The sequence below is a fragment of the Macrotis lagotis genome, chromosome 7 (assembly GCF_037893015.1).
Source record: "Macrotis lagotis isolate mMagLag1 chromosome 7, bilby.v1.9.chrom.fasta, whole genome shotgun sequence".
Classification (NCBI taxonomy): domain Eukaryota; kingdom Metazoa; phylum Chordata; class Mammalia; order Peramelemorphia; family Peramelidae; genus Macrotis; species Macrotis lagotis.
The window spans coordinates 201,176,048-201,246,190 of record NC_133664.1 but is presented as its reverse complement, the minus strand read 5'-3'; the positions used below and the strand labels follow the sequence as shown (position 1 = coordinate 201,246,190).

Sequence of the window (70,143 nt, the reverse complement as noted above, 5' to 3'; positions counted from 1 at the left end):
CTTTGTTTTGACTCTCTAATTTAGATATCAAGATTGTATTTGTGTCATAGAAGGAATTTGATGGGAATCCTTCTTTCCTTTCCCCCTCCCAAGCAGTTTATATAGCTTTAGAATTAATTTTTTTAAATGTCTGATAGAATTCACTTGTAAATTTAACTGGGTTGGATTTTTTTCCCCACAGTGTGTTCATTTCCTTTTTCTAAGACATAGTTATTTATATAATCTATTTCCTGTACTATTCTTCTAGGCATTTTATAATTTTGTAAATATTTATCCATTTCAGTTAGATTGAATGATATATTTGGGAGAAATAGCACCTAATAATTGCTTTTATTTCTTCTTCATAGGTTATCTTTTTTTTTTATTTTTCATGTGAGTAATTTGGCTTTTTTAAAATCCACTTAGACAATGACTTATCTATTTTATTGTTACAGTAATAAAAATAGCTCCTAGTTTTATTTTAGACTTTCAGTTTTGTTAACCTCTCCTTTGATTTTTAGGAAATCTATTTTGGTGTTTAATTGAACTTTTTTTAATTTGTTGAGGCTTTTGTTTTTTGTTTTTTTGGTTGCATGCCCAGTTTGTTGATCTTTTCTTTCTCTTCTTTATTGCTGAAAGTGTTTAGAGATATGTTTAAGTACTTATTTGGTTTTATCCCACAAATTTTGCCTCATTGTAGTTATTTTAATGACTTATTCATAGTTTTTATGATTTTTTCTTTGACCTATCCATTCTTTAGGATTAGATTATGTGGTTTATTATATACTTTTTAATTCATGTTTCAAAGACTTTTTTATTGAATTTTGGTTAAAAAATGCATTTAATTTTTCTGCATTTGTTTGTGAGGATTTTGTGACATAAATCATGGCCAAGTTTTATGAAGTACCATATACGGTTAAGTAATAAGTATGCTAGTTTCTTTTTCCACTCAATATCACCCAGAGGTCTCTCACATCTAACGTTTTCGAAATTCTATTCATCCCCTTCATGGCCTCTTCTTTCCAGTCAGGATCTGATTGTCTCCCTTAGCTGCCCTAGGAGGGAAAAAATGACTCACTGTGACTTTTTCTTGGTTTTCTTGATCAGATTTTGTTCTGGCACATTTTCTAGGTATTTTGGAGAAGCTATGCTAAATGAACTAAGCAAAAATGTTTCCTCTCACTAGCCTCCTTGACTACTTCTTCTTGAGACTAATCCTTTTTTGATTCTTTTTAATCTTCTTGACCCTCTTGTATCCTCTTTGATTGTCCTCTATCTTGCTCTTCATTCAGTCCAGAATCAGTATGTGGGCCTAGAGAAGAATCTTAAAATTTTTCTCAATTTTCCCCCAAATTCAATCTCTTACTTTTTTTTTCACTAGTCCAGACCCTTCCATATCACCTATGATATTTCCTTCTCCTTATTCATTTCAAGTCCTCTCTTTTCCTACTCCTTCCCCACATCTTTCTCCCATAGAAGATGAAATTGGGTTCAACAATGTCTCCACATTAACAAGACACAGGTATTCCACCCACAGTTTTTTAATATAGTAAAAATGAAAAGTGTAAAGTATTCTAACATGTAACCCTCTGTGCAACCCTCTCACCAAATTCCTCCTGATTATCTTCTCTATTTCATATATACATCCAAGCAAATTCAGAACTCTACTCTTCTGAAGATTTTAGAAAGGGAGCAAGTGTGAGGGAGGAGGGGGAGGAAGTGGTGTCTGTAACTGGACCTCAGCTTTGGGCTATAAAGAAGAAAATATACCCCACCAGAATATGTGATAGCATCCTTTTACCATGGTCTATCTATATTGTTCCTAGGTCATTTTTTTTACTGCTCCTATGTTTATATTGTCTATTCAGGAATGATCTTGGCTTTTCCCCACTGGGTTTTATACACTACAAACTGAAATATTTAATGGTCTTTGTTTTCCAATAATCTCTCTCATAAAAAAAGTAGTGTATTGTAGTAATTGGTACAGTGTACTTGGAGTCAGGAAGATTTGGGTTCAAATACTACCCTAGTCACTATTTGACCCAAATCTCCCTGTACCTCAGTTTCCACATATTAAAAAATGAGTGAATTGGACTTCAATGGTCTGTTAAGGTCTTTTTCAGTTCAAAATTCATGATCCTATTTAGCTCAGTCATGGTCTCCTACTCCCTGCCTCTTGAATGGCAACCTAGGAATCTGATTCTCAAGGTCAACTGGTGGAGAATGGCAGGCAAGACATTTCAGTTCTACTCTGAAGGGTGAAAGATCTTTTTCTGAAGACATAAGAAAAAGAAACAGGGAAACCTGAGACTTGTAGGTCAGTACATAAATCATTACTTCCTTGGTGCCTCATAATTTTGTTTTCCACATAGGAACTTTCTGGTGCCCGCACATTTCTCAAATTGATAGATTGCAAAAATCTTTTTAAACTAAGTATAAATAGTTTGGGGTTCAAGGTTTTATTTGATCTTTTTCCATACTTTGGTTGTGATTGATGTTTTGAGATTTCAATTATATTTTTAAGAGTTTGTTTCCCTGTCAGAGATTACATGTCAAGTGGTGATCACATGTTACAAGAGACCTCAGGTCCCTATTAGGAACAGCACAATGATATCACCAGATGATATTATCAGTCCTATAACTTCAGAGGCCCAATGGGTTTGTCTTCCATCCTTGTACCCTATTTCCTAGATATATGCTCTTGCCACAGGTATTCCCTAAATGTGTCCACTCTTACCATTGACAATATATTTGTAAAAAAGTGTGTTCCCTGGGGCGGCTAGGTGGTGCAGTGGAGTCAGGAGTACCTGGGTTCAAGTCCGGTCTCAGACACCTAGCTGTGTGGTCTTGGGCAAGCCACTTAAACCCCATACCCTTGCAAAAAAAAGGTGTGTTCCCTGCTTAGGGGATAATATTTTATTGCTACTTTTTTCACTAGATTATTTCATTAGGGAGTAAACCATTACTGGTGTACTCTGAGTCACAGATCCCATCACCTACACAATTGTTTTCAGAAGGAACTGCTTAATACCACTACTGGGTTTATACCCTGAAGAGATGATGAAAAAGGGTAAAAACATCACTTGTACAAAAATATTCATAGCAGCCCTGTCTGTGGTGGCAAAGAATTGGAAATCAAGTAAATGTCCTTCAATTGGGGAAATGGCTTAGCAAACTGTGGTATATGTATGTCATGGAACACTATTGTTCTATTAGAAACCAGGAAAGATGGGAATTCAGGGAAGCCTGGAGGGATTTGCATGAACTGATGCTGAGTGAGATGAACAGAACCAGAAAAATATTGTATACCCTAACAGCACATGGGGGTGATGATCAACCTTGATGGACTCCCTCATTCCATCAGTGCAACAATCAGGGACAATTTGGGGCTGTCTGTGATGGAGAGTACCATCTGTATCCAGATAAGGAGCTGTGGAGAAAGAAAGAATACCATCTGTATCCAGAGAAAGAACTGTGTTCCATTGAACAAAGACCAAGGACTATTACCTTTAATTTATTTTTTTTATGTTTTTTTTTATGTTTTTAGGATTTTGCAAGGCAAATGGGGTTAAGTGGCTTGCCCAAGGCCACACAGCTAGGTAATTATTAAGTGTCTGAGGTCGGATTTGAACTCAGGTACTCCTGACTCAAGGGCCAATGCTCTATCCACTGCACCACCTAGCCGTTCCTATTACCTTTAATTTCGAAAAAAAACTGATATCTTATTGTCTGATCTTGCTATCTCTTATACTTTATGTTTCTTCCTTAAGGATAAGATTTCTCTCTCATCACATTCAATTTGTATCAATGTATACCATGGAAACAATGTAAAGACTGGCAAATTGCCTTCTGGGGGGGACATAAGATTGGGGGAAAATTGTAAAACTCAAAATAAATAAAATCTTTAAAATAATAAAATAATAAAAAAAATAAATGAGAAGGTCCATATGGGGGGGGGGGGGGAGAAGGAACTGCTTACAGTTCTAGATACAGCAAACATCTTCTCTTTTCATGTCCAACTCCTGGATTACTCTGTCCCCCCAAGGATGGATTGGATCATCCCTTTCCAGATTTAGTTCCAGGTCCTTATTTACAGCGTTTCTATCCTAAAGTCACTTTGCAATTAGATCCAAGAAGACTCTGGAAATTCATGTTCATTCACAATGTTATGTACTCAAGATTACTAAATCTGAAGTCAGGAGACTCAGATTCAAATTTCTTTTCTGACAATTACTAAGGAAAATCCTTTACTTCTGATTCTATTCTGTAAATTAGAGTTTGATATTTATCTTGTCTGCCTCATAAGGTATTGTGAGGAAGGCTCTAAAGGGACCTTCAAAAGCACTGAATAAATATGAGAGATTAGGAAGGAAGCATTTATTAAATCCTTACTATGTACAATTTTAATTTCCTTTGATTAGGAGCATATGTAGCCCATGTGACTTTGTGTGTTTTCATAGAGGCCTTGATTTTTTTTCCTCCTGCAAAGGGTCAAAGTTTCTTGGCAGAGACTGGCTTCTGCACTGTAACCAAAGTCCAAGGTTCTGTACACATTGCTAGTTGAAATATAGATATGCCAAACAGATATGGGTAGAAGAAGAGGTGGGGGTGGGGAGAGAGTCTCTAATGTGGTGCTGTATGAAAAGAGGTGTTGGTTGAATAATGTCCCTGACCCCTGCTGCTGATGCTGGGTTTGCGGGATTGAATGTGCATGAACATACAATCTGTATAATAGGACATGATGTGTTTCACATATAAAGTGTATCTTCTGTCTTGGCTTCATGCAACAGCCAGAGTTGAATCAACCTTCCAGACTTGGTGGGCTTATACCTATTATGTAAACATTGCTTGGAACAGTCATCTAGTTTAATAGATTATAACTTCTCCAAGGTCAGGGACTCTCTCTCTCTCTCTCTCTCTCTCTCTCTCTCTCTCTCTCTCTCTCTCTCTCTCTCTTCCATTGATCTATTCCTTTTCCCAGAGCCCTGGGCACAGATCTAAACTCCTAGGGAATGCTTATGCAAAGATGGTCAGCTTTGAATGCCCCTTACAAATTGGGGGTCCTGTATGGGTTCGTGTAATAGGCTGGGTAGTCTGTATATGATGCGCACACTAGATCACATGTGCTGGCTTTCATTGAATCTTACCCTGTGCTAGATCTCTTCTGTGGTTCCTGGAGGGCACCCTGGACTCCCTTTAGTGTGTACTTTGTGAATTGGCCTCTGGGTGGCAGTATGTTTTCATGCCTGGAACAATGAATGGGGGTGGGGGGGCGGGGAGGAGTAAGGAGATGTCTTCCTCTAAAGCCACAAGACCAAGTCTACCAGGAGGCATGAACTGGCATCTCTCCTGGTGCTAAGAAGTCTCTCCCTCTCCCCCTTGGAGGATGTGTCGTCCATGTAGTGCAGGTGAAGGAGGGGAGACCCTGGGACAGTTCTGGGGTGAGAAATTTAGGACAGATGATGAAAGCACAGAGGATACAGTGGGCAGACACAGCCTTTGGGGGAGGGGGACAAAAAAAGAGTAGGAAATAGCAGAAAAATACAGAAAAGCAGGAAGAGAACTGGAAACCAATGATGAGATACATTTCTCTTCCCTTGGTAGTGAGGTGGTGGGCTACAGGTAGGGAATGTTGTCAGATGTTGGCAGTTGGTTTTTCCTTGTTATGAGGGAGGATCTCTGTGGAGGAGGATTTAACTCTGGTGCTAAAAAAAGGCATCAGTAAAATATTTTTTAAAAGAAAGAAAAATACTTAACTGCCCCCATAAGTTTTTTGAATCAGAAATAATAGAGATTCGTAGTTTTATATACAAAGCTTTTTCCATTCTTTGTAAGATAATGTTTATTTATTTTTATATTTTTCAAGTTCAAAATAAAAACAAATATATTCAAAAGTGTTTTAAATTAGGGAGGTATGGATTAATGAAGAAGGTGGAAGGGGGTTGGACAAAAGACTTACTTGTTTAAAATCTCAGGAAAAAAAGACTGAGTCAAGATTAGAGAAAGAGAAAGAGACCGTGACAGATAAACTGAAGAAGACAGAGGCAGAAATAGAAAACTAGAGAGGAAGACCAAAGGTAAATCACTTCATTTTTCTGAGCTTCCTCAGATAAAGACTATATCATATTTGCACCATCTGCCTCACAAAGTTTTGAGAAAAGGGCTTTGTAAAACTTTACAAGTACCAGAGAGAAATTCAAGCTGATGAGGAGTCAGGTAGTCCCTGGAAGAGGTGACACAGAGATGGCATAGGCTGTGGAGGAACCTAAGGCTATCCTGATGAGAAAATAGAGTTTATTTGATGTGGAAGAGGAGGACAGAAGAGCTGCTTCTCAGAAGACTGCCCCATCGTTATGTCAGGATCACTCCTGCCAATGTTCCAGGCTCTGATTCTGGCATTGGCTCTCTGGTTCCATTTCCTCTGCCTTGTTTTGTCCCTGGGACTTTTGAGCTGCATCTTCCAGGGCTGAAAAACTCCTGGGCAACTTGTAGGGAAAAGAAGGGATATTGACTTCAACTCTCCTCAACTGACAAAATTAGGCTCTCCCCATCCTTGTTATCCCTCCCTAGTCCCTTCCCAGGAATAGATTTCTTAATTCTCTCCTTCCCCAGGTAGATAGGGAATAGTCTGGGGCAGGGGGAATGGTTCTTGGAGAGGATCTCTGTGAGGAGGGTTCTCTTGGGAGGGAGAATCTTGGGGAAAGGCCTGTGGGCTGTGGATGTACTTTACTGGATGTAAGAGAACATATTCGAGAGTTTACCTGGTTCTTTCGTAAGAGAAACACAGCAACTCCTACCCCGGAGAGGAGAAGGAAAATGCCAAGACTGAGGAAAAGTGGGAGCTGTTTCCCTCCTCTCAGGCCCTTTGGGTTCCTCCCAGACAGCTGAGCACCTATAAGATAAGGCACAGAAAGAGAAGGATGGGGAGATTAGGGAGCTGAAGGAGAATTAGGCAAAGCACAGAAGAGAATTTGGGGAAGGAGCAGTGCAGAAATGAGAGTTCAGGATTGGGATTCTGGAAAAGAGTTCAGGATTGCTAGGCTGAAGTTGGGGTACCATGGAATTTGGGGCTTTCAGACCTGTGCCCTGAAGCCCCAGATTGTAAACTACAGCTCCACATTGTTGGGCCCCTTGATACACTTGGCATTGCCATTGGTTGACCGGCAGCTCCTCATCTCCCAGCTCCAACCAGGGCCCTGGTGGGTTATTCAGAGTCTGGTTGTCCAAGGTGGTCCACAGAAGGTGCTCTTCCCTTAATGCTGGAGTCACCTCACAAAGCAATCCTTTTCTGGAACTTGAGGATCCAAAGGATTTAGCAGTCACTGTGGGAAATTGAGAGAAGGATCATTTGGGGACCCTGACCTCATTTCCCCCCACCCCTGCCACCATCTTCCTTCAATCTCACCACTCTCTAATTATCTATACTTCCCAAGGATCAGATGGGCAAGAGCAAGGTTTGGGCCTGAATGAATAGTGATGACATTTTCAGAAATAGGAAAGTCTAGATGGGAAAAAGATGAGTCTATTTGAGGGCAAACTGAGTTTGATGTTAATAACAGGATATATAGGATATAACCAAGAAGCAGCCAGAGATACCAGACTTAAGGTCAAAAGAAACATCATAGCTAGAAACATAGTGCTTTATATTGTTAGTTTTCAATCAACAAACATTTTTATGCTAAACTCCTTTTCATCATGGTATGGAGATACCCTTGAGTTTTTGAAGACCATAAAGACGAGTCTTAGAATATGACTTGTGATGAACTATTGCTCAAGACCACCAGCTCAACAACATTGGGAGATATTCACTGTCAATCACAGTCATTCTCAAAGACTATTTACTAGTGAGAAGGGTGTGTGCCAGCTCTGGAAGTGACAGGAGTATCCCCATTAATAAAGTATCAAAGTATCTTATCAGTACATATATTATCTCTTCAAATAGAATTCAACCTCTTAGAGAGTTGAGACTATTTAATACTTTTTGGTATCTCCCATGGCCTCAACCAAATAAATTTATTATTCAAATTTTGTCCAGAAACACTGTTAAAAAATAAAGGAGGGGGTTCTTTTGGGGACATTAGAGTGATACCTACAAAGGATTTCATCCTTACATAATAATTCTGCTACTCCTAACAATCAATTAATGAATGAACAAATACATGCTTGAATGAAGAATATTTCTGCCAAGGTGTAATTAAAGGATATAATCACAAGGGAAGAGGGCAGTTGTTTTTGACTTTTCCCTGGAAAAGAAGATTAGAGCCAAATCCTCTTGGAGCAACTTAGAAGAAAGGAGGAGTCTGAGCAACTCTCCAGGCCAAAAATGGGAGCCCGGTCTCCTGGGCCAACCTTATGGAATTTCAGGATCAATAGTTTGAGAGCAGGAATTTTAGGGCTTGCCAGTTGTCACTGGTCAGGAAGCTTTTTCATACCCTGATTGTCTTAGCATTCCTTCCCTTAAATCTTATCCTTTTTCTATCAAGAAAAACTCCTCTTCTGTAAATAAACACTTCATGGTGACAATTGCACTGAGGTAGCTGGGTAGTTAGAGCACTGAGCCAGGAGACTGGAAGTCCTGAGTTCAAATTCAGCCTCAGACACTTACTAGCTGAGTGATCTTGGATAAGTCACCTGTCTACCTCCATTTTTTTTCCCAGTAAAAGGGAAATAAGAACAACATCTACATCATAGATTTATAAAAATCAAGTGAGATAGTTTTATAAAGCAATCAGTAGCACAGTGCCTAGTACCTAGTAAGTGTTCCTTCACTTTATCTTTTCCTCAAACCTCAAAAGATGTTCCAACTAGGCCTAGGTAAAGGGATGTCCAGATATGCAAAACAATCAAAAATAATAAATGGGGGAAGGTGGGGGAAAACTGAAAGTACAGAAAATGTTCAAGCTTCAAAGAAGAAGTCATATCCAGAAATATTTAACATAGGAAAAATTTCATGTGATCCTAGGGTTTTTCCTTTGTTAGCTTGTTTTTTTATTAAGGTGTATTCTCCCAAACTTAGCACAAAAAAAAATGCTTGTTGGAATGGAGACTGATCTTTGATCATTGGATCGATATAGAAAGTTGTTATTCTTTCACAGATAGTTCATCTTGGCATAGGTCCTCAAAAAGAGGGGGTTCAGTAAAGCAGTCTAGCCTATACTACTACCCCCATAATTATTTCCTTGCAATTCCCATGTCTCATTTCTAGAAATTCCAAAAGTCCATTCCTCTTCCCTAGCCAAAGACTGAAAGAATCACCTAACAAGTAAGATAAGATTTTTCTAAGGGTCTATGGGGCAGCTAGAGTGTATTTTGTACTTTATAAAGGGAAGTAAGTGGAAGTGAACTGAATCCCTATCCAGCAGTTTGACTTTTCATTAGGCTTTATTATTAAATGCATTTATATTGACTATCTGGTCCATTGTTCTTCCTTCTCTAACTTCTAGAACCAGCCTGGACTTCTTTCCAGTTCTCTAACCTGTAATGACAGCTAGGGTGACCACTGCACTGAGCTGATGCCCTTGAAAACTGAGGCTGCAGTTGTAGGTCCCTGCGTGGGCTCTGCTCACATGGTCAAGCCTCAGGGCAAAGCTGCTTTTGTCATCTCCTGACACAAGGCAGCTGCCTCTGCCCTGAGGTAAGGTCCACTGGGCAATTAACCCTGGCATATTTCCTGGAGCAAGGCTGAGATGGCAGGGAAGCTCCACCTTTGATCCTTCTCCCACATACACTGTCTTCTGGGTTAGGGGCTCCAGACCTAGAAAGAGGACAGAATCCAGTTCAAAGGCCAGCAACAAGGGTTTGGAAAGGTAGTATAAAGATATGGGGGGAGGGTCAGAGGAAGTAGATGTGTGAAAGAAAGCCTTGCAGAAGAGAGATGGAGGGACAATATAAGGGAGAAGGCTATCCCAGTCAGGAATTATGGAGAAAAAGACCTTCATACCTCCAGAGAGGGGAGACAGGATATAGTGAGCAGAGAGGGATGCCAGAGAAGTTTGGCAGCAGGATCGGTAATAAAAAGGAGGGAGAAAGATGGAGCAGGAAGTAGGAGGAGCTGAAGGCTCCAAAGAGAAGCTTCTGGGAATCCTCAACCAGATCTGGCTTCTTATTGGGTGAAGAAAAAGATGAAAACACTTGCCAGAGGAGTCGGACTCATGAAATCATAATTACAAAAAAAGAAGGAAGAGTCTAGTGAGGTGAGCCAGGCTCACCAGGCAAGGATGAGGCAAAAAAGTCTAGAGGGATGAGATCAGGGAGTGGGAGAAGCTGGTTTATCACCAAGAGACATAAAGGAAAAGTTAGAGAATAAAAGAAAATGGAAGGGTATGGTGGAAAAGGGCACTGGAATTCTGAAGGAGGGGAAGAGAGGCTGTACATTAATTACCTAGAACATTGAGGTAATGGATAATGGAGACATTGAATCCATCTGGGTAAATAATGCAGCACTCCCAAGGCCCAGCATCTGAAAGTGTGACATGAGGCAAGAAGAGTAGGTTCCCAACTGGAAAATGCTGGGAAGATGAAATTATAGGTACCCTGCCCCGAGACCAGAGCACAGCTTCTGGGAGGTCAGGACGGTTGAAAGAACAGTTCAGAAGGACCAGACCTGAGGTCACAATGGGCCCTGGAGGGCTGGCAGTCACTACAAGGAAGGAGAAAAGACATTATCATTCCCAGTACATTTCCACAATTACATTAAAAATTCCTTGATGTTAAAGCCCCAGTCTCATACTCTACAGCACCCAGCCAGCACCTGGCACTGTGTCTTTGCACATAGCAAGTATCCATTGAATGGATTAAATCATATCTCTTACCCACCACCCATTGGGACCTCCAGTCTCTTGCCTCCTGCTACAAAGTGTGAATGAACCACATTTTGGATGAGGAGTCTTTAATCCCTCATGCTCACTATTAGTCGGAAGAGGATAATGATACAATCTCTCCATCACACCTCTCTTAATTTAGCTCACCCCTGACCCCACCCTCACCTTCTTCCTCTCCCCCAAAATTTATTTTTTTTAGATATGATGTGGTTACAAGGTTGGTGGAGTGGGGGTGGGGAGAGGTGATGAAGACAAAGAAGACTTCTTATGGGTTCTGACAAATTTTAAGTTTCTCAGCCTTGGAAAATCATCTGATCCAACTTTAAGGGACGAATATTGGGAGCTAGGGAAGTTAGTTTGTCTAAGACCAGTAAAGTGGCAGTCTAGATTTGGTTACCAGGTTATGAGACTCCACACCTAGGGTTCTTTTCCTGATCCTGGTCCCTGCCTTTCCTGGCCCGATCTCTTATTACCTACTCCCTACCTATTTCAATATTGCTCTTAATTATAGCATAGTAATGAGTCACATCCCAGGAAGATCCAGTAATATCTGAGAGATCAGATGTTGCTAATATCACTAATATTACTAATAGCTCTAACATTATAATTTTTCCTGCCCTTTCCTGGAAGACCCTAACCCCAACATTCTCTCTCTGAACAAACTCTGAGTGGGTTGTCACTTCCTCTTTCCTCTTTTCCTGGCCCCAACTTTCACAGCTCATTGCCTCCCCTTACCTACCAGAGGCTTGGCCAAAGTGGAGGAAGAGATGACAAGTCAAATCACCATTCTCAAAGTGGACCTGGGCTTTGTATTTCCCAGCATCTGTGAGCCAGGCTGGGCGGAGCCATAGTGAGAAATCTCCCTGATGGAAGCTGAGCTCTCCCATTTGTAGCCTGGGCTGTAAGGGAAGCCTAACACTCCGCAAACCACTAGGCTCCACCCTGAACACGGTGGACCAGCTGCCTTGGGGGGTCCTGTAGAAGAGGAAAAAAAGAGAGGAGCAAGGAAGAAAGATAAATTGTCCGGCATAAGAGAAGAGGGAAGTCACCTCAATTGTAGGGTGAAGAATGTTGGGGCTGATGGGACAGAAAAAGAATAGAGAAAAAAGAAATCATAGTTTAGAGATGGGATCCCTTAAAGATAATCTAGTCTATTCCTTGCACTTCACAGTTAAGAAAACTAAAATGCAAAAGGGAAATGTCACAACTGCTACACACCCATTCCAGTTCTCTTTCCATTACTGTAAGGTGGGGGAGTAATAGAGGACAAAGAGACCCTAAAGAGTAGTGATTAAGAATGTTATCAAGGGGCAGCTAGGTGGCCTAGTGGATAAAGCACCGGCCTTGGAGTCAGGAGTACCTGGGTTCAAATCCGGTCTCAGACACTTAATAATTACCTAGCTGTGTGGCCTTGGGAAAGCCACTTAACCCCATTTGCCTTGCAAAAAAAAAAATCTAAAAAAAAAAATGTCATCAAACAGAAAGCCTACCATAGGACACCAAAATGGCAGGGATCCATTTCTTGAGGGGAGAGGGAATAGTAGAATCCAGACTAGGCAAGGTAACCTCTCAGCAGGGGAAGTAGGATGGGAAAGCAGGCAAGGACAAGCTAAAGAAATAATATGGACAAGAGAGTATGAACAAGTAGAAATAGTGGACGAGAGAGAGAGAGATGTGATTTTAGGGGGAAAGAGGTACTGGTACAGTTTGAATTGAGTTGGGATTTAGACATTTGGGTTTCTAAGTTTGGGGTCCATACCTCTCCTGCCAATGCTTCCAGGTGACAGACGCCTTCCAAAGAAAGCTATGGCCCCTAGAGAAGTTTTGATGGAAGCTTGAGAGGAGACAAGGGAGTTGAACAGGGAGACCCTCTTTGGCCCATATCACCTGGACTTCTTTCCTCAGTATTTGAGTGCCTGTTGTAGAAAGAGAGAGACTAGAGGAAATGAAGTAGAAACTATAGAAAGTGGCTCCAAATTTCAGGTACAGGTGAATCTACCTGAGGAAAACTCTGATTCCATTTCTCAAAGATGTGGCAATCTCCAAAGGAATCTTCTAGAGAATCCCATCTACAATGTCCCAGGTATACAAAAACCAGCCCCTCTCCATGGCTTACCTCTGGCAACCAGCAACAGGAGCGGAAAAAATTGGATTAGGGATCTCACCTCCCACAGCATCTCTTCTCCAAGGAGGCCTGAATAGAGCCCTCCAGGGAAGAGCAGGCTAGAAATGACCGGAGGGAGTTGTAGGAGGAAGGGGATGCCAGCCAGAGAGCAAGGGGCAAGAAATAAGAGGACAAGAGAAATGGAGAGAGAAATCAGGTGAGCAGAATTCAGAGAGGGTTGAAGGCCAAAGAACAAAAAGGAAGAGGCTAGAGATGGGATGGAGTGCTTCTCTGATGTCTTCCCAGTAGCAATGATAACTCCTCTGGGCACCCTGCCCTCTCTCCTCCTCCTCTTTCTCCCCCACAGTCCCCACTTCCCCTCCCTATTGCCCCCCTCCTACCACCTCTGGGGCTCACTGTTTCGATTCACATCGGAAAGTGTGAGGGGGCTGATTCCCAGCAATCCCCGCCCCTAGTGTTATTCTCCCCTTGTTTACTTCTTTCTGTCCTGGGTTCTCCTCCCTCCCTAACCCCAAGGTTCCTCTCTGCCATTCACTCCCATACCCAAAAGCATTCCAAACCTGCCCAGTGTCTACACTTTTCCCTATTAGAATGTAATCTCCTTTAGAGAAGGAATTGTTTCATTCATTGCCTGAAGAGTAGTAGATGCTTAATAGACACTTGCTGATGACTTCGCAAGTAAAGATTTTTTTTGGTCACTATACCTTTTTTTCACACCTTTTGCCTCTTCATCGATTTCTTACACTCTGCCTCCCCCACTCCCACCCCCATCCCTACCTAGGGTTTCTCCAAGATTTAATAAATGTAACTTCTCTCCATGTTCCCAGGGGAACAGGGAAAATTGGGAAGCAGCACTGCACCCTGGAGGAAGATAGAGGTACAAATGAGTACCTGCCCCTGCACACTTTATTGATTTATTTGGTTTTTGCAAGGTAATGGGACTTGCCCAAGATCACACAGTTGTGTGTTCAGTGTCTAAGATCAAACTTGTACTCAGGTCCTCCTGACTCCAGGGCTAGTGCTCTATCACTGCCCTGAGCTGCATGCTCCCCCCACCCCCCAACTTTAAGAGACTACTACTTGGGCGGCTAGGTGGCACAGTGGATAAAGCACCGGCCCTGGAGTCAGGAGGACCTGGGTTCAAATCCGGTCTCAGACATTTCATAATTACCTAGCTGTGTGGTCTTGGGCAAGCCACTTAACCCCATTTGCCTTGCAAAAGAATAAAAATAAAAAACCTAAAAACAAACAAGAGACTACTACTACTAAGACCATAATATTTAGAATTATTAAGGATCTTACGATATTGTCTGATCTAACCTTTCTATTTTATAGATGAGGAACTAAAGCCCAGAGAATTTAAGTGCCTTGGCCAAGACAAGTAGAAGTAAGTAGCAGTTGGATTTTTGAACCCATATCCTCTGCCTCTGAATCTGGTGCTCTGGTTAACACCATGCTGCCTCCTGCCAGAGTGCTAGTTAAGGCCAGTGAGGTAAGGCAAGACCTTGAGTGGAAAGATGGAGGAGCCTGATGAGTCAAAAATGCCTCTTAAGTCATCCCTCCTAATACCTCAGGTTTGATCCCAGGCTGGTCCTGAACCAAAGAGAGGAGAAAGAAGACAGCATGAGACAGAAGGATGGTAAGAAACAAATGCAAAGGGAAAAAACTAAGAGAAAGAGAAAGACAAGAAAAGATCGATTTCAAAGGAGAGAAAGAAGAGGCATTTAAAAAGTAAGGAAGAATCCTTCCCAATTATTTCTCCTATTCTTCACTCAAATTAATATAGACCCAAAGGTGCTATGCACACATGTGCACACACACACACACACATACACACACACACATATACACGGACTCAGATCCCACCATAGAGGGCATGAACCTAGGTTGGATAATTCTCCCCTTTTTCCAATAGAGAAAATTATGTTAATAATGTTTTAATAACAAAATTGTAATTTACATGTGTAGTTTTGTGTTCAAAGGATTTTATACACATTACTTCATTTGCTCTTTCAATAAGTTCTAGATGCAAATATCATTTCCATTTTATCTTTGAGCAACCTAAGGCTCCGGAAGGTGAGAGCTAGAACTCAAAGGCCCATCTCCTAACTCAAGAATGGAGTGATCTTTCTACTGCACCAGTTTCTAGGGAGATGGAGTAGGTCCAGAGGAAGACAACAAAACTTTAGCCACATTTAATTTAGGTCCCTAAACTTTAGGGATCACAGAGTACAGCTCTCATCCTTGCCCATACTCTTTTTCTCTGTGGCAATAAATATACTACTCCCCTCTCCCCTTAGAGCTTCCTGTCTAAAGTCTTTTTGTATTTGCCTGGGTCAGCAAAATCTCCAGTCTCAGTAGTTTATGCTCCATTCAGCATTGTCTTGGTGAACGTGTATGTCAGTGTATGTACAGGTACATGAGGGAAACAGGAAAGGAGAAGAAGAAAGGACAAGGGAGGGGAGAGCAGAAGGCAAGCCCAAGAAATCTTCAGTTCTACTTCCCCCTCAGAGATTGAAGGACCAGACCATATCAGCCCCTATCCTGGCCCCTGACTCTTCCTTTGATCAGGCAGAGGAGGAAGAAAGGATGGGAAACTTGGTGGAATGCAATGTACAAAAGATTTCCTATAAATCCCCCTCTCCCTTTCTACTGTAGTTATCCAACTCCTGTGGTTAGTGGGATTCGTGGTCTCTGGGTGTAGGGCTAATTCTCAACCCGGTGAGAGAAAATTAGAGGAAGGAGGATTGTTGCTTCATTGTCCCTGAAGAGGAAAAAGATCACCAAAGGACGAAAATAGTATCTTTGTTCCACCACCCCCCTCGCCCCCCTACACACACACTGGTCAGCAGGGGAAGAAGGAGGCAGGTTAAAAACAGAAGCGCGACCATTTCTTTATTAAATTATACAAAAAGGATAAAGGGGAGAGGGGGGCAGCTGTGGGGCTCAGCCCCAACCCCAGCCTGGTGCTGTGAGGGGGTGGGGAATCTGAGGGAGATTCAGGGATCAGGCAGGGAGAGTGAAAGAGAAGGCAGATGGGGACAAAATCTAGGAATGTGGAAAGGGATAGAACTGGATTTTGAAGAATCAACTGGGGAATGGGAGGAGATATGAGGATATGGAAAAGAAGAATTGTCTGGGGATCAGCTGGGGAACTCAGGGAACAGGGAAAGTTCAGGAGGTGAAGGAATAGAGAGGTAAAAACCGGGATATCTGGAGAGGGAACAGTAAGAAGGCTGGGGAGAATAGAAGGGGGATAGCTTTGAGGAGGAATCCAGAACAGGGAGCCAGGTTAAAGGCCGCTGCACGTATCCCTCCCCATCTCACTTCCAGGCCCCATGGGTCCTCCCCACCCTCAGCCCAGATGGCTGAGGCTCACACTGATGCCCCATTTTCTGTCTTCTGCCTTTTGGGATCCGCTTCATCCTGCAGAGGAAAAGAGGATCTACATGAAGGCAAAACAGGATCAGGATCTCCTTCTAGTCCCGGCTCTGCCCCATACTCCAGAGGATCTTGTTTCAGACTTGAAAGGGACCCCAAATCTGTCGTTCCCCTGACATCCCCTCCAATCCCTGGACCCAGCCCCAACCTCATCCTCAGCAGCTCTCTTCAGTGCAGGCCCTTCGTCATCATCTTCCTCCTCTTCCTCATCTGTGAAGCCAGAAATTGGTCACTGTGGAGGGGTAAAGGTCATCTCCAGAGACCCCTGGAAGTAGCCTCTGACCCTTGCTTCAGTTCTTCATCTCTGACTTGATTCTACTTCCATAGTTCCCCATCATCCCCTACACTCTTTGATCTCACCTTCCTCCTCACCCTCATCATCATCGTCTCCATCCTCTGCAGTCTCTTCTTCCTCTTCTTCCGCTCCATTCTCTTCCTCCTACAAGCATCAGAAAACAAGATCATGTTGGTTTAGACATGTACCCAGTAGATTAGTCTCAGGGGAAAGGGGAAAAGATTTCAGGTAATAGAATCCCAGGGGTGTTAGGGTCTCAGTCATGGCTCATCACCCTCTCTTCCCCTATGTACCTCTACCACGTCTTTCTTCCTCTCTTTCCGACTAGTCTTCTCCTCTACCTTTTCTTTTTTCTCCTTCAAGTCCTGTGGAAGGGGAACAAACAGGTCATCTTTCTTCTTACCATAAAGAGCTAATTGTCTTTATATATCTACTGTCCTTTCCTCCCCTTGCTCCCACCCTCAATCAGTTTCTTGGAAAAAGGGAGATCACTAAGAGCACCCAATGCCTCTTCTTGTGGGACAGGAAAGGTAAGGTGACAAGTTTTCCTCAAGATAAACTCCTCCCTGTAGGCCACATGTGGGGAAGGGATTGAAAAGAAAACAGAAGATTGTCACCTTGGTGGCTTGCTGATATCCACCTCCCTGAACACCCCCTTCTCTGCTCCCCTCCCACCCCACCCCCCCTTTAAGTGGCTGAAAAGCTCAGCTCAGCAAAGCAAATCCCTTCCATCTGCTCTGGCCCTTAATGCCCCACCCCCTCCCAGTGTCCCTCCTCCTCCGCCAGGCCCCCTCCCACTGCCCACCCCTCTGCCTTTTGTCTACCTCTGGGGCCTCTATCTGCATGTTTTCTCTTGAGCATCACCCCTTCAACCCCTCCCCATTTCTTGGCCTCCCCCAGTTTCTCTCCCTTTTGGTCTCCTTTGTCTCTCTTGATCTCTGTCTCTGTGTCTCCTTTCATGCTGGGTATTCTACTAGACATTCTCCCCAAACAGAAGCAGCACTCCTCTAGTGCCCTCCTCTGCCCCCCAACTCTTCCTTATACTAGGTCCCAAAGTGGGTCACAAGGTCAAGTGCCTTCCCCTGACTCCAACCCCTCCTTTCTTCAAAGTTCTTTGGTGGGGGGAGGAGGAAGCAGTCATTGCTAGGGTAGGAGGTCAGGTCAGATGGGAGATGGGTACAGGCTGGGGGTGGGGGGGGGGGAGAGGAAAGAAAGAATAAAGAATAGGATAGAGAGAAGGCATAACAAAATAAAAAAAAAAAAGATAGGTAGCTTATGGCCCAAGGCCAAGGAACAAGTCTGGGTGGTCTTGAGAATGCAGATGGGCTCAGGAGGGAGCCTAGCTTAGGCTCCCTCCTCCTGAACCTACTGTCTTCTTTACCCAAAGAAGCACAGCACTCTCCTTACCCCATCCCCACTCCAAGTCCCCTGTGAGCTGCTCTTATCAGTAGGAGAATAAGAACGAATATTCATTAAGGCTCAAGGTCTTCCCCCTCCCCCTAAACAGTGTAAGGGTATTTTTTTCTATCCCTTTACATTTCTGTGGGATCAGTTCTGATGTGATGTATGCTTCAGATTCCACACATGTTTACTTCATTTTGTCTATGAGTAGGTCACTCTGTATGTCCCCATTCTGAAGGAAGATGGGGGGTGCTAGTGAGAGTGTGTTACATTCAATTGGTCTATAGAGATTCTCTTCCCTTCTCCAATGAGGAAGCAACTAATCTTTTTCCTTCTGTTTTCTAGTCTGGTTCCCTGATTCTCCTGCTTCTCTACCTCATTTCTCAGCCACATGGTCTGTAGGTCATGTCTTCCACCTCTTGTTCTTCTCCCTAGGGATAGGGATGGTTTCTCATCCTAGTGTCAAGAAAGCTGAGATTCTGGACCAGGTTCCTTCCTATCTCAGAGGCCCCAAGCCTCTTTGGGTTATGGCCTGAGTTTCCCATCTGGGTCAGGGGAGATAAGGCAGGAAGGAAGGGGTAGAGAACTACAAAGTGCCAGAAGAGGCCAAAGTCCAAGGGCCTGAGTCCTCTCCTCCTGTCACCCCTGTCTGGCTCAGTCACTATCTGTCCCTGTTTTTTTATTTTCCCTCCCCCCAAAGAGGGGTACAAGGCCTTAGTGCTACGAAGCTTTCTCTGTGCCAAGCATTCTCTGGCCTCATTTACACACTTCTATCCAAACACTGACACAGACAGACACTGATTCAAATACACACACACAGAAGCAAAGAGAAGTACCCAAGCTACAGTATACACAGAGACACATGGCCTGGTGTTTGGACATCTTAACACGATATGCCGCGAGACCACAAACAACACAACAAAGACACTGTGCATTCATGACCTCCTCTCCTCTCCCCGCCCCCAGCCCCGACAGGGCTCTCCAGTCACAGATTTACAACTTCCAGAGCTACTGCAACTTCTTCACTTTAAGGAGGAAACAGGCTCGGAGAAGAGAAACCACTTGGCCAAGGTCGCTTAACTAAGTAGTGAGTAGAGACTAGACCAGAACTCCGTCTCCTAATCGCTAGCTCCGAGTGCTTTCTACCATAAGCAGCTGCCTCGGATGGGCACTTCCTGACACTTGACACAAAAGTGCATACCCATGGCTAGTTTTGCACATCATGGCACCTAACTGTCACATGCCGCCACACATAGTCTACTTTGTTAGACTCCTATGAACATACAGCACAAGAATCCAAGAGACCAAGGACAGGAACACACACTCTTCCCTCCCTCCCTCCCCCACTGTCTTTAATCCTATTGGTTCTGCCTCCTTTTCTTTGCCAAGCCTCAGGGAGGCCTCCTCCACCCCCAGCTCTTCGGGCTCCCAGGTCCCCAGCTCTTGGCTTCCAGCCTCTAAACCTTGGCCCCATTAATTTCCAAATCGGCCCTCTGACAGGACTCGGCAGGCTCAGAGGAGAGAAGGAAAGGAAGACTAGAGAAGAGGAAGTTGTAACGGAATGCGGGGCAGGGGCAGAGGGATGGCGTGCCCAGATTTAACCTCTCCCTCGGTCCTCCCTTCTTTGCCTGAGGTCTCCACATCCTTTAGAGACCGGACCGGGTCCGACGGTGAGGGGAGAAAACTGAGGGCCGGCGGGGGGGGGGAGCAAATGGGCACAGGCGGAAAAAGAAGGAAACGAAGACGGAGGGCAGAGAGGCACGGCTGTACCCTCCGACGGGGAGGGGGAGGGGGTCAGGGCAGGGGTCCCGGAGGCTCGGGCTCCACGGAGTCAAGGTTAGCCCGGAGGCTAAGGAGCCCCAGGCGAGGCTGGGGGAAGTGGCCGGGGAGCCAGGGGCGCGGAGGGGAGGAGGAGAGGCAATCCGGGGAGACAAGGACGGACTCGGGGGTCTCGGGCGGGCTAGCTAGAGGGCGCTGGCGGGGGCTGAGGGGACCGGGACCGGGGGAGGCTGCCCGCGGCAGGGTCCTGGGAGCCCGGGGGGGGGGATGCAGAAGGGGGGAGAGGGGGGCTCCCCGTACCTTGGCGCTGAGCTCAGGCGCTGCCTCCACGCTCTTCTCCGACATGGTGCCGGGGCCGGGCTCCCGGATCCCGGGAGAAGAGGGCCCCTGGACGGCTCGGGGGCTCCGGCGGCGGCTGCGCGCTCTGCAAGCTGCGACCCCCGACCGGGCGAGGCCGGAGAGCGGGGCGCGGCGGCGGCGGGGGGGTCTGGAGCGGAGACCCGCGGCCCGCGGTCCTCCCTTCAGCCCGCAGGTGCGCGGCTCCCGGTCCCCGCGGCCCCAGGCGCGTCGCCCCCGCACCAGCAGAGCTGCCGCCCACGGCCAGGGAACCCGCTTATAAGGCGGCGCTGCCCGACGGGAGGGGCTTCCCAGGGGTGGGGCGGGCGGGAGCTGGGAGGAGAGGGGAGGCCGGGGGAGGCGAGGCTAGCGAAGCGGAGGGGAGGGGAGGGAGATGGGAGAGGAGGCTGGAGAGGTGGGGATAGGAGGATGGAGATGCGGGGAGGAGGAGGAGGAGGAGGAGGAGAGGGACGGAGGGGGCAAAGAGACAGAGCCCCAGAAAGAAGAGAAGACGGGCGCGCGGGCAGAGAGAGGCAGGAGGCAAGGGCAAGGGGAGAGAGGACAGCCGAAGGAGACAAAGAGTCAAAAGTCATGCAGGGAGAGTGAGCAGCGGCTGAAGCTGGAGAGAGGATGGGGGGGGCGAGGGAAAAGGAGAAAAAGCAGCGGAGGGGGAAGGGTGGGGTTCTTCGGAGGCAGTTCTTTAAGGATGGGCCGAAGGCTAGAGGACGTGACCACTCTTAAATTTCAAATACATTTATTATCAAATGTTAATTATTAAAAATGTTCGATTTTCGATAACTCGAACAGAGAATTGTTCAAATAAATATAGTATCAAATGAGATAACGTATGTAAAGTGCTCTGCAAACCTTGAAATGCTCACATTTATAAGTGAGCTGTCATTGTTATTATTTGCACCCAAAAGGCTTTGGAGGAGAGGCCATGGGAGCCAAACTGGGTGGGGGCAGGTGAGAAGAACAAGGCGAGTATCTAACTGCTATGGCAAGGAACCAAACGCCTAAGAACAGAGGAGGAGGAGGAAAGAGCTGCTTCCAAACTTAACTTCCTAAGTCTGGCTTCCGCTCCCTATTCCTACCCTCTTCCCTAAGCACCTTTGGGAATGAAGGTGGACTGAAGGAGGGTTCATCCACCCTTTTAGCTGAGGAGTGGCTGGAATTTGCGATCCCAGCTTCACCCTTGCTTTGAAGAACATCTAGCGTCTCTTTTCCATGATCTGCTTTCTCCCATCTTCCCAGCTCCTATCTTTTCTCAACCCATTCTCTTCCTCTTTGTCTAGTTCTTTGTGCTCACCTCTTCTTTTGCCCCCCCATTACTTTCTAATTGCCATTAAGTTTTCCTTCTATCCCCTTGTCTTCCTTGAAACTTAACTTTTACTTCCAAAACATCCTCTCTCCACTTTCTCTCCATTCTTTCATATCATTCATCATCCAACCATCTGTTCCCTTATTCTACCCACTTATCCCCCTCATTCTTTAAATCTCTCTTTACCCATTTTTCCTTACCCAATTAGTACTCTTACCTGCCTTCTGTCTTGTCTGGTCAATACCAGCTATTTCCCCCCATTCTGCTTCATTTTTTTCTTACCTTTTCCTTTCTCCTTCCCCCACTTCCAGGGAAAATACATATTTATTATGTGCCAGTTTCTTCATAAATAAATATTTGATAAAAATGCGACTCCAAAGTTTCTCTTACCAGGTCTCTAGTCCTCTCTATAATCTTAGCTCCACATTCTCTTTCCCTCCTTCTGCTCCTTTGTAGTTCTTGGATTCTGTTCTCACTCCATCTCAGCCTTTCTTTTTCCTTCACCTTAATTAAGCCCAGTCTCATCACTACATCTTGATCTGGCAAAGCTCAAGCTTTCAGAGCAGCTGTGGTGGGAGAAGAAGCAGAGAGAGTATGCTGACGGAGGGGAGCAAAGGTTCACCAACTAGGGAGCAGGGCTGGAAGTTTTGTGTTTGTGTTTGTTTATCCTTATATTTTACTACCATTGTTTTCCTCATAATTTTTCTTTATCATTCTCACTTGAATAAGTGTCCTAATATTATTATAATTAATAACCACCGTGTTATTAATTTTAATAAATATTAATCATTGTTGTTAATATTCGTTGAGTGTGGAAATAAATCTTCCTTGGAGCTTTCTTTCTCTGCCCTGTTCCTCCCTCGTTTCCCCCTTTTCCATCTTTCCCCCGTGCCTCTCATCTTTCCCTAGGCCAGACTCCCTCTGATCTCTGTCTGCTCAGATGATGGATGTCTGTCTGTCCCGGCTCTGGCCCTCCCTATCCGTCTTTCTTCTAAGCCTTTCTCGATCTTTTCCTCTGCCCGCCCTCCTGCTCTTTCCCTCTTCCTCCTCCTCCCTGAATCCATCGCTCTCTTCCTCCCCCTCCACCCCGTTCTCCTTGTCCCCCAGTTTCTCTCGCCCTCTCCCTGTCAGTCTCCTTCCCTCTGCCTCCCGCTGCCCGCCCCGCGGCCCCCTTCCCCGCCCCCCAGCCCCGCCTGCTGTCTCGGACACCCCGCTGGGTTCTTACCCCCGGTTGCCCGGGTAACCACCCCGCCACACTCTCTGGTCACCTCCACCCAGTCTCTCCCGCCCCCCGCCCTCCCACCGCCTTCCACCACCCTCCATCCACCTTCCTTCAATTTTTCCCAAGAACCAATGGGAATACTGTTGCCAGGTGGAATGCTCATTTGAATCAGCCAATCCCAGTACCCATCCGCTTGCCCTGCCTTATATGGGGATGTGAGCGGGGCCAGTCCCCCCTCCCCCCTCCACCGCAAGCCCTTGGGGGCTTTGGCCCCCAATTACCCGCCTCTTACCGCCCCAACGCACGCCCCTGACTGAGGACCCCTCCTCTTAGTCTCCCACCGGGGACTTAGCCCCCCATTTCCCAACCAGGGCCGCCTGTGGGAGCTGTAGGGTGTGGGCTGGGCCCCCGGGGCGGGAACGGGCATGGGGTGTGATTGGGGAAGGGGCGGAGGGGGCTGGGATTTCTGCCCAGGGAGGGGTGTCTGGGAGCCGAGGCAGCTGCAGTGGAAAATTCCAGGGAGATGGAAGCAGCGGAGAGGAGAAGGCGCCTCTGGGCATGCCGCCCCCAGGGCCCCCGGAGTCCCGCGGGCCCCGGGAACTGGGGCACCGGAGCTCCCGGGGAGCACAAGCCACGCTCGGGAGCGGGGCACGCGGGGACGGAGCGGCGGCGGGGAGGACGCTGGCCTCCACCCGAGAGAACGGGGAGCGGCGCCTCCGAGAAAGGGGGTCCGGGAGGCCGGGGCGGGGCGCAGCCACCGCCCCAAGGCTTCCTGCGCGGGCCGGGGCCGGGGCCGGGGCCGGGGCCAGGACGGACAGAGCGGACGGAGCCTGGCCCGGGGAGGACGAGGGACCGCGGGGACCGTCGCCTGCCATTGCAACGCTGCCCTTCCCTGCGAAGGTCGCGAGCCCGGGCGCATCTGTCCGTCCATAAGTAGGGCAGGCTGCAGGACGCCGGCACCGGGCCGCGCTTTACCGACGCTGGCCAGTTCCTCGGCTCTTAGACACTTAGAGATACCATGTACCAGCCTATCCCTAGAGGGACACTAGCATCCTGGGGGGAGAAACTAATTTTTTTTTAAAATACCCTTCAGAGGGTGGTGAGGAGAGAAGCAATGGAATGTCATACCAGAAATTTCCACTCTTTTGGGTGGCCATTATTTCTAACCTGAATTATTCTCATCTCATTCTTTTTTTTACATGATACCCGAGTTTTATTCTTTCTTCCTTTTTCTTTTTTTTAATTTAAGAAAGATTTTATTTATTTTGAGTCTTACAATTTTTCCCTTAATCTCACTTCCCTCCCCCCCCAAAGACATTCTGTTAGTGTTTACATCGGTTCCATGTTATAAATTGATCTCAGTTGAATGTGATGACAGAGAAATCATATCCTTAAGTAAAAAAAATAAAGTTCTCATCTCATTCCTAATGAAATCTTTTCCTCCTTAGTTTTGCTTTCCTGTGTTCTTGTTTGGGATTAATTCTAATGTGTATTTTAGGATATCCCTGATCTTAACCACAGAGAGGAAAAAAAAAGTTAGAAGTTAGGTTCTTAGGGAGCCAAACTATCGTCATTCATCATGGGTTCATTTTTTTTTCCTTTCTACTTTCCCTTCAGATTTTCCTTAAATGTTATTTTTTTTTCTCTTTTCAGATAATAAACTAGGGGATAGTTGAGGTATATGGAGCTCCTTGTGAGGCCCAGACAATTTTAACAGATCAAGACAGAGTGTTAACCTATCTAAAAAGTACTCAGTAAACAAGACTCCATCAGAACACTGTCACATTTATAAAGAATAATTAGTAGAACTAAAGACGAGACTATTTTTCATCATCATCATTATCACCATCACCTCAGGAGGCTTAGAACTAAAGCAATTTGAACCAATTTGCTTTGTCTAACTCCTCATTTCTAGGTATCAAGTCTAGATTTCTTTCCCTAAAGTTCAAGGCCTTCAATAGTCCATCCCACTGTTCTTGACTTTTATTGCTGTGTCCACAGGTCAGGACAGTCTCTCCTCCCAGTTTTTTACTGCAGAATGTTCTCTCCCCTCCTCCTATTTAAATCCTATCCATTGATCTAATTCAAATATATAAGGATAAAAACCCTTCCTTAATAACTAAATAACAGTTTGAACAGATTGTTCTTAGAGGAAGAAATTCAATCTATCAACAACCATGTGAGGAAAAAAAATGTTCTAACTCACTAATCACTAGAGAAATGCAAATTAAAATAACTATGGCAATCCACCTCAGTTTATCGCCAGATTGATAAAGATGACCCAAAGTAAAGAAAAAGAAAATGACAATTGTTGGAAGTGCTGAGTAAAGACAGGCACTATTAAGACAGTTGTGAATTTGGGTAGCCTTTCTGGAAGGCAGCTTGGAACTATAGACCAAAAGTAACTAAAATCTATAGAACCTTTTGATCCAGGAATTCCACTAATCTGTCTATACCCTAAAGAGATCAGAGAAAGAGGAAAATATACACAAAAGTATTTATAGTAGGTCTTTTTTTGTAGTAGCAAAGAACTGGAAACTTAAGGGGTGCCCCATCAACTGGGAAATGGCTGAACAAATTATATTAATGTGATGGAATATTAGTACTATAAAAAAGTGTGAAAAGGGTGTTCCAGGAAACTATAGGAAACAATAACATTATAAAGAAACACAATTCTGAAACATTTTAATGAAATTACCAGCCATATACATGAAGTGTGTTAACCACTTCCTGGAAGAAAGGTAATGGTCTCAAGGTGCAAAATGAAACAATGAGACAGTTTTTAATATGACAAATAAATAGTTGTGATTTCCTCAACTATGAATTACAAGTGTTTTTATTCCCCTTTTTCAGAGGTGAATTTGGGGGTTGGAGAAAGGAATAGTATTTAACAAGAAAGAAAAAAATGCGTTGAATCTTTCTTTAAAGAAAATGCTTAGAGGTAAACAGAACAATGTTCAGAATGAAACATGTATGAGTAGGGCAACTTTCAATGTAATATATTAAATTTATTATGTATTTAAAGTGAAAAGCAAACTGCATGTAATAGAAATTCACAGTTGGATATATAATCCTCATTATTTGCTTCACTTTTTATATGGAAATGCTCATTTTATTTGGTGTTTATTAAGTTCTGAATAATTTTTTAAAAATAAACTCTTTCCATCCTTCAAGTTCCAGCTCTCCCATAAAACCTTCCCTGACCTAGCCATCACTGATCTTCCCTTCTCTGATTTCCTATAGCACTTATAAATAATCTGTATCAGAGGATTTATTGCTTTATTACACAGTGTCTGCTCATTGATCTTTGCATTACTCTTATCTCCGCAGCTAGATTAGGAGTCATATATGATACTTGGGTATTTCTAACAGTGCCTAGATATTGGATATATAGTAGCAATTCAATAATTATTCAACTGATTGATCTTCTAGTCCAAAACACCATCTCAAAATCTTTATTTAGGCATAGTACCCTTTCATCTATTAATTTTGGAACAAGCTGGGAAAAATCCCATAATTCTAGGCTACTGAGTACAATTTGCTATATTGGCCTCCAGCCAAAAGCCAGACTGCCTTCTGTCATGATATGACCATGCTATTCCTCACTTCTTTTTTCATGTTCTTTCTCAAATTCTGTTGTCAGGCTCCAGTCTCTCCTCTCAGATTATAACTGGCCCTGATCTCCTCCCTAGTTAGTGATATCCTAAAGTAGAAAGTCTCTTCTGCACTGTGAATTAAAACAGTTGAATTTAAGACTAACCAATAATCAGCCACATAGATTGGAAGATGTCACCCAGACATTTAGCAACCAATCCCCCAAATTTGGGGAGTTGCTGACTATGATGACAAGACAAGTACAATGTTCCTAGTATTGGTTTCTGAGGAGTTTCTCCTTTTTTTTAGAGAAAGTGAAATTAGGAAGTCTCCATTAGAGTAGGGGATACTAATTCTTTTTTTTTTAGGTTGGTTGTTTTTTTTTACAAGGCAAATGGGGTTAAGTGGATTGCCCAAGGACACACAGCTAGGTAATTATTAAGTGTCTGAGACCGGATTTGAACCCAGGTATTCCTGACTCCAGGGCTGGTGCTTTATCCACTGCACCACCTAGCCGCCCCAGGGGATACTAATTCTAAAGGAGAGGCTACACCATGGCTTGGAGTCTGTCCATCTCCTGTCTAGGTCTGTGGTGAAACTTCAAGAAGCCTAAGGATAGTTGAAGCTTTAGGACCTGCTTGATGAATCTGATGCCTCCAAGCAGTAGACTTCTAATAGCAATTTAATATCAAAGATTTTTAGAAAGGTAAAGGACCTAACTTGGAGTAGCAGATTCCAAGGGAGTCAGATTCTGGAAAATGGGGACCTGAAAGCAAGTAGAGAGGACTTGTTCCTCCTCATAAAAGTCTGGGTGATGCAAAAGGGGGAAAAAAAGCTATAAACTGGGCTTCCATGTTGCAAACTCCGTAACTTTGGACAAGATTCTTCATCTTTTGAGGTCTAAATTTCTTCATCTTTCACATGAGGGGATTAGACTGTGACCTCTAAGTTACTGACATTTCATGTTTAGTTCTGACATTCTATGTTTCTGTGAAATTATATTTGATTAATCTAAAATAAAACTAGGATGTGTGTTCCTTGATGGCAGAGATTGTTTCATTTTTGTCTTTCTCTCTTCAACATCAAGGACAGTGCCTGTTACATATTTGGTGCTTACTAAGTGCTTGCTATTGTTTCCTTGTTGGCTTAATTAATCATAGTTCTTCTCCAGGATTCTTAAATTTTGTTTAATTCTTCTTGTCCTCTTCAAAACCTTTTCACACTTTGTAACTTATTCTATATTTGAAATGATATTTCATTACCCAAACCCTCATCTCTACATTTCTTTCCTTCTCTAGTTAATACCAACCTTTTTGAAAGTCTTCCCTGTTCCTAGAGAGGACTAGAAGGGACTTAAAAGTTCTAGAGAGAGTTCTTTAATAAAACTTTAGAGGTGGAAATGACATGAGATTAGCTAGTCTAATCCTTTTATTTTATACTTGAGGGAAAAGGTACAGAGAGAGTAAATGATTTGTCCAAAGTTACACAGGTCATTCATCACCTGTGAATAACAGCGCCATGGTAAAGCCCAGGCAACTTGACCACTATCTCAGTATCTTTTTTTCATACTATGCTTAATACAGACCTATGTTCTGTGTCCCTCTCTCTTCCCCAAGACAATCTCTGTGTTTATTTTTATAAAACTTTTAACTGTACCAGTTATACATCATACATACATACATATACATACACACACACATATATGAGACACAATGAGAACCAATAGGCAGCCAGGGGATGGAGTACTAGGTCTAGTGTTAGGAAGACCACTGAGTTCAAATCTAGCCTCATTTACTAACTATGACCCTGGACAATTCACTTAAACCTGTTTGCCTCAGTTTCCTCATCTGTAAAATGAACCAGAGAAGGAAATGGCAAACCATTCCAGTATCTTTGCCAAGAAAACCCCAGATGAGGTCACAATTGAAATGACTGAACAATAACAAAATACAGATCATGATAAAGGTATATTATAACTTAAATGTATTGGCCAACCTTCCAATTATCAATACCAATTAAGGATTAAAAAGCAGGTAAACATACGTTTTCCAAATTTGATAGTCACCTTTCATAGAAGAAAGCTAGTGTAGATTTCAAACTAAAGGATTCCCATGATCAAAGGATCATTATATTATAGATCTAGAAGGTAAGGACTTCCAGCCACTCCTGTTTAAATATAACATTGGATTGGTTCTATGAAGCTTTGCATTACTTCAGAGTCTCATAAATATAATTCATAATCACTCAAAAGAGTTTGATCTAATTATAAGCATAGGAAAAACAAAGTAGATGAAGACTATCCCAGTCTTGTCCATCAATGCAAATTAGGTACAAATGTTGCAGTTGGACAATGAGCTGAAACCAGAAGTGAACAGAAGGTAGATAGATTGCATTTGATAAATTGCACAATGTTTTTATTGACCCCAAGCTTTTCCCTTAAACAAAGGCTTATTTTTACTATCTTTTGTTTTAGTATCACCTTCACTTCTAAACATATCCCACTTCCTCCTTGACCCAAAGAGACATCCCATAACAAAATCTTAAAAAGAAAGGAGAGGAACAGTTAGGTGGCAAAGTATATCGAGCACAGGACCTGACCTCAGTAGGACCTGAGTTCAAATGTGGCCTTAGACACTTATTACCTGGCTGTGTGACCCTGGGCAAGTCACTTAATCCTACTGCCTTGCAAAAAGCAAAAAATAAAAATAAAATAAAAGGGGAGTTCAAATCCAGCCTCAGACACTTAATAATTATATAGCTGTGTGAGCTTAGGCAAGTCACTTAATCCTATTGCCTTGCAAAAAAAAAGGGGGGGGAGAACAGTTCAGCAGAAATAACCAATATATCAACTAAACTTGATAAAATAAACAGCATTGCACAGCTATAGTCCCCTACTTTTTTGAGAAAAAAAAAGTTGCATCTTTTCTTCAGGAGTAAGCACAATCACTAGAAATTACATAGTATTGTTTTGTTTAGTTCTTTCCATTTAAGTTGCTCTAGTAATTGTGTATAGTATTTTTCAGGTTCTGCTCACTTCATAAGGCATCAGTTTATGGAAATCTTCCCATGCTTTTCCTTATTTTTCATAATGGTTATTTCTTATAATACAATAATATTCATGCATTTGTTTAGCCATTCCCACAAATGATGGGTGTTTACTTTAGTTCTAGATCTTTACTACTACAAAAAGTACTTCTATAAATGTTGTAGTGTATATAGGGCCTTTCTTTGACCTCCTTTAAAGTATATGCCAGCAGTTGGATATTTGCATCCAAAAATATGGACATTTTAGTCACTCTTTTAGCATAATTCTAAATTGTCTCTAGAATGGTCAGACAATTTTATAATTCCAGCAGTGCATCTATTTTCCCACAATCTTTCCTACATAGACTAATCTCAATTTTTGTCACCTTTGCCAATTTGTTGATATGGAGTGGGTTGCTTTGATCTGTATTTCTTGTGAGTTGGAGGGATCTTTCTGAGAACTTTCTGAGAACTGTTTATAGTCTTTGACCACTTATATAATGAGAAATGACTCTTGGTCTTTTAATGTTCTTGTTATTTCTTTTTATATCTTGAATATTAGACTTTTATCAGAATTATTTGATGCAATGATTTTCCCCCAAATTAAATTTCCCTACTTATCCAATTTGCCTTGATTTTATTCTTGCAAAAGACCTTCAATTTTATGTGATCAAGATTTGATCTATTTGCTCTTTTTACTTTGTGGTTTGTTTGGTTAAGAATTCACCCTTGAGGGTGGCTAGGTGGTGCAGTGGATAGAGTACCAGCCTTGAAGTCAGGAGTACCTGGGTTCAAATCCCACCTCAGATACTTAATAATTACCTAGCCGTGTGGCCTTGCACAAACCACTTAACCCCATTGCCTTGAAAAATCTAAAAAAAAAAAAAAAAAAGCATTCACCCTTGACTACGAAAGGAAAGGTACTTGATCTAATTCTCTTCTAATTTAAAAAAATTATGTGACCATTAATATTCAGGTTGCATATTCATTTGGAATTTATTATAGTATATGGTATAAGATGTCATTCTAAATCTAATCTCAAAGGTCCATCTTTTTTCCCCCACCAATATTATCCCAGTGATTTTGTATTGCTTCAAATAATTAAAAACTATCTATGAAGAAGTGAAATTGAGAATCACCCAAAGGGCAACAGAGAAGCACATGGTAGGTGTAAACAGGCAGGAGTGTGTCATTACAAATGAGGAATTGTACAGAAAAAGTGGCATGAGAGATGTCATTAGAAAAATATGCTGTGACTAAATGGACAATATATGTAAATCATTTCACAAATTTTCAAGGGCTACATAAATGACAGCTATTGTTATTATTTTGTATTGAAAGTGAGAGCCATGCCCACTGTGCTTCACTGGATGTCAGGAGAACTCAAGGAAGAAAGGCTCCTAACAGGTTGGGTGAACCCCTAGGGTAAATTTATGAGAGGGCATGGATGAATCCTATGCCATGAAAGGCATGAATAGGTTTAGATTTACATATTTGGAGGAACTGAATGAAGTATTGAAATATATCAACCATGGGACTAGTCCAGAGCACAGCAAAGAAAAAGAGAAAGAGAAAGCTAAAATGAAATAAGACCTGTGCACAAAGTTGATGTGTGTGGATTTGTTTGCATGTTGTCTGCCTCATCAAATTGTAAACTCTTTAAGGGCAGAAACTATCTTTTGCCTCTTTTTTATATCCTTGGTGCTTACCACAGTGCCTGGAATATAGTAGACTCAATAAATGATTGATTGATTGATTGATTGATTGATTAATTGATTTAGACTTGAAGAGAGAATTCTGAAAAGGTACTTAAAACAGCAAGAGTTAAAACAGAAGATCTGAGGAACTAAGTCATGATTATAATCATTATTTTATTGTGATTCCTCAGTGACCCTGATATCAAACTTTAATATCCCAGTGCTCATGTTAATTATAATTTTTCATCTGCTTCATCCAGAAGATTCCACAATTAGAAGAAATTGACTTTTCCTAGCTCCTCTCTAGACTTGAAACTTTCATGACTACTGTTCCTTTTCAACTTCCTCTTCACATCCATAAATGCACTTATCTTTTATATGAGTTATATAAACACAGCCTGGTTTTACACTAATTTAATGTTTTTATTCTGTTATGTCTATAGGGGATTTTTCTATAATACAATTTCATTTCTCTGGGGACCTGAGGACTCTGAAAATTCCCATAGAGGGAAATAGAAATTATGAGACAACTCAAGTCGAATTTCTGAGAATTTCTTTCTCCCTCTTAGGATTCTGGGCAATCAAACCATTGCAACATTTAAGAAACCAATAAATATGATAAAGAGGAAGAGAACTGCATGCTGGCATCCAGAAATGTTGCTCCAGCTTCCTTCCATTGTCTTTGAGGCTGAAAGTTGTTGCTTGACATGAAGTTAATTGGAGCCAAATTTTGGGAATAGGACTGAGAGACTAAGTCAATCCCCAAACTACCAAAGCCAGAGACTGGTTGTCAATCATCAGGAACAGAAGAGGAAGCATAAAGGGCTCTCCTGAAACCTCAGCATCCAGAAACCTAGAAATTGTGATCCACCCTTCAGGCAGCAAGAACAGAGTAGGGACAACTAGAAAAAAGTCCTTTCCCTCTGTGCTTTCCCTGCTTTTCCCTTTGCTTCAGTCCCTTACAGCAAGAGGAGGGTCCAAGTTTGCAACCCTTTCCCTTAATCTTTTCCATGTATAAGACTTTCCCTCTTTGAACCCTAAGAGTCTAGGAGAGCAAATGGGAGGAAGTTTTGAGAAATGATTAGGGGCAGCGATATCTATGAAGAAATACTTTCCCCCCCTTTCACCTCCGATATGTCCAATAAACTATGTGAAGGCAATATATTGAGTGCTTATGTCCTACAAATAAAGGGGGGCATTGATGACTTAGAAAGGAAATACCAAGATACAGAGAAGGAGCTCTAGGTGTAAATTTCCAATGGCTAATATTTTGAACAATTTTTCGTATTTCTATCCCATCTCACGCCCTAGTTAAATTCCAAACCAAATCATCATCTCCTCTTGATGCTAGGAGGTAATAGAGGAATAGTCTCAACTTTTGCAGGCTGAGTGCCCCCTCATGGCCAGAAGGATATTGAGACCTTTAGATAAAAACCCCTGGTGGCATCGGCAGCAGATGAACTGAGGTAGTTACTGGGTTGGACGTTCCAGAAGACTACCACCTGGTGGACAACTTAGATATTGCATTTCCTGGCTGGATAATATGGTGACATCCCAGGTTACTAATAAACTGAATTGAACTTTTTGCTCTACAATTGTTGTTTATCCTTCATTCTCGAAAAAGACCAATGACATCAGCAAGGGGATGTCTTGACTGGATCAACTGGGACCAGTGGCAAGACATAGGTCAGGATGCCAAATTCAGTGGAACACCTTGGCCTTTTTAAGATAGTCTTACTGCTCTACAATGCCGCTACGGCAAAGCCAAATGTTCTATCCACAAAGTATCACATCGTTTATGTCTAAGGCTCTTGGCTGCCAAGAGAAGGATTTGGTTATGTAACTTTGTTTAGCACCTAAGCAAAATTAAGAAGCAATATAATTAATAATTAATAATGACTGATAATTTTTTTAGACAACAATTCTACCCTTCACACAGAATCTTTGGGCTTAGTGTCAATGTTGCCTTTCATGACTTGGGGACAGGGCGGGGAAGAGAGGAAACACCTTAACTAAGTCTTTTAGGCTATATTTACCTATACCTTGCCCTTTGGTTTAGTCAAAAAAATTGAGACTCTCCAATATCTTAAAAATCTTCCAAAGCTGTTTATCTTTATAGTGTTATCATTGTATGAACTCTCCTAGTTCAGCTCACTTTGCTCTGGATAATTACATAAAAGTTTTCAGTTTCTATGAAACTGTTCCTTTCATCATTCATTAAGAATAGTACTCTGGCTAGGTGGCATAGTGGATAAAGCACTGGCCTTGGAGTCAGGAGTACCTGGATTCAAATCTGGTCTCAGACACTTAATAATTACCTAGCTGTGTGGCCTTGGACAAGCCACTTAACCCCATTTGCCTTGCAAAATCCTAAAAAAAAAAAGACTAGTACTCCTTCATGTACCACGATTTGTTCAGTTGTTACTCAATTGATGGGCAGGTAATCTTTTAGATTTCAGTTCCTTGCCACTACAAAAGGAGAGCAGGCAAAGTCTTTTAAAAAATTCTCCTTGTGATTTCTACCCTCCCTCAAAATAAATGCTAAAAAATGGAAAAGAAATTCTGTTCATCCCTGTATCTCTGTAAATTATTTGTTCCTTTTGGTCCAGAAATTTCAGTCTCTTCAGATTGATTGTTAAAATACCATTTTTTAAAAAAATCTATCACTCATAAAGAAATTCTTTGTTAGATAAACTATTTTAGTTGATATTACATTCTCCTGGCAGCCAAAATTTTAGTCCCCTGAATATCATCTGAGAGTCCATCAAATCTTTAATTTACTACAATAAGCTTTTCAGATTGTAAAGCCCCATCAATAAACTGCTTCAAGTAAAGAAAAAATATAACGCTGGTAATAGTAAAAATAATATTCAATTATACTAATTTATGTTTGTTGTTGTTTAGTCATTTCAGTCATGTTCAACTCTTTGTTTCATGTTTTCTTGGTAATGACACTGGAGTAGTTTACCATTTCTTTCTCTAACTCATTTTACAGATGAGAAAACTGAGTCTAACAGGTTAATCTCAGGGTCACACAGTAAGTAAGTGTCTGAGGCTGGATTTGAATACCGGAAGACTTTTGAGTGTTTGTGACTTTAGTTCTGGCATTTTATTCAATGTGCCCCCTAGCTGCCCTGATACTTGTATAAACATTGTTTTGGCAGATCAAAAAGTACAAAGCAACGTTGTATATAATTTCATCTAAACTGAACAAGTAACCACTTCTCTTCCTCCTGTTGACTCTATGAATTAGCCTCTTTATAGACTGAATGGCTCTTACTCTTTTATTATAACTAATTCTATATAAAAATAGTTAATAGTATAGGCTCAACATCAATATTTCTACATTTTATGTTTTGTTCCTTTGTTTATAGGGATTCAATAGATGAGCCTTTAAGCAAGAAAGGTACCACCTCTAGGCTCAGCCCTCCTTCCTTCTCTGAACTGGAACCTTCTCAGACCTAGGAAAAGTTATGGGACTTATATATAGAAAAACAGCCTTATTGGAAACACAACCTTTTTCGGGAGTTTTGTGTATGAACTGGGAAACAAGGACAGCTTCTTCAGTGTCATGAGCAACTGCAGTTTCAATGTGGCAGTTTCTTGGGAGCTTATTTTAATAGTGTTTTTTAATATCCCACTGAGAACCTGTTTCAGTATCTAGTTGGTTTTTTTTAATATCTAAAAATGAAAATCTTGATTTTTTTTATAATGCAGACCTTCATTCTGACTTGCTTTCTACTTTCCAATTTCTTTTCTATCTGGAATATCTCATTTTTAAACTTCTCTGTTTGGTTATCAATTCTCTCTAATATATTCTCTGAACATCAAAGTTTTCTAACAACATTTTGTCATTTTGCTTCATTTTTTTTCCTTTGAGGCAGTCAGGGTTAAATGATTTGCCCAGGGTCACACAGTCAATATGGGTCTAAGGTCAGATTTGACCTCAGGTTTTCCTGACTCCAGAGCTGATGCTTTATATACTGTGCTACCTGGCTGCCTCTATCTTCCTTCATTTTTTGAGAACAAATTTGAACCTCATACCATCATTTGTTTCTTGATACTGAGTCATCTTCCTCTAAATTATTCTCCTCTCAGATACACTATTCAGTGATCATCTGGTCTACATTTATAAACAAAACCAAATCTGCTTTTCTTGTTATCTTGATGGTGGTACTTTTACATCCAATTGTTTTAATCTAACTAATGATGAAGTCATTAATGCTATCTTTGTGAGTCCAGGATGACCTCCATCCCTGAAACCCTCCTTATATACCGATGTTGATTCATTAGTATCAGGCTCCTAGAAGAAAATTATGATAGGAAAGAAAGATAAAATGTTCAGAACAATTAGACCTAAGCCTTCATATGTAGCTAGGAATAGAAATTGATACTCATAGGCTGATTATGCCTCTTTCTTACTGCTATTGACTCATTTCCCTGATTCATTCTCATCCCTGGTTCTAAGTTAATTAAAAAATAACTTCTGATATTTCCACATTAAAAATTAAAGTTACAACTCAATAATTATCTCTCAATAATTGGTCAGTTGTTTTTAGACCTCACCCCAGTTTTTTTGTTTGTTTGTTTGGTTGGTTTTTTAGGTTTTTGCAAGGCAAATGGGATTAAGTGGCTTGCCCAAGGCCACACAGCTAAGTAATTATTAAGTGTCTGAGACTGGATTTGAACCCAGGTACTCCTGACTCCAGGGCAGATGCTTTATCCACTGCAGCCACTTAGCCCCTCACCCCAGTTTTTTAAGTATTTCTTTAATAAACTGGAGAAACCTCTTTCCCCAGAAACATGTCTATATTTTGCCATATATTAAAAGCTTTATCTTCGACATTAAAATTAAACCTCAAAGTTACTGTTGATGCACTTTTAAAGAATAATGATTTACAATGTTTCAGCTCTGAGAACAATGAGCCATAGTCACCTCTAACCATGACTTAAACCATGACTTCTCAATTCTGGAATGCAGTCCCACTATTCAACTTTCTCAGAAGTCATAAAAGTTAAAATGGTTCTCTCAAGAAATGTTCTCTTTATTCCTTTTCTCTCTGTACCCAACTCAATCTCTCTTCAGTTGCTGCTATCACAATCTCTCTAGAATTACAGTTAAACTTTCAGTTTCTTGAGATTCTATTGCCTCTTTTAAAATTCATTCATTTATTTATTTGTTTGTTTGTTTATTTATGTATTTATTTATTTTTCCAACTACATGCAACAGTAGTTTTCAACAATCATTTTTGGCAAGGTTTTGAATTTTCCATTTTTCTTCCTCCCTCCCTTCTCTCCCCCCTCCCACTGCCAGAAAGCAATCTAATATAGGGTATTCATCTATAAACATGCTAAACAGATTCTATTGCCTCTTATAAACACTATGACAAAATCTATAGTCTCTGAGGAAGGCTATGGCTGCTGATGAAATATTTATAAAGGTGGGGGGAGATAATCAATTTGAACATATCCCTCCCCCATACAATATGGGCATACAAATTGGTACCTTATTGAAAAGATATTTGTCAATTTCCAGTGTCCGAGGCTACCCACAAATTTGCTGACTGGTGGGACTCAAAGAAGGTTCAAAGGCATTGAACAAATTATCATTCAACAAATTATCAACCAATAAGCATTCATTAAATGCTAACTATGTGTGAAGTACTACTGTAATTGCTTGGGAAATAAAAACAAAAATGGAAGTTTCCACTCTCAAGGAGTTTACATTCTATCATAAGAAAAAAAAACATATATAAATATACATTTACAGGTAAATATAAAATAAATATATAAAGTAATTTTGGAAAGAAGACACCAGTAATAAGAAGTCAGGGAGTAAAGAATTCTACAAAGGCATTGCAGAATTGCAAAGGAAAAGAAAGAAGAGATGGAAGAACAAGATCAGTTTCACTGAACTAACAAGATGAAGGAAGAAGAATATATAACAAAGACAGAAAAGTAGGTTAGGAGTAGATTGTGATATACTTTAAGAAACAAAAGTAGAGTTTACCATCCAGTCCTTTTGTCTTATTACTTTCACCCTGTTCATAAGACAGGTCAGAACATAGCAGAAAGAGAAGGAAGAAATCTGTGAACCTGTGGTCTCTTCCTATCCCCACCTTCAAAATTGCTAACAGCTGCCTTAGAGCAGAAGCATGGGAGTTGCATGAGCTTTTCCTATTAACCAAGTGATCCTGAGAGTGGCTTTTCTGAGACCAAGAAATGGTAACATCTGGGAAACTTACAGATTTCCTACAAATGACATAAGTAGACATGCCTGTGCCCACTCAGATGGAGAATAGAGCTCATCTAGGAATGATTTTGATGCTAACTCAAAAATCATATACACACATATACATGTATGTTTTACACATTTTGGAGAACAAAGCAAGGAATGGATTGTGGTAGACTCAGAGATGAGATAGTTAGATAGTCTGGCACATACACAGACCCCATAACCTTGCTTGATTGATGCAACCTTTCCCCAGGGTTGAAGCCAGGGAACTTGCTTTCAAGAGAACTGTGATGATGTGTAAAGGAAGTGCCTTAAAGAGACTTTGAAGCATTTGTGGATGTTCTGTACCTGGTTATGGTTGGCTGATTATATGACTGAGAGAAACCCTTTTTGATCATCTGCATAGCCATCACTTTCAGTGTCTTGTAAAAGGCCTGACTCAGCTCTGGCCATCTCTTTGCTTTATTCAGATTGGAGGAGCTCAATTACTCTCTCTTAATGTTCAGTTAAGGCCATGCTATTGGGACTTTCTCTCACTCTAAGGCTCTGGCCTCAATCCTTGGAGGGAGGAAGACATGGAATCTCTTATTAAGCATAACTATGGGAAGTCACTTGCTAAGCATTTTTGTTATGAATATGATCACATGTGATTCTCAAAACAATCCTAGGAGTTACATGCTATTATTATGCCCATTTTCCATTGAGGAAACTGAAGCAGAGAACTTAACTCACTTGCCCAGTGTGACTTAATGTCTAAGAATAAGTATCTGAGGTCAAATTTGAACTCAAGATCTTTCTGACTCTATGCCCAGAATTCTATGTACTATGCCACTAAGCTACCAAGGTCTTTTCATTTGTTTTTTAATCTGACCCTTCCACCCAGAGTTAAGTGGGCTAACCTACCTTATCAGGGTTCTTGGTTGTCCAAAGGGACTGGGGTGTCATTCCAAATGGATATTTAATTCAAAAAATATATCAAGAACAAATATGCAAGCTTTCCCCCAATACATTTGAAGAATGTTCTTCCCTATACCACCGTGGTCTCTTAAAAAGTAAACTCAGGGGTGGCTAGGTGGTGCAGTGGATAGAGCACTTGCCTTGGAGTCAGGAGTACCTGGGTTCAAATCTGGTCTCAGACATTTAATAATTACCTAGCCGTGTGGCCTTGGGCAAGCCACTTAACCTTGCAAAAACTTAAAAAAAAAAAAAAGAAGTAAACTCAAAATTTAGTGATGTTACTACATTGTAGCGGTTCCATCACATTCAGCATCACTTGCTGAAGTTAGTCTTTCTGCTGGACTAGAGTATCAAATATCACTCCCAAAAATATATTCATACTCTTTAGGGCATCAGTGCTTCCTACACTGGCTCCAAAAGCTAGTCCTGATTCCAATTCCTGGATTCCTGTGGCCCCTTCTATTAACTTTTGAATTCTCAAGATCCATCAAGAATGGAAGGAAAAATGAAAAGGCTAAGGATTGAAGTCTCTCTCAGGACCTTATGATCTTTGATAGGGAGGACACACCAAAGTCAAACAGGTCACTATTTTCTGGGTTGTTTTCACCCTCACAAGTATATATTTTCAACCAATCTATTATGCAACCATTCATATACCAGTCTCTAAATGGGCCCAAGAAGGAATAATCATCTCTTTCTCTGTCTTTCCCTCTCTCTTTCTTTTTCTTCCTTCTTTCCTTCCTTTCTTTTGTAAATAGTATTATATTTTTTCAATTATTTATAATGATATTTTCAGACAAATTTTTAGGGTTTTGGTTTTGGTTTTTGGCTTTTTTGGCAAGGCAATGGGGTATAGTGGCTTGGCAAAGGCCACACGGCTAGGTAATTATTAAATGTCTGAGGTCAGATTTGAACTCAGGTCCTCCTGACTCCAGGGCCAGTGCTCTATCCACTGAACCACCTAGCCACCCCTCAGACATGTTTCTAATAAGATTTTTGAGTTCCAATTTTTCCCCCTCCTTCTTTATTCTTCTCCCTCTCTAAGATGAAAGCAATTGGATATAGATTATACTTGTGCTTTCATGTTAAATACATTTCCATATTAGTCATGTTATGAAAGAAGAAAAGAACAAAAAAGAAAAACCATGAAAGAGAAAAAAAGTGAAAATAGTATGTCTTGATTTGCCTTCATATTCCACAATTCTTTCCCTGAATGGGGGTAGCATTTTCTATCTTGAGTCTTTTAGAATTGTCTTGGATCATTGTGTTGCCCAGAAGAGCTAAGCTATTTGTAGCTGATCATTGCATAATGTTGCAGGGTGTATGTTTTCCTGGTTCTACTCACTTTATTCAGCCTCAGTTCATGTAAGCCTTTCCAGATTTTTCTGAAATCTGCCTGCTATTTCTTATAGCACAATAATTTTTAATTATATTCATATAACCAACTTGTTCAGTCATTCCCTCATTGATGTACAATCCCTCTATTTCCATTTCTTTGCCACCACAAAAAGAACTGCTATAAATATTTTTTGTAGGGCAGCTAGGTGGAGCAGATAGAGCATCGCCTCTGGAGTCAGGAGGACCAGAGTTCATATCCTACCTTAGACACTTGTAATTACCTAGCTATGTGACTTTGGGCAAGTCACTTAACCCCAATGCCTTGTAAAAACCAAAAAAGATGATAGATAGATAGATAGATAGATAGATAGATAGATAGATAGATAGATAGATAGATAGACAGATAGATAGATATTTTGTACAAATGACTCCTTTTCCCTTTTTATCATCTCTTTGGGTTATAAACCTAGTAGTGGTATTGCTGCATCAAAGGGTTTGCACAGTTTATAACCCTTTGAGCATAGTTCCAAATTGCTTTCCAGAGTAGTTCACAAGTCTACCAACAATGTATTAGTGTCTCAACTTTTCCACATTTTCAACATCTATAATTTTCCTTTTTTGTCATATTAGTGGATCTGAAAGGTGTGAGGTAATACCTCAGAGTTGTTTTAACCTCAGAGTTGTTCTAATTTTCATTTCTCTAATCAATAGTGATTTAGAGCATTTAATATGAATATAGATAACCTTGACCTCTACATCTGAAAACTACCTATTCAGATCTTATCAATGGAGGAATGGCTTGTATGGTTATAAATTTGACTCAGATTTCTATATATGTGAGATATGAGGTGTTTATCAGAAACACTTGCTTTTAAAAAAAATTGCTTCCCTACTTTCTGCCTTCTTTCTAATCTTGGTTGTATTGGTTTGGTTTGTGCAAAAATCTTTTTAATTCAATATAATCAAAAGTGTACATTTTGCATTTCATATTGTTCTTTCTCTCTTGTTTGGTCTTAAAATCTTCCCTTCTCCATAGAGATGATCCTTTTTTTTTTTATCCCCTCTCAGGGGCTCTGGACTTTAGGAGGATACTCCAATATCTGAAAGGTCATTAATTATAAATTTATATAGCATTTACTCTATGTCAGACACTGTGCTAAGCACTTAATATGATTTCATTTGAGCCTTATAACAACCCTGGGAGGAAGGTGCTATTGTTATCCCCATTTTATAGATGAGGAAACTGAGGCAAAGAGAGGTTAAGTGGCTTATGAAGGGTGACACAGATAGTAAGTATATGAGGCTGGATTTAAATTCAGGTCTTCTTGACTCCAAGCCCAGCTCTTATCCATTACTCTACTTAACTGCCTCTTCTTAACAAATAATCTTCCAGACACTCAAGTTGACAGTGTAAATTAGAGAACCATAAAAAGAAAGTATGCCCATGTGCCCACTCTAATATCTTTGCCAAGATAACCCTAAATAGGGCTGTGACCAAAAAAGCTGAACAACAACAAATGATCTAGGTACTGTGATAAACACTGGGGAATACAAAACAAGGCAAAAGACTCTCTCTGCCCTCAAGGAGTTTATAGTCTCAGAGGGGGAGAAAACATGCAAACAAATATATACAAAGCAAACTATAATCAGGATACATATGAAATAATTAACAGAGGGAGGTTTCCTTTAGAAGTTGGGGTCTTATTTGAGACTTAAAGGAAGTCAGGAAAGTCATAATTATAGGAGAGCATTGTAGTCATGGGAGACAGAGAAAATGCCTGGAGCTGAGATGTGAAGTTATTTTCCTTCAAGAAACAGTGAGGAGGTGTTGGGAGCTGTGGGCAGCTTGGATGCTGGGGTGTCAACGCTGAGAGGCTTCAGTCCTCAGGGAGACTCGAACCCCACATCGGTCGGGCTGGTGGAGGAGCAGGAATGCCCTTCTGATAGGCCAAAGCGAAGCAGGGGCCCAAAGGGAGCAGCTGTTGGGGGAGCTGCCCAGGAATAGACCCTGAAATCAATCCTTGAAGTTGCCTGTTTTCAAGTCACTTTAGCCACTTGAATTCCAGTAGGTGTTTGATTAAAAACTGAAAACAGTGTATTTATTTACTAAGGCAGCAGTAAGAAGATTAGGATGCCTGTTTTTACAAAGAGACTTAGGGATCCTGATGTAAATCCTTGTTTGTTGGAGTCAGATGCTTCTACCAGATGTATGGATGAAAATAATTATGACAGGGAAATGTGTACCACTTGCTTCTTGAAGTACAGAAATTGCAGGAAATTTTGGAATGCCATTATGGTAGAAAGATGATGAACTGGAGTTAAACCACATATGCCCACTGCTGCAGAAAGAGAAAAAATCTTGGGAACAATGGGAAAGATGCCCTATTAAAGATTATATGCAATTAAAAAAAAACCAGTGAGGAGATCAGTGTCATTGGATCAAAGAGTAAATGTTGGGGGACACAAAAGATGGATGAGCAATTGTGAGCACCCCATACAGCTGTCACCCACCTCTCATTTGTGGTTCCAAGAAGTTGTAGCCAGTGCAGAGACCACATCCCATTAGCCAAGCTAAATAAGGTTGAGAGAAGCTGACAGGATTGAAGACTGTGAGCTAGGGGGATGTTTACCCCAAGCACATGAACACTTCCCCTAGTAGAATAGATGGATGAGAACAATTTATTCCAATGGCCATGAAGGCAGTTGGAGCAGGCAATATGGACTGTTTACAGCTTGATGAGACATTGAAGATACCAAGGTCATCCACTTCATCCTGGACTACTGCCAGTCATCTTACCATTGGACTTTCATGACTCTGGAAGAAAGAGTAAGGCTGATAACTTTTTGCAATACTTAGATCAAATTCATTTGCAAGTCATCACCCTATGATGACATTGGTCCTTTTCAATAATGAAATCTGAACAACATGTGTCAGAGAGTAAGACATAAGAAGTCCTGTAGGAATCAGTTTTGGCCTTGACCATATTTCCTTTTGCTCTCTACCTACTCTTGTTTTGACTGAAGGACTTTGTCAACTTTCAAAGGTCCAGAAAAACTTGGACCTCCACATCAGATAAAGAGAAGTCATTTTCCATTTATTCTAGACAGCTTTTATGAAATAAACTTCTTTGTTGTATATATAGGAGAGGTAATGCTTCATTTCATAATCAAAAAATTATTATTATTATTATTATTATTATAGTGTTATCTCCCAGTACAGCAGAGGTTCTCAACATTCAATTTGTGTTTTAACTGAAGATCTGGATCAGCTGATGGCTGTCTCTAAATCAGGAACCAACAACAAATTATATTCAGGAATCTACAATAAGTGTAGCAAAGAAACTAAACTATGTCTATAGGTAACTTCCTGAGTGCTCCAAGAAAAGGAGAACAGCTATTTGGTTTTCTCTTTGCCACATGTACTCTCTAAATTTAAACCCAGTCTTCCCTGGGTTCTATATGTACATGTGAAGGAGTATCACAGACTTTTCAGGGATTTTGTATAACTCTGCTTACTGTACATCTTAGTAAATATCCTTTTCTAAAACGCTGCTCCAGATTTCATTAAACTGATTCTTGATTGGTAGTTGTGGGAGGAAGCATTAGTTAGGGCTTAGGACAATGGCATTAGAGAATCATCTGTGATCCTTAAGGGGTATCTTTTAGAATTCTGAGGGGGAACTGTACCTAGCTAATCTAATTTGAGGGAACCAATTTATCAATGGGAGTAGAAGTAGGGATAGGCTCAATTTCAGAGCTTAAATGGGCTACATAGGGAAAAAAGAGCAAAAGCATATTGAACATCTGAAAGGAAATGGAGGAATGAGGAAATGTAAGGGGGGAGGGGAAGATATAAAGAAAAGGCCAGCAGATCTATGTTGCCTACTATGTAAATTTATTCAGTTGGCTCTCACATGAGCTCAGTTTCTGGACATCAGAAGAAAAAGAAACAGATTAAAATTAGTTTAGAAGGGCCACACAGAGGAACAACAGAGAATCCCCATACTTAAACTCCCACTATTTTCAAAAAAGAGAAACCTGAAAAAAAAAAAGAGAAACCTGGTATTCATTGGTCAAATGCTAACATGCTCTTTTTGGTTCTCATCCCTCTGTTGATAATAACTCTCTTTCTTCAGACCTTACATGCTAAAAGAGAGCAATACTACACAATACTACCTCAATATAATATAATCAGTATAAGATAGGATGATGTTTTAAATGTTTAACCAAGTGCTTACTCCTGATCTTTTTATGAGCTGTGAAATTCTTTGATCAAGAAGGGTATAGCTAGGGACAGCTAGGTGGTGCAGTAGACAGAGCACCGGCCATGGAGTCAGGAGTATCTTAGTTCAAATGTGACCTCATACACTTAATTGCCTAGCTGTGTGACCTTGGACAAGTCACTTAAAAACCCCATTGCCTTATAAATTTTAAAAAAAGAAGGGTATAGCTAGCTGATTGGCTAACCTCAATTTAGAGCTTGATATAGAAGAGGAATTTCAGCAATGCCCCAGTCCTTCAAGATTACTTCTAGAACCATAAGAGGTTCTATAGCACTTCCTCTGGGTCACTGCCTCAACCTGCACTTGCATTCACAGGTTCGGTTCCCCAGAGGGTCAGTTACTAAGGGTAATCCCAAGGGACTAGGGTTTCTAATATTGTCATTCACAAGTATCCACAGGTTCTTGAAAGATTCCTATTTTAATCAGTTCATTAACTTTTTCAGCAGAATATTTACTAATGTTTTATGGTAAGAACAGTTGGCATGAAACATTCTTCCCCTCCCCCCCAAAAAATATCTGGAACATATCCTCTCACAAGTATGCACAGACATAAGGAATAGATTCTGAATTGTAAAGAATACATGGGTCCTAATGGTAAACTCACAATTCCTATTTTTTGGAAGTCCTTTTTTGAATCCATTCCTTTCCATCACAGGGATGACCCTTCCTGGAGCTGTTTCTCTGCTCATGGGCTATCTTGTAACCATTTGTATCTGTGTTTGTTCTTAATGTGTATATCTCCCTGATCATAGTTGAAGAAGTTGTCTCCTAGTTGTCCAGAATGTGGGTGCAAGTGCAAGGATTTGAGTTTGAAGTCCTCTACCCCTTGACTGCTTCATTGCTAGATTGCTCTCTGATGAAATTCTTTCAGCTACTTAAAAGTCTCCATGGTGTTAATAACCTATATGGTTAACCTATTGACCATATGGTTTGCTCTTCAATTCTTAAAGTGGTTCCCACTTCAAAAAGAGATCAAGGTTACAAACCATCTCATTCACACATTTGACCTCATCCTAGTCTTTATATTAGGGCAGCTAGGTGCTGCAGTGAATAGGGCACTGGCCTTGGAGTTAGGAGGATCTGAGTTCAAATGAGAACTCAGGCACTTGACACTGTGTGACGTTGGGCAAGTCACTTAATCCTGACCACCTCACCTCCAGGGCCATCTCCAATGGTCCTAAATCATATATATTCACTGAACCTGGATGGCCCTGGAAGAGAAAGTGAAGACTGGTGACTTAGCACAGCATCCTCTCACTCAAATCCAATTCACATGCTTGTCATGGCATGTTCCCTGATGTCATGATCATCTTCAAGAATAAAAGACAAAAACATTAGTCTTTATGTTAATAATATTACATTAATGGAGGGGAGGAACCCACTGCCTACCCCTTCAACTAGCTCTAAGTTACCCCAAGGGCTAGGACTGTCTTATGTAAACTAATCTCCACCCTTTCCCTGTCTATCAACATTGTTTCATATTTATTGAAGCAAGGAAGGAAAGTTAAGATTGAGGCCATAGGAAAGAGAAAATTTGAGGGCTGGTGGGCTCCTGCATCTGAAGAGTAAGCACAAAGACTTTGAAGTTTCTTCTTGTTTATTCTCAATAGTTTCCTTTTTTCTTCAAGTCTATGAGATTTACTGTTTCTTCTAGGCTCTCCTGCGTTCTCTATTTTTTTCCCCAGTATTAAGACAGACATCTTCAAAAAAAGTCATCACCAACGTTTTACCCCTGATTCAATAGTTTTCTCCTGCACTACCACCCCCCCCCCGAAAGAGGGGGAGGCATAATAGGAAGTATCCTTTTTTACCCCGGGTTTGGTTGTGCCAACCAGAGGAGTGAGCAGGGGTCAATAATCAGGGTCTCGTATGTTTTGTGTAAAGTTCAATCTAAACTGAGCAAATCCCTTGCGGGGATGGCATCCCTTGACCAGGGGAGCCAGACTGATTCAAGGACTCCGAATATCAAGGGGTTCGACCTGAGGACACCCGGCCCACCCGGGCCGGAGGATCCCGAAGTAGTTTCTGTCCTCTAGTCCAAGGCCGCTGCAGCCGCAACCTGAGAACCTCCATCCCGGACCGCCACTTGGGGGAGCCGCCTAGGCAAGGAAGGAGATGAACTGCGATCTGGAGGGCTGCGTGGTTGCAGATGGGGCCACCGAGGCACGCCACCCCCTCCAGGCCTGCGAGTCTTTCCGGTTTGGGGGGGATGGGGGCGTAGAGGGCCGGTGAGAGCATAGCGCCCTCTAGCGGCCACCCCTGAGCCGGAAGCGGCTTGGGCTCTCTGCAGCAAAAGGCCCGGTCACCTTCGCGTGCGCCTGCGCAGTGCCGGCCCCGGCCCGGCCCCGGCCCCTCCTCCTCCGCCCGCCCCCCGCCCCCGTGGGACGGCGGCCCTTCCCCCACAGGAAACCGGCTCTTCCTCTTTTACGGATCCCCCCATGGGGAGTCTGGCCCCTGCTCCTCCTCTCCCTCCCCGGGGGCTGGGGGCGCAGGGGACAGAGCCCCGGCCCTGGAGGCGGGAGGCCCCGGGCTCCATCCGCCTCAGAAGCTCCTTCCTCCCGCACAAGCCGCGCCTCTTCCTCCGGGGCAGCAGCTGCCCCTCCTGCCTCAGCTCCGCCCCTCTCTTCTCTAGTCTCCCCCTCCCTCCGCTCCCTCCGCCGCCCCTCCGGGGCCCCAGCCCCATTCACCCCGGGAGACCCCAGCCCCCTCCTAACGGTGCGGCCCGAGGGGGGCGGGGCGAGCCCGGGGGCGGGGCGAGGGCCCGGGCTGACGTCACTTCCGCCCGGGCCTGGCAGCGGCTGAGCCCGGCTGCGCTCCTGCCAGCGGCGGCGACAGCGGCGGCGGCGGCGGCGAGGAGGAGGAGGAGGGCGGCAGAGGAAGGCGGGGGGCCGGCCTCGGCGCCCCGGGCCCAGCGCAGCAGCCAGGCGGGGCATCGGCGCGGCCGGATGGGCGCCTGAGCCCGGGGCTCGGCAGCGCCCTGGATCGGGGCCGGGTGAGGGGCGCGTCGGCGCGGGGGCGGGCGCCGGCCCGGAGGAAGGACGGGGGGCGGCCCGGGCCCCCCGGAGCGCGCGGGGCGGGCGGGGCGGGAGGGGGAGGGGCGCAGGCCGGCCGGGCCCTGCGAGGGGGGCGGGGAGGCAGGCCCGGGGGAGGGAGCACCAGGGCCCGCGCAGTTTCTGGGGAGGGGGCCGGGGGGGGGACAAAAGGCGGGCCAGGGCAGGGCCCGGGGGGCAGCGGGGAGCAGTGACCGGGCCGGGGGCGGCGAACAAAGCCCGGCCACTGACAGCGCTCCCAGCCCCCGGCCCGCCCCGGACCCCGGGGCCGGCTGCAGGAAGGCCGCCTCCGGTTTGCAAGCCGGGGCATCCCGAGAAGGGAGGCCTGTCTGGTGCATGCGGGCCGGGCTGGGGCAGCTGGACTGTGGGAGTCACTGCAGCACAGGGTCCTCCTCCAGGAGGAAGGAGGGGTCTGGCATCTTAACCTTGCTCTCCATCTCCTCTCCTCGCCCCTAGTTCAGAACTCCCGGAAGCTGTGAGCAGGATGTTCCGGTTCATGAGGGACGGAGAGCCTGAGGATCCCATGTTCCTCATGTAAGTTGTCTCCCCCTCACACACCAGGCCCGATCCCACCCCACACCGAGCCATCAGAAGCTGAGATAGACACTCCCTGCGTTCTCTGATTGAGTCAAGAAACTAGGAGAATATCTGCTTTTTGTTTTTAATTCTGGACCACAGGGCTTCTATCTTTGCCTTGATTTCTTTGCGTTAAAATTTGAAAAGGAAGGAACCTAGTTATGGGGCCTGTGATCTTTCCTGACATTCTGCCTTCTTTCATACTTTCCACAGGGACCCATTCGCTATTCATCGACAGCATATGAGCCGGATGTTGTCAGGGGGCTTTGGCTACAGCCCTTTTCTTAGCATCACAGATGGGAGCATTCCAGGAGCTCGACCTGCTAGTCGAAGGATGCAGGTAATGGGGCAGCGTATTTACAACTCAGTCAGACATTGGGGATTGAAAAGAAACCCATGGAGAAAAGTCCCTGCTTCCCCTCATGGAGGAGGGGAAGCCAAATTCCTACTGCTTAAAAGTAGACATGGATAAACTTGAGGAGGTGGGCCTATCCTAGGTTTATGAGGGGGGAGGCTTAAGACTGGGGAAGCATATAGTTTAATTCTGTTTCTTCTCCATGGACCTATAGGCTGGAGCTGTCTCACCCTTTGGGATGCTGGGAATGGTAAGTCCTCATTCCTCTAGTTTCACCCTCCCCCATCCTATGTTCTTTATTCCCTTTCAGTATTATTTTGAGATCTATCCCTTTAAGCAGGTTTTTGGAATCACTTCAGTGTTAACTCTCCCCACCCCCTTCCTTTCATATTGAGTGTTCACAAAGCTTTAAGCAGATACAGTGTTACAGATTTGTTAACTGTGTTCCACAACTGGAATCTTTAGTAAGAGGACTCTTTCTTTCCCTTTTTTGTTATTGTGTATATGAGGGATGGGGGTGGGGCAGAGTTGGAACAGTTAGTACTGATTCTTGATGATTGAAAAATCCTTTGATTTTATGGTTTTTTTCTAAGAGGAAGAAGAAAACAGGAAAGAAGTAGAGAAGGATAAAGCCAGAGAGTGAGAAGAGGTCAATGTTATTTTGGTCAGTTTGAATAGGGAGATTTAGGGTATGGATTAAAAGGTTTTTGAGCTGGCAGAGACTCAGATTTCATCTAACTTCTTCATTCTATAAAAACCTCAAAGTCAAACAGGTTTTCATTGACAAGTCTCTTCTGACTCCCAGTCTAATGCTTTTGTGCTTTTTCCATTAACTCACAATGCCTCTCATAAGATCCTAGAATAGGTTATCCAGATGTGACAGGGGAAAAGGAGATAGCATTATAGTGATGCTCAGCCATTCTTGAGGTTGGTAAAGAAATTTCAATTTCATTGGTTTTGTTTTCCTGAGCCTTTTCTTCTGACTCCTTCCCTAGACAGGTGGCTTCATGGACATGTTTGGGATGATGAATGATATGATCGGGAATGTGGTAAGCTTCTTGCCTTTAACCTTCTTAACATTTTTGGCCCTAAGTGATAGCCTAAACCCAAGGATTCTTCATGTTCTATAAAGGAACTCACTAAAATGTTAGATCTTGGATTGTAAATCAGAAACTGGTATGCCCATAGAGATATGAGATCAGGTTCCAGCTCAAGAAACTTGGGCAAGATTAGGCATCCACCTCAGGGCAGAATCTCTTTGATGACATCAAGGTCAATTGTGAATTATCACAGTATTTCGATAAAGTCAAAGTAAAACATAAACTGGAATTCTGACTGATGAGAGTGGGATCCCCTCTTTCCCCAACCAGTTCAGCTCCAACCTCCCTCTTTTACAGGAGCACATGACAACTGGAGCCAACTGTCAGACCTTTTCATCCTCCACTGTCATCTCTTACTCCAACCTGGGTGATGGCCCTCCTAAAGTCTACCAAGAAACATCTGAGATGCGCTCAGCACCAGGTGGGGTAAGTGCTATGGGGATTTGGTGCAGTGACTCTGGATCCATAATGCTGGACTGGGTCCCTATGGATCCCACCTCTTTCAAAGCAGGTGGTGCCAGATGTCATTTAGAAAAACACTGGGGGTGTTTCTCAGAATTGTGCTGAAGGAAATTTTTGCCACAGATGCTGTCAGTAGGAATCAGAATACAAGGTAGATATATTTGACAAGCTACTTTTCTTCTCCCCCCCCCCCCCCCCCCCCAGATCCGGGAAACAAGAAGAACAGTGAGGGATTCCGATAGTGGGCTAGAGCAAATGTCCATTGGGCATCACATCCGAGACAGAGCACACATCCTCCAACGTTCCCGAAATCATCGAACTGGGGACCAGGAAGAAAGACAGGACTACATCAATTTAGATGAAAGTGAGCCTCCTTAAGTCTGACCTTTCCATGTACCATTCTCTTCATTCTTGCCCAATACTTTCCATCTTCTACTAATATACTTCAAAACTTCAGACCAAAGAAAGTGACTCCTTGAAAGCTAAGGAATTGTCTCTATTCTTTTTCTTTCATTATTCAACCTCATTTTCTCCTGACTTTTTCAAATCAACAAATACTTGACCTTTTATATGCAAGATACTATGATTGTTACTAAGGAGATAAAAAGAATTCCTTTTTTGCTTTCTTTTTTCTTCTCTGGAGACACTAGGGCTCCGCCATGCCTCCCACTCACTAGTTGCTGATCCTTACCCTAGACTAATATGCTTTTAGAAGCATATTAACCATGCTTGCTTTTTATATCTGCCTCTTGAAATTCATTTGCACCAAGAATAAAACTCCATTCTATGTATTCTCTTCTCAGGTGATGCTGAAGCATTTGACAATGAGTGGAGGAGAGAGACATCCCGCTACCGGCCACAGCGCCCCCTGGAATTTCGTCGGCATGAGGCTACTGGGGCGGGTGGGGGTAGAAGGGCTGAGGGACCCCCTCGGCTGGCTATCCAGGGCCCTGAGGATTCCCCCTCCCGACAGTCAAGACGCTATGACTGGTGAGGGCCCCCTAGGTCCTCTCACAAGTGTTGGTGTGGAGGAAGGGTTCACAGGTGAGGGATGAAGTCCCTCAGTCATTCCTCTGGCATTTGGAGGAAACCCACTTTTTCCTAATATTTTAGAGTGTGGGAATGGGGTAAAGATCCTCTTGGAGCCTATTTTGGTGTTATAGGTCTCACTGATCTAGGAAAGGAAAGAAATTCTCCTAAACTGGAGAGTTGACCACAACCACCAAGACCCTCATCATCCAGCTTCTGTTTTTCCCCCTTCCTTCCTATATGACAAGCTTTCTCTCCCTCTACCCTCTAGGTAGGTACAGGCTATAAGGGGCAGAGGAATCACCCCTTGGAATAACTCCTTTCCCCCGAATTTAATATTAAATAGAGGTGAGCTGGCCTTTTCAAGCTTAGGAAGCCTTTAGGGGGAGCTTTTCACTGCCCCTTTTACTGCTTTTCCTCCCCTTTCCCTTCCACCCCACCTCCTTAATCTCACCTTCCCATAGTGAATTTACTGACTTTTTTTTCCTGTTGCTCCCTCATTTCTTGATTTTTTTTTCCCTCTCCTCTAACCCCAATAAGTACAATGTCCCCTTAGTATAAGTTCTGGGGGTAGGAGCCCCATTTTCCCCCCAAAAGTCTGTCTGTGGCCATTGGATCCTTTCTCACCTCTACCTAGAAGTCCTATATTTGGGGCTGTGCCCCCTCCCTACTCTCTGGGTAAGGGGGTGGGTATTGGGTCTTCTTTCCTCTTGTCCTTTAATCCTCTGCTCCCATGCGCCCATGCACATATGTGTGCACACACAAACACACACACACACACTGTCTGTCTTTGCGTTCCTCTGCCCTTTGTGTGTGTGTGTATGTAACTTGTAACTTTATGGAATAAAGGGGAATGGAAAAGAGAGTTTTTAGGAATGTGGTTCTGTTTTGTTTCCAGTACCACGCGAGCTATGATTTTCCTTTTCTTGATCCTAACTTACTGTTATCTGATTCTCTCGTTTATGGTGACTCTTCTTTTCCTACCTCCCATGTCTTCTGGCACCTTTCTTTACAATTTTGATACAGTACCTGGTTGCTGGTTTAATTGTCAGTGTTTCACACTCATGTAGAAGAGAGTGGAGCATGAACTAAAGGAAGTAGTTGCATTCTTCCCTGTCAGTCTACGCAGCCTCAGTCCTGTTCTGATGTACAGAAAGAGGAAGATTTAATACTGTGACAGGCCATTGTAGACTCCAACCCTTTCCCACTCCCCTACAGGCAGATGGGGGTGAGAACACCAGGGGAAAGAATAGGGACCCAGAGGAGAAAGACAATCTAGAAACTGATAGGTATTGAAAGTTAAGATGGACCTCTCAAATTTCTCTCCCAGGTCCTTAGAAGTTTTCTTTCTCTTCTGATCTTTAACTCTAGCCCAGCCAATGAGTCACTGTTTCTCTTAGCTAATTTTAAGAATTTATTTAATGATTTCTAAATCAAAGTTGGATAATGGTTTCATCTCCATTATATAGAACTCTCCTATTGCAACCCAATTAATTATAGAGAGCACTTTTGTTATCCTCCTTTACAGATATCTTAACCTAAGTCCTAGTTCTAGAAAAAAGTAATTTTCTTCCATGTTCTCGATGGTAAAATAGATCCAATATAGGTAGGAGAATTAAAATTATACCCTGGTGGGGAAAAAAGAAGAGGCATCCTGCCTCTCAAAGATATAAAATAGAGATGAGCATCCAGCTCAGTGGTTTTTAGGTAATATTTTTAGACAAGAATGACAACACAGTAGCTAAACCCTTGAGTCCCCTTCTCCCAAAGTCAACTCATTTTGTGTTGTCAAAAAGGATGTAGGATCACAATGTCAAGCTTGGAAGGGGCTTTGAATATTATCTCTCACAACATATAAGCAATGCTAGACAGTAGGGTTACCAATAAATAGCAGAATTAAGACTAGCACTTAAATATAGCACTTAAAATGCTTTTAGATAATGATGCACCCACCACCAAAAGAAGACCTGGAAAGGAGTTTTCTCCAGAGGTAGCATGGTGTGGTAGAAAGAGAGGCCTAAGAGAAAGCCTGCATTTTGGGACTGGCTTGTTAACTACATATATGACGAGCAAAGAAAACCCTTGACTTTGCCTATCTGTGAAATGAGGGGTTTGGACAGAATGATCCCTTAAAGAAACTTCCAGCTCTTTAATATTCTGTGATCTAAATTTATCTCATCTGATCTGATGTATTTATCCTGAAGTCTGAGGAGTCCACTAAAAATGATTTTGTAACCCCAGTTACAACCTAAATTCTCATCTTGCTATGATTTCTCTCATTAGACCCCAGCTCTGTGTAGTGTTAAAACTTGAGGGTGCTTGCTGTAAAGGTGAAGTTGAAGGAAGAAATTTTAAGTCATTTTATAAACCCTTTCTCATTTATGAAACTTTAACGGGATAATACTTTCTACTCTGATTTGCAGGTTAAGAGGATCATTTCTCTATCCAATCTTCATTCCTAGGTCTGCTACCACTGTTGTCACAGTTTTCTGACAGGAATCAGGGTGCTAAATCAGGGCAGGTTCCCCAGACATTTTTATTCTTTCTATTTTGGCACTCCTTATTCAATAGCTCCTCTGGATACTCTTTAGATCTAATAAACCACTTCTAGGCTTTTTATGCTTTGTACCTCCTTCCTATTTCTATTCTTAATTTATTTTCCTGGCCTCCTACAACCCCAGAAAAAGAGTGGAACTCTTGCTACAGTTTTATTAACACCAGAATTTAGAGAGTGTCCTCAGTATATACCATCACCCTAGGGTCACTGAACAGTTACAGCTAGACTCTATTCTCCCCCTTTTAAAATGAGAAAAATAGGCCCCAGAGAGATAATGACATTTTTGTTGTTCCCTTACTTGCTTCAAACATAAACTACAATTAGCCAGGCAGTAGATAAAAGTTTCAGATTTGAAGTTAAGCCTCAGTTTAATTCTATTTTACTAATCTCTGGTCTCAGTCTTCTTAAAAAAAAAAATCAGACCATTATTTCCTAGGGTACAGGGTTGTAAGGATAAAGCTAGCTGTATGTAAAACATTTTTCAAACTTTAAAAGTACAATGTCAGTTGTTTCTATTATACAGGTGGACAAGGTCCCATCCCAAGTTTTCATGTTATTCCCCTTATCTTGACATTCCTGAAATTGGCTGAGTTATAGTTTCTGAGAGCTACCTGGAGCATAAAGTCATGCCCTTCCAATTTCTTTTTGGCCACTACCAGAATGAATGAGAAGAAATAGCCCCTAGGTCTTCACAATGGGAAGACTAAAAGGTAGGGGGCCTGCTAGATGATGGAACCTATGGGCTGGAGGGCAAAGGGACTGATGGACAGGATGGAAAAATGAGAGGAAAGAAGTATCCCCGAGAAATTTCTCTCTTGAACAAGGGTCTTTCATGGGTCTCAGGCTGTCACAGCTTATGAATTGACTAGAGAAGTAGAAGAAAATGAGTCCATGTAAGGAATGGGCCCAGGCTCTTCATCCAGAAAAGGTTCCAAGAGGTTCCAAGAAAATAATTGTTCCCAGATTGAGTTACAGCTTTAAAGTTTGTGCCTTTTCTCGTTGGCTCTGAAGGGAAGAGAACAAATAGTAAGCTAGTATGTGAGGAAGAAAAGAATTTATTCTCTTTCCTCCAGTAACTCCAGCAAAATATCCAAGCAGCCACATCTACTAACCTACAGTGTTCCCTCAAAAGTTGGTCCTTTTAGCTATTCTTTTCCCTGTTCTAGCTCAATCCATCATGAAAATTAAGATCTTTCCTACCTTTTCCCTCTGGTTATGGGTACCCACTTCCTGAAATATCTAAAGGTTCTGGAGAAGCATTTACAGAATGTCAGCTTTCTCCAACCAGGAGGCTACCCTAATCATCTGTGAGGAAGGGACAAGAGGCCTTGGGAGATTGGTGTGGGTATAAATCAGCATAGATTCAAGAGTAGGTGAGAAAATTGGGGGGAAAAGCAATTAACAATGGGGAGTGAAGGATTTAAGCAGGAATTTGGGTAAATTTTATATAGGAATAAATTGCCTGGAAAGGTATTTCTTAGTTAAGTCCAGATTTATACAAAAAAGTGGGGATGTTCTTTTACAAAATGTTAACCATGTGAGTCCACTTAAATGAATAGAATGAGTACATAAAAATCATAATATCTAAAATCAAAAGAGATCTTCAGAGAATCCAGTCCATCATTTTTCCGATCAGGAAAGGGGCCCAGAGTGGTAAGGTGATTACAGGCAGTTAATAATCTTCAAAATGAGGAAGTCTTATCTTAGATTGTAACCCAAATCCCTTCAATTTAAGGCCTGTTAAATCAGGCAAGTTGCACAATGTAACACAGACAATGAAAGAATGCCAGAAGTCCTCCACCTCATTTAAAGTAGTCTCTTCCAAAAGCCAGTTTATACACAGTATGCAAACACACATATATATTACATAAAGTGGTCCCAGCAGTCACCCTTTCATCCTGGGTCCCAGTTTTCCAAGGACAAATAGAGCATCTTTTAACAGCCCCCCAGAAAAGGATGCTTAATGTCCTCATCCATTAGCAACTAGCTCCTTTCTCAACAATGAAAACATGATTTTCACCTGCTACATAACATTTTTCTTCTTATACAAGACATCCTATAGTCTAAAAAATTAGGTTTCCAGATTATTCATTTGAATCAATCAAAACCCACCTTTCTCCTTTCCTTCTTCCCTTCCTACATTTGCTGGGCTGTGTGGTACTTCTCAATCTCTTTCCAAAGAGTTATTTGTGCCCCTGTGGAACATGAGAAGCAGGGAAGCATGAGACATTTTACTGGAACCTATATTAGCAGCAGGATCAGCTGGTTCTGGATACCTTTGATCTCAGCTATGTGAGGGTTCCCAGTACAAGTTTTCAGTCGTGGAAGAGGGTAGACACTGAGGCAACACCTTTTCTCCCCCCTCTTTTTTTCCTCTCCAACCATTCCTTTTTTTTTTTTTTAAGGTTTTTGCAAGGCAATGAGGGTTAAGTGGCTTGCCCAAGGTCACACAACTAGGTAATTATTAAGTGTCTGAGACTGGATTTGAACCCAGGTACTCCTGACTCCAGGGCCGGTGCTTTATCCACTACACCACCTAGCTGCCCCCCAATTTATTTTTTTAAGGCTTTTCCCAGTCATCCACTCTCACTCCACTGCCCCTTCCCATAGGAATGTGTGTCTTCACATTCCCCAGTCAGTCATGCACAGAAAGGAAAAGTAGTGAGGAAAGCAGGAGTAAAGAAATTCTTTCCAGTCTACCATTTCCTCTGCCTCACTTTCCCTTCTGGTGCCTTCCTCTTTCCCTCAGCTCCCCACCATAACCCCACCTTACCCCCCCCCCAGTAGTTTCAGATGATTTACTACATTTATCCATTTTTTCTAATTCACTTGAGGGATACACAGTACTGGAGCTCTTCCTAAACTATAATTATAATAAATGCTCATCAGTGCCTGTTGTATGATGGTAAATACTCATATATAACCCCTTATGTTTAAAAAGAAATTCCTCAGTGAACCAATATAATAAATATGGTTCTCCAACAGCAGAGACTGCAACTGATTCCTGCTATCTCTGAGTAATTCTAGTCCACTAAGGACCCATCCTCTGAATACCATTGCAGCACTCTGGCTATTCATTTATTCTCACTCATTCTTCATGACTAACCTACCTCTATTTCCTCAACAATATCTCTCACCACTTCTTTGTGTAACTCATTTTTCAAAACAAATTACAAATAAAGTTGAGAAAATATTTATTGATGCTCAACAATTTTTTAGATGAATACTCTAATTATTTTTTCCTCTGTTCTTTTGCTGTTTTCCTATCCCTGAGTTATCTTATAAAACAATCCCTTGGTGTTTACAAGATTATGTCACCCTCAGCATGGATTTACTCAGTGTTTACTTGGTCTGGGCCCAACTGCTCTTTCTTATGTGCTGTTTCCACTTGTTCATGTAGTACTCTAGAGACTCAGAATTTAGAATCCAAATACAATGGATCCACTATCATTAAATATACAAACATCATTATAGAAACACTAATAAACTTTTGTTTGTGGTCATTTTTAAAAACTCCTATCAGTTACATTAATGAATGATTTGGGGAGGATATGACTCAGTTGGATCTCATGTCAAGCTTACTTTTTCAGGCTTGTCACTTCATTTGCCTATTTTATGAGCTGTAGCTGCTCTTAATCTTCAGCTGCTTCTCTAAGAGTGTTTTACAAATTAGTTTGCATTCCAGTCTGATCTGTCAATAAACACAATGACCTCAGCTATAGAGGCTAAGGACTCAATATTTGCCAAAAACTGCTGGGAGCATTTTATATCAGAATGGAAGAAATTGTTTAAACCAATACCTAACCTTTCACTTCTAAATACCCCCCAAATGGACACATGACCTAGATATAGAAAGGTCATATTACAAACAGAAACAAGAAAATACTTATCTAACTTTCATGGGGGGGGGGGGGAACCACAGCAGGACAGAGACTTAAATGGATAATTTTATTTACATAAAATTAAAAAAGATTTTATGCCAATATGATAAAACTAAGATGAGATAAAAATATCTGAGGGGAAAAAAATCTTTACAGAAAGTTTGATAAGGGTCTCATTTCCAAAATATGTAAGGAACTAATTCAAATTCATATTAATAAGTATCATTTCCCAAATGATAAACAGTCTAAGGATATGGGCAGGGGAAAAAGTTGGGTTATCTATAGTGTGTGTGTGTGTGTGTGTGTGTGTGTGTGTGTGTGTGTGTGTGTGTGTGTGTGTGTGTGTGTTTGTAAAATGCTCCACATCACAGAGAAAGGCAAAGCTGACATAAAAATACATATGTTGGAGGGGCTACAGGAAAACAGATACATTGATGCACTATTGGTAGAACTGTGAATGGATCCAACCATTTTGCAAAGTCATTTGAAATTATGGACAAAAACATACCCATTGTGCCAGTAATACCACTACTGGATCTATATACTGAGATCATGAAAAAGGGTAAAAATCCCACATGTACAAAAATATTCATAGCAGCTTTTTGGAGTGGCAAAGAATTGGAAATTGAGGGGATACCCATTAATTGGGGAATGATTGAATAAATTGTGAGATATATATATATATATATATATATATATATATACATATATATATATGTATATATATATATATATATATATATATATACACATGTATGTATGTGATGGAATACTATTGTTCAATAAGAAATCATGAAGGCTAGGATTTCAGAAAAGCCTGGAAAGACTTGGATGAATTGATGAGTGAAATGAAATGAGCAGAACCAGAAGAACATTGTACACATTAACAGCAGTGGGGTGATAATCAACTCTGCTAGACTTGTTCCTTTCAGAAGTACAATAATCAAAGACAATTTGAAAAAAATCTATGGAAAGTACTATTCATATCCAGAGGAAGAGCTGTAAAGTTTAAATGAAGACCAAAAGCTTATCTTCAATTTTTTAAAAGTCGTTATATCAGTTTTTTTTCGGTTTTCTTTCATTTGAATTTGATTCTTCTCTCTCAACATTATCAACATGGAACTATTGTTTAGCATGCTTATAAATGTAGAGCCAATATCAAATTTCTTTTTTTCAGGAAGGGGGAGAGAATGGAAAGAGGGAGAAAATATAAAACTCAAAATATTACAAAAAATGATTTGTAAAAACTACTATTGCATGTAGTTGGAAAAAACAAAGAAATAAAATATTTTTAAATTTTTTTTAGGGGTTTTTTTTTTTTTTGCAAGGCAAGTGGGGTTAAGTGGCTTACCCAAGGCCACACAGCTAGGTGATATTAAGTGTCTTGAGGCCGGATTTGATCTCAGGTACTCCTGACTCCAGGGCAGGTGCTCTATCCACTGCGCCACCTAGCCACCCATAAAATATGTTTTAAAATTATGCACAAAAATTTTCTAAATAGTGTTTATCTTTTGACTCAGCTATACCACTGTTTGGGAGGTGGCAAAAATTTTTTTAAGAGGAGGATTTGTGCAAAAATCCATCCATTGCAAAAAAAGGTTTTTTTCAACAAATGAAAACATGATTTTCATGCTACATAACATTTTTGCTATCATACAAGGCATCCTATAGTCTAAAAAATTAGGTTTCCAGATTCTTCATTTGAATCAGTCATAACCCACCAAAACCTAGTTGGGTTTGGGCTTGAGTAAAATTCTGCAGCATTAGAGAGAAGAGAGAATAGAAAGCCAGGGAGGAGTCCAGATAAGAGGCTGCTGTAATATTCTAGAGATATGAAAGAGGTTATGGAAGTAAAAGTGACAAAAGTCTAGTGACTGAATATGGTAGGTGAAGGGAGAAGACTCTGCTGACTGGATTGGATGCTGGTTGTCATTTAAAGCCTTCACCACCAAGCTCCACCTAACCTCAATCTGTATTACTCCCTCTGAACTCTACAATCCCCCTAATATGGTGTGTTCAGGTAATATTCCCTGCCCAGACTACTTCCTTCCCTGCCACTCTCAAAGAATTCCCTTAAGGTTCAGTTCATGTGTTCCTAGATTCTACTAGAAGTCTCAGTCCTGCTAGGGCCACATCTACAAAAACAAATTACCTTGTGTCTATTTTGTACATACTTATTGTATATTTTTTGTGTACTCAAATCATTTTATCTTCCCCTAAAAGAATTTAAGCTTCTTAGAGGCACAGACTGTTTTATTTCTGTATTCACATCCCAGCACCTAGAACAATAGATACAAAATAAATGTTTGCTGATTAAAATGGGGATGAAGCAGAAAGAAGAGTCAAGAATGACATCTAGAAGGTTAGTGATATCCTCAGCAGAAAGAGGAAGTCTGGCTTTGAAACTGATTCTGTCAACCTCTTTGCCTCTCTGTGAAAAACTTGTGAACCATCCTCCAATTTAGCAGCAACTTCCTTTTGTGTGTTTCTTTCATTTTCTTTATTATGAGAATAGGAACACTGATACAGTAACCTGATTTTTTGGTCATGTTTAGAGTCTACAAACTGTCATTTTTAGTACCCTTTGCCCCCTTTTCCATCCCTTTAATAATAGAGAGGGGTTGATTAAGACCACCATTTTTAATTTTCCTTTGTTTTATGGATACGTGACCAAAGTATTATCATTTTTCCTCCTTTCTCTTTGTCTTCCTACATTTAGGAGGTGAAGATAATATACTTTTCAGGACATTCTTTTTTTGTTTGTTTTTTTGCAAGGCAAATGGGGTTGTGGCTTGCCCAAGGCCACACAGCTAGATAATTATTAAGTGTCTGAGGCCGGATTTGGACTCAGGTCCTCCTGACTCCAGGGCAGGTGCTCTATCCACTGCGCCACTTAGCCGCCCCATATATGATAATATACTTCTAGTTGTAGGTTTCCAACAGAGAACCCAGATGTACTCAGACATAACTGAGTTTCTGACTATTTTTTAGAGTACCCAATCCAGAAATACCATAACCCAGGCACTTTCCAGACTAGTCATGTCCTTTCCCTTAAAGCCTCCAAATACTTTGCAAACAAGGTCAAATCATGTATCCTAAGCTCCTCAAAGATAAATCAGTCTCAATTTCTATAGAATGTAAAGATTACTCCCAGAGAAAAGTAGAGAACCCAAATCTGGCCCCAAAGTTATCACCCCCCAATACAGTCATATACTATAGAAATTTGATGTTAGGAAATTAAGAGACCATTACAAGTCAGTAGCTGATGTATAAAAAGTAAACTTGGCCTGGGAAAAGAGATAAGAAAATGCATCTCTCCCTTCTTTGCATAACTTGGAGCCTATGGATATGAAATATTGACAGATGGTTAATATGGTGGCTTTATGCTGAACTTCCTTTTTTCTTCTTTTTTAATTTTTTGCTACCAGGGTTGGCCTCTTGCATCATGCAGGGAATAGAAATACATTCAAAGATAGAAGTAAAGCAAAATAAAAGATATCAAAAAACAAGTCATTAGCTCCAGGCAGAGTTTAAAAGGAGATGAAGCAGGGCAGCTAGGTGGCACAGTGGATAGAGCACCAGGCCTGGAGTCAGGAGTACCTGAGTTCAAATCCGGCCTCAGACACTTAATAATTACCTAGCTGTGTGGCCTTGGGCAAGCCACTTAACACCACTGCCTTGCAAAAACCTAAAAGAGAGATGAGTCAAGTGCCATGGGGTCAAAGAAAAATTTGGAGGACAGGTGGAGGGAGACTACGTGGTTCAAATCTGCTGATAGAGTTCCTTCTTTGTCCTTAGGGAATGAAGTTACAAGAAGGAGAAAAAGGACAGAGCCAAAGGTAGAGCTCCCAGAATTAGTTCGGAACTCTCACTGACACTTAATGCTCTCCTTCTGCCTGGGTTGGGGCAGATGGCAGGAAGATTGTGAGCCCCCTTTTCCTTCCAATTTTGTCACCAAGATAATCAAACTATCTTTCCGCTTAGATTGTCCTAGATATCAAGATACTAGCCTATTTGTCGTTCCCCTAAGGCTATGCTGGATTCCAACTTATTGTCCCTCAGTGTCCAGTCTGGAGGCTCTCCATAGGCTCTTTAGCCTTTTTAGAACTAAGTTTTGGGGAGAATTAATGTTGAGAGTTAATGATTCTCCTCCTAAAAAAGTTATATAATTAGAGAAGACTCAAATCTGAGGAAATTCATAGATAGATCCTTTTAGATTTATTTATGTCATTTGTGTCTGTGTACACACACACATACACACGCACACACAGACTTTTTTTTTAATACAATCCATACCCCACCCTGCCAAGGAAAAACAAATAATCCTTTGAGGGGCTCTGTTGGTCTTTTCCAGGATGCCCAATGGTAGGCAGGAAACTTCTTCCAACATTACCTCGAGCAGCAGCAGTCTCTATGGGTTCTGGGGCTGAGTCAGGCAGCAGTGCTCCTGAAGGGGAAGTAGGGACAGTAGGAAACAATCCCAGTATGTTCGAAATTACAGGGGATAGATTTACCAGGAGAACACTGGGATAAAGTACTAGCTCCCAGAATTCCCAAGGAAAAGAGAAAGGGCAGGGGAATCTAAGGCTCTTTGGATACCCCCAAGAGAATCAAGGGGCAAGAGGAAAACACTCATGCAAGGGAGAGAGATACTGGAGGAAGAACACACAAATGACATGCACAATTCCAGCACCCCGGCAGGTAAAGAGACAGACAAGGATACCCCGAAAAAGGCCTTGGAGAAGAAGGATGTGCACAAAAAATAGCGTCATAGACAACATAGACAGTGAGGTGGCCTCTACTGGCCTCCTCTCAAGAAGGCATAAATTAGCCATGGGGTTGGGGCAGGGAGGGAGGCTGGGGCTCGGACCTAAGGAAATGGGAAGTGGGGCATGATTCCCAAGGGACTGGCAGTCAGTCCCCAGATTCCCAAGGTGAAATGACCATCCTTTCAGTTTGATTTGGACCAGATCTTGGCACTGCTGCGTAGCCTAGGTTAAGAAGGAGAAGAGAAAGATTGATCATGAATGGAAACCTCCAATGTCTCTGACATCTCCCCCAAATGACTGATAGGAGGAATCCTAGGCTTTAAAATCTTTGGCAACATGGAATCTCCATCAGGTAGGCTCACCCTTTCCCCTTAGAAGCCTTCTTGCTGGGCTGGCGCTGGTTGGTGCCTGGGGCAGGCTCCCTCAGCTCTGTCAGATGCTGCTCTGGATCCTGGGATGTGGCTGCAGCAGCAGCAGCTGTCGTTACCTTGATGGTTTTCTTCAAGTTGGCCACCTGCCAAGGTAGGAAGGATGGCATCATCCTACTTTGAACTTTTCTCTCTGCTCACATTTTCCACAGCTAAATTCACTCTCCCAATATTCTTGTGTGGAGCACAAAAGTTAGAGCCCTGCTTCATCCTCACCTCACTCTCAATCTGCTGCTTCAGACCCAGCTGTTGTTCTTTATGCTGGTTGGCACGGCTCACCTGCTCCTCAATACCTGACAACACTACTTCGCAGCCAATACACCTGCAGGAAAAAAGGGGGGAATAAGTATTCCAGGGGTAATGCTGTCAGAGAAAAATGGTAGATTTCCCTAACTCCCAGAATCTTTAGCTCCACTAGTGCATATTGCTTGTCTACTCCAGTTTAGCCTATTCTGAAATCCTCCCTTCTGCTCTATCTTGGGGGAATAAAACCTTTTAAAAATTCCATCACAGAGATAGTCCCTACTGTTGCTGGATAAAGTCTCACCATTCCTGGAGGGTTTGAGCAATGGAACTGAGATCCTGGCGCTGAATGTCACGCCCAATGCTATAGTCTACTTCAAGTCTCTGGTTCCGCTGGTCCAAGGAGCCTCGAAGTACATCTGCATACACAGCTTCAATCACGAGGTCCTCTAGCTGCCGCACATTTCGTAGAGCTAGTGCTTCTAGAAGCACTGCATATGGGATACACTGAAATCATAAGAATGGGAAGCAAGGAACCTATTTGATCTGCTTTGTCATCCCCAATTCAGAATCTGAAAAGGGATTCCCCCCCCCACCCCACTGCTGCCATAAGATATACCCTGTTCCTGTCTGTCTATTTGTCTGCCTGTCTATTTGTCTGTCCTGTCTGCCTAGAACATCAGTCCCACAAAGACTGAGTTCTAATGTTGTCTACAGAAGTGGTAAGTTAAAGGGTCTTCAGTCTATCCTTCTGCATGGATGTATAAGATGAAAAATGTCATCAGGAAAATGAGAATCACAGTTGACTCAGAGACTCCCCTACTGCAATATATTCTCTATAAGAGCAAACACAGAAAACAACTCACCAGAACTATTGGTGAAGGGGAAAAAAGGCGTGGGGTTGTACCAACAACTTACCTTGACCTTGGCAGCCAGTGTCACAACTGATAGATGTCGAAGCTTGTTCTTTTGAGCCTCTGTGAGGGGGGGCAGGTTCCGTGCTTCAGCTAGAAGAGCAAAAGAATAAATGGTTTTAAAGAACATTCTATAAGGAGCTACTAAGATGACAGAGAAGCTTAAGACGTAAAGACAAAAAATGATTGCTTGAAGAAATCTACAAGAAAAGGTTCAAAGAAAAATGTGAATTGGACACAAGCCCTCTGGAGCAGTTAAGGAAGGAGTTAAAAATGATTCTAAAAACCAAGTGCTATAATATGAAAAGGAAATTAACAGATTGATAAAAAGAGATACAAAAATCTCACTGTTATCTGAGGCTAGTATGGGCCAAGATGGTAAAGGTAGGGAATTGACTAAGTTCTCTCAAATTCCCTTCAAACAACTTTAAAATAACACCTCAAAACAAATTCTGGAGCAACAGAACCAACAGAAGGATAGAGTGAAACATTTTTCCAGTCCAAGACAACTTACAAGGTTGACAGGAAAGGTCTGTTTCATGGGCATGAGAGTGGAGCACAGTCTGACATAAGCAGTATCTGGCAAGCCAGAAACAGGCTGGGCCCAAAAAGACAGTGCAGGCCATGGGGATGTAAATCAGAGTCAGTGACTTCCAGATTTCTCAGTCCACAGACAGTAAGGGGGCAGAACAACAGGTCAGAAAGAGATTACAGGAAACTCTTTGATGGTGCTGGGTACAGGACTCTGTTGTATTGCCCATACAGGGATTTGAGTTGCAGGCCTGGGCTGCAGTCCTAGGACAAAGGAGGAGCGTTAATATACAAGAGCTTGAAGCCACAGTAGAATAGGAACTCTAGTCACAGTTCCAGGGTGGAAAAGAATGTGACTGACTGCTCACAGACCAGAGCACAGGCCAGAAGAACAGAGACTATACCTCTAAAATCAGGTATGTCAACATAAGGCCTATGAGTCACATAATGCCCACAAAGTTTATTCATGTGACATTATTATTTTTTATTATTATAGTCATAAATAAATATTAAATTCTATATGCAACTCTTGACAAGCCTGGATGATGAGGTCCAGAACACCTAAAAGGTTGGACACCTAGGTCTTATACTACTATAGAAGAACTGAAAACTTATAAGTCATCAGAATTAGTTCTGAAACCAGCAGCATGAAGAATATGAAACAAGACAGTTCCCCCTCCACCCTAGGAACACAGCCTTAATTTTAATATAAAGTTAAGTCGAGAAATAGGCTGGGAAAATGAGCAAACAACAAAAAACCTGATAATAAGAAGTTACTGTGGGGGCAGCTTAGGTGGTGCAGTGGATAGAACACCAGTCCTGGAGTCAGGAGTACCTAAGTTCAAATCCAGCCTCAGACACTTAATAATTACCTAGCTGTGTGGCCTTGGGCAAGCCACTTAACCCCATTGCCTTTTAAAACAAAACAAAACAAAACAAAAAACCCTAAATGAATGAATGAATGAAGAATGAATGAATGAATAAATGAATAAATAAATAAATAAATAAGGGAAGAAGCTACTGTGGTAACCAGGAAGCTCAAAACACAAGTTCTAAAAAGTATAACACTGTCAAAATGTTTACATGAAACACCTTAAAGAAAAATCAATAGGTATTAGACCCAAAAAGGATTTATAAAGGAAGACCTCAAAAAGGATTTTTAAAATGAAATAAGAAAAACTGGGAGAAGAAATGAGAGAAATGCAAGACAATCATGAATAAAGAGTCAATAATTTGGTAAAGGTAGCACAAAAAATGGAAAAATATATAAAAAATTCACTAAAAAGAACTTCTAAAACTGGACAAATGCAAAAGGAAATACAGAAGCTCAATAAAGAAAAAATTTATTAAAATTTAGAATTAGACAAGTGAATCCATGTGATATCAAGAAACAATACAATTAAATTAAAATTTAAAAAATAGAAGAAAACTGAAAATATCTTATTGGAAAAACAACTGACCTGGAAGGAGAGAGAGAATTTATTGGGTTATCTGAAAGATATGATCAAAAAATGAACCATGATATCAAATTTCAAAATATTATTAAGGAAAACTACCCTGATAAGCTAGATAACAGAGGATAAAATAGAAATTGAAATAATCTACCAATCACCTCCTGAAAGAGATCCCCAAATGAAAACTTCCAGGAATATTACAACCAAATTTCAGAGTTCCCAGGTAGAAAATACTGTAATAGTCAGAAAGAAACATTTCATATATCATGAAGTCATAATTAATTTAACACAGAATTTAGCATTCTACATTAAAGGATTAGAGGGCAATATGATATTTTGGACAGCAAAGGAGCTTACAACAAAGAATCACATATCCAACAAAACTAAGTATAGCTTTTCAAGGGGAAAATACCCTGATATTTAATGAAATGGAAGACTTTTAAGCATCCCTGATGAAAAGACCAGAACTAAAAAGAAAATCTGATTTTCAAATATAAAACTAGAGACATGTATAAAAAGGTAACAAGAAAAAGAAATTATAAAGCATTCAATAAGGTTAAAATTATGATATTCCTACATAAAACATGATCCATGTAACTCCTAAGAACTTTATTATTAGGGGTGGCTAGGTGGCATAGTGGATTAAAGCACCGGCCCTAGAGTCAGGAGTACCTGAGTTCAAATCCGATCTCAGACAATAATTACCTAGCTATGTGGCCTTGGGCAATCCACTTAACCCCATTTGCCTTGAAAAAACCTTAAAAAAAACCCAAACAACTTTATTTTTATTAAAACTGTTAGAGGGACTATACATATACAGAGGATGCAAGTATGATTTGATGAGGAGGGGACCTCCATGAGTTTGACCTCAATAATAATTAAATTAAACATATATTAATTTTCAGAGTTTGTCCTAATAAGGGACAAATGTTAAACTCCAAGAGTTTGGTCACAAAGAAAGAACAAAACAGAATAAAGTTACCATACACATTTATTTGTCTGCTGATTATGCAGGTATGAGGGGCAGGTCTGGCTAGACCACTTCCATACTCCCCAGGAATCTTGTAATTGAGATTTTTATACCATTTGACTATCAGAAGGTAATATCTGAAAAATCACCTGAGGCTTGTTCAATCAAATAAGGAAGCAAGTCCTAACTCTGGATACAGAAGAGGAGGTGGATATCAGACATCCCATTAAAAGGAATAGCTTAAATATAATCAGAAAGGATAATGATAAATGTTGGAGGGAATGTGGGAAATCTGGGACACCAATGGATTGTTGGTGGAGTTGTGAACTGACCCAACCTTTCTGGGGAGTAATTTGGAATTATGCTCAAAGGGCAATAAAAATGTGCATATCTTTTGATCCAGCAATACTACAACTGGATCTGTATCCTGGAGAGATCATGAAAAAGGGTAAAAATCCGACATGTACAAAAATAATCATAGCAGCTCTGCTTGTAGTGGCAAAGAAATGGAAATTGAGATGATGTCCATCAACTGGGGGAATGGCTGAACAGATTGTGGTATATGTATATAATAGAACGCTTGTTCTATAAGAAATCATAAGGGATGGGATTACAGAAAGTCCTGGAAAGACTTGCATGAATTGACGTTAAGTGAGAAGAGCAGAACCAGAAGAACATTGTATATATGACCAACAACATGGGGTGATAATCAACATGATGGACTTGCTCATTCCATCAGTACAGTAATCGGGGACAATTTTAGGGGATTTGTGATGGAGAATACCATCTGTATCCAGTAAAGAACCTGTGGACAAAGACCAAAGCTTATTATCTTCAATTTTTAAAAGTTGTCTTATGTAATATGTAATTTTGCTATCTCTAATATTTTATTTTTTCATTTTGGAGATGATTCTCTCACAACAAGTTCAGTTTCGATCTATGTTTATCATGGATGCAAATGTAAAGCTTACATCAGATTGCCTTCTGTTCTGAGGGGAGGGAAGGAGAAAAATTGTAGAGCTCAAAAAAAAAACTGCTAAGAAAACTGGATAGCAGTTTGGGAGAAACTAGGTACAGAGCAACATTTCATATCATATACCAAGATAAGGTCAAAATGGAAATATGATTTAAAAATAAAGGACAATACCATAAACAAATTAGGGAAGCATAGGACAGTTTACTTGTCAGATCTATGGATAAGTGAAGAATTTATGATCAAAGACTAGACAGAGAGCATTACAGAATGTAAAATGGAGAATTTTGATTAAGATAAAAAAAGTTTTGTACAAATAAAACCAATGAAGTTAAGATTAAAAAGAAAGCAAAAGATTGGGGGTAGGGGAGGATTTTCAGCAAGTTTCTCTGATAAAGGCTTTATTCTCAAACATGGAGAACTGAGGAAAATTTATAAGAATAGAAGTCATTCCCAATTGATAAATGGTCAAAGGATATGAAAAGGCAGTGAAGAAATTAAAGCTACCTATACTCGTGTGAAAAAAATGTGCCCAATCACTATTGATTAGAGAAATATACATTAAAACAAATCTGAGGTACTACCTCACACCTATCAGATTGGCTAATATAACCAAAAAGGACAATGACAAATGTTGAAGAAATGTGGGAGAATAGGGACACTATTGCACTCCCTTAATCTATACTTTTTTTATTCTCCATCCCCATCTCTTAATCCTTTTCACTCCTATTTCCCTATTGAGTCTAATGAATTTCTGTACCCAGCTACATGTGTATCTGCAGTCTTCCCTCCATGAATCAGTTAGGTTACTTCCCTGCTCAATAGCCCCTGTCATTGTATAAACTCTTCCTTGTGAAATATATTTATTTAGATTATCTCTCCCATTGTTCTTCTCCCCCTTTTTTTCTTCCAGTTCATTGTGAATTAATCCAACCACCTGGAAAATAATTTGGAACTATGTTTAATAGGTTATAAAATTGTGCATATCCTTTGACCCAGCAATTCCAATACCAGGTCTCCAAAGAGATCAAAGGAAAAGGAAAAGGACCTGTTTGTGATGGTAAAAAACTGGAAATTGAGGGGATAGAATGCCTAAACAAGTTATATTATGTGATTATGATGGAAGACTATTGTGCTATTAAAAATGACAAACAGGATGCTTTCAGAAAAGCCTGGACTTACCTGAACTGATACAAAGTGAGCAGAACCAAAAGAACATTGCTGCCAGCACGAATATTGTACAATGATCAATTGTGAATGACTTAGCTATTCTCAGCAATTAATGATCCAAGATATTCCAAAGGATTTATGAAGAAATATACTATCTACCTCTAGAGAAAAAACTGATGGGGTTTGAATACAGATTAAAGCATAGTAGTTTTTACTTTGTTTTACTCATGGGGTTTTTTTGGGGGGGATTAGGGGGTAGTCTGTGTTTACTTTCACAACATGACTAATAAAAATATATATTTTGCTTAACTACATATGTATAACCTAAATCAAACTGCTACTGTTTCAGGAAAAAGGGTAAGGAGAGAGGGAAGGGGGAATTTGGAACTCAAAATTTAAAAGAAAATTGAATGTTAAAAAATGTTGTTACTGTAATTGGAAAAAATATTAAATGACTGAAAAAGTCACTGAAGAAAATAACTCCTTGAAAATTTGAAACAAGAAAATATAGTTAATAATTGCATGAGAAATATTTTTAAAATAATTAAAAAGATTGAAAAAACAAAGAAAATATAAAATTTCTCACATGCAAAAAACTAACCTGGAATATGGAATGGGGGAGATATTTTTTTTAGATATTGAGCTTAATTATCACTATTTCTTTTTTTTAATTTATTTTGAATTTTTTACAATTTTTCCCCTAATCTTCCTCCCCCCCCCCCGAAGGCAGTCTGTTAGTCTTTACATTGTTTCCATGGTATGCATTGATCTAAGTTCAATGTGATGAGAGATAAATTGTATCCCTAAGGAAGAAAAATAAAATATTGTGCCTGATTGTTGCACTAACGGAATGAGCAAGTCCATCAAGTTTGGTCATCACCCTCACATTGCTGCTACAGTGCACAATGTTCCTCTGGTTCTGCTCATCTCGCTCAGCATCAGTCCATGCAAATCTTTCCAGGCTTCTCTGAATTCCCATCCCTCCTGACTTCTAATAGAACAATAGTGTTCCATCACATACATATACCAGTTTGCTAAGCCATTCCCCAATTGAAGGAGATTTATGTTAATTTCAAATTCTTTGCTACCACAAACAAAGCTGCTATGAATATTTTTTGTACAGGTGATTTTTTTAATACATTACTAAAATACTCTTGTGTAAGAGTAAACATAATACCTTCTCCCCCCCCAAAAAAAAGTATAGACCCTCATGAGAAATAAAGGAAAGAGGAAAAAAAAACGTGTTTCAGTCTGTGTTCTGATACCATCAACTCTGTCTTGGGTGGATCATATTCGTTATGATAAGTATATTATAAAAGTTACTCTCATATTTTTGTGCTGTTGCTGTTTGTAAATCCCTCCATCCATTCCTCCCCACTACTATATATTTTCTCTCTCCTTTCACTTTGTCCCTCTTCTAAAATGTGCTGTAGGGTGCTGAGTAGTACAGTGGACTAATCACCAGCCCTGAGTCCAAGAGGCCCTAAGCCCACATACCACCCCTGAGACCCAGCAACCACCTGGCCCTGTGGTCCTGGATAGGCCACCCAATCCCAGCCCCTTGCAAGAAGTAAAAAAGAAAATGTGTTATATTTGACTATTCTCTTCTATGATCTACCCTTTCCTCTCTCACCCACATTCCCCACCTACCCCCATTTCCCCTTCTCTCCTTTATATTCTAGATGTCTATACCCAATTGAGTGTGTATGCTATTTCCTCTCTGAGCCATTTCTGATGAGAGTGAAGGTTCCCTCATTCCCCATTGCCTTTCCCCCTCCCATATCACTGTTAAAAGAGAAAAAAAATCTTTCATATGAAATATCTTAGTTTATTC

At 41.5% G+C, this 70,143-nt stretch overlaps 4 protein-coding genes, 1 long non-coding RNA gene and 1 pseudogene across 6 annotated transcripts in view; 2 read left to right on the top strand and 4 right to left on the bottom strand.

Moving 5' to 3' along the window:
* Positions 1-5,814: 5,814 nt before the first annotated feature.
* Positions 5,815-13,248, bottom strand: LAG3 (lymphocyte activating 3). Its single transcript, XM_074194492.1, has 8 exons — positions 12,916-13,248; positions 12,559-12,715; positions 11,539-11,774; positions 10,361-10,618; positions 9,455-9,733; positions 7,059-7,301; positions 6,741-6,871; positions 5,815-6,464 (listed from the first exon to the last, which is right to left on the bottom strand). The coding sequence occupies exons 1-8, from the start codon at positions 12,974-12,976 to the stop codon at positions 6,342-6,344; spliced, it is 1,488 nt and encodes a 495-aa protein (XP_074050593.1). The 5' UTR covers positions 12,977-13,248; the 3' UTR covers positions 5,815-6,341.
* A 2,545-nt stretch (positions 13,249-15,793) lies between these two features.
* Positions 15,794-20,769, bottom strand: PTMS (parathymosin). The gene is made up of 6 exons (XM_074195318.1): positions 20,740-20,769; positions 20,141-20,542; positions 16,954-17,025; positions 16,726-16,804; positions 16,514-16,575; positions 15,794-16,350 (listed from the first exon to the last, which is right to left on the bottom strand). The coding sequence occupies exons 1-6, from the start codon at positions 20,767-20,769 to the stop codon at positions 16,300-16,302; spliced, it is 696 nt and encodes a 231-aa protein (XP_074051419.1). The 3' UTR covers positions 15,794-16,299.
* Positions 20,770-41,695: 20,926 nt separating this feature from the next.
* LOC141493959 (coiled-coil-helix-coiled-coil-helix domain-containing protein 7 pseudogene) lies at positions 41,696-41,961 on the top strand (annotated as a pseudogene).
* Positions 41,962-46,750: 4,789 nt separating this feature from the next.
* MLF2 (myeloid leukemia factor 2) lies at positions 46,751-51,284 on the top strand. Its single transcript, XM_074194491.1, has 8 exons — positions 46,751-46,839; positions 47,354-47,431; positions 47,687-47,813; positions 48,043-48,078; positions 48,824-48,877; positions 49,226-49,354; positions 49,595-49,754; positions 50,194-51,284. The coding sequence occupies exons 2-8, from the start codon at positions 47,382-47,384 to the stop codon at positions 50,382-50,384; spliced, it is 747 nt and encodes a 248-aa protein (XP_074050592.1). The 5' UTR covers positions 46,751-46,839; positions 47,354-47,381; the 3' UTR covers positions 50,385-51,284.
* Positions 50,810-55,759, bottom strand: LOC141493310 (uncharacterized). Its single transcript, XR_012470176.1, has 2 exons — positions 55,089-55,759; positions 50,810-51,561 (listed from the first exon to the last, which is right to left on the bottom strand). It is a non-coding gene; the product is annotated as an uncharacterized LOC141493310 (long non-coding RNA).
* A 4,761-nt stretch (positions 55,760-60,520) lies between these two features.
* The window catches only part of COPS7A (COP9 signalosome subunit 7A), a 26,062-nt gene continuing 16,439 nt past the window's right edge, over positions 60,521-70,143 (bottom strand). Inside the window, exons 4-8 of one of the 2 annotated variants that reach the window (XM_074194490.1) lie at positions 63,216-63,304; positions 62,602-62,804; positions 62,271-62,376; positions 61,989-62,140; positions 60,521-61,848 (exon numbers count right to left, since the gene is read on the bottom strand). In XM_074194490.1, the coding sequence (XP_074050591.1) occupies positions 61,809-61,848; positions 61,989-62,140; positions 62,271-62,376; positions 62,602-62,804; positions 63,216-63,304 (590 nt within the window). In that variant the 3' untranslated portion in view covers positions 60,521-61,808. The remainder of the gene's footprint in view (positions 61,849-61,988; positions 62,141-62,270; positions 62,377-62,601; positions 62,805-63,215; positions 63,305-70,143) is intronic. The other variant, XM_074194489.1, reaches the window with a different exon arrangement.

What these genes read in the sequence shown, in the direction of transcription:
- MLF2 (XM_074194491.1), top strand. Translation starts at nt 47,382, where the DNA reads ATGTTCCGGTTCATGAGGGACGGAGAGCCTGAGGATCCCATGTTCCTC. An exon ending in ATGATATGATCGGGAATGTG is followed by an intron (nt 48,878 to 49,225) that starts GTAAGCTTCTTG and finishes CCTCTTTTACAG; the next exon opens with GAGCACATGACAACTGGAGC. An exon ending in CTACATCAATTTAGATGAAA is followed by an intron (nt 49,755 to 50,193) that starts GTGAGCCTCCTT and finishes TTCTCTTCTCAG; the next exon opens with GTGATGCTGAAGCATTTGAC.
- LAG3 (XM_074194492.1), bottom strand. Translation starts at nt 12,976, where the DNA reads ATGCTGTGGGAGGTGAGATCCCTAATCCAATTTTTTCCGCTCCTGTTG. An exon ending in CCATTACCTCAATGTTCTAG is followed by an intron (nt 9,734 to 10,360) that starts GTAATTAATGTA and finishes TCCTCTTTCTAG; the next exon opens with GTCTGGAGCCCCTAACCCAG. An exon ending in TCTGGGGCTTCAGGGCACAG is followed by an intron (nt 6,872 to 7,058) that starts GTCTGAAAGCCC and finishes CTTATCTTATAG; the next exon opens with GTGCTCAGCTGTCTGGGAGG.
- PTMS (XM_074195318.1), bottom strand. Translation starts at nt 20,769, where the DNA reads ATGACTTTTGACTCTTTGTCTCCTTCGGCT. An exon ending in CGCCTGAGCTCAGCGCCAAG is followed by an intron (nt 17,026 to 20,140) that starts GTACGGGGAGCC and finishes CCCCTTCCACAG; the next exon opens with GACTTGAAGGAGAAAAAAGA. An exon ending in TGATGAGGGTGAGGAGGAAG is followed by an intron (nt 16,576 to 16,725) that starts GTGAGATCAAAG and finishes CTGGCTTCACAG; the next exon opens with ATGAGGAAGAGGAGGAAGAT.